The sequence below is a fragment of the Triticum urartu genome, chromosome 2A, assembly GCF_056163025.1.
Source record: "Triticum urartu cultivar PI428250 chromosome 2A, HENAU_Tu73, whole genome shotgun sequence".
Lineage (NCBI taxonomy): Eukaryota > Viridiplantae > Streptophyta > Magnoliopsida > Poales > Poaceae > Triticum > Triticum urartu.
This window is the reverse complement of record NC_141874.1, coordinates 188,171,234-188,243,322: the sequence shown is the minus strand read 5'-3', so window position 1 is coordinate 188,243,322 and position 72,089 is coordinate 188,171,234. Positions and strand designations below refer to the sequence as shown.

At 46.4% G+C, this 72,089-nt stretch overlaps 1 long non-coding RNA gene and 1 pseudogene across 1 annotated transcript; one reads left to right on the top strand and one right to left on the bottom strand.

Moving 5' to 3' along the window:
* Positions 1-30,789: 30,789 nt before the first annotated feature.
* Positions 30,790-34,791, bottom strand: LOC147984475 (uncharacterized). The gene is made up of 3 exons (XR_015616037.1): positions 34,280-34,791; positions 32,666-32,740; positions 30,790-31,089 (listed from the first exon to the last, which is right to left on the bottom strand). It is a non-coding gene; the product is annotated as an uncharacterized LOC147984475 (long non-coding RNA).
* Positions 34,792-38,295: 3,504 nt separating this feature from the next.
* LOC147984474 (uncharacterized) lies at positions 38,296-40,415 on the top strand (annotated as a pseudogene).
* The last annotated feature ends 31,674 nt before the right edge of the window (positions 40,416-72,089 follow it).

Below are 72,089 nucleotides of genomic sequence, written 5' to 3'. Positions count from 1 at the left end.
CCCACTCTCTCCTCTTGTCTCCCTGCTCGCGCCGCCAGGAAGGAGCGCCCGCGCTCGATGCCATCTGCTCGACCCCCTCCTCCCTCTCGATCTCCCTCCAGCGCCGCCTCAGCGTCCCTCCTCCTCGATCCAGAGAGAGCTGCCAAGTCCGTCGCGCCCGCCGCCGTCCTTGTCCGTGCCCAGAGGGCAGGCCCGCCGAGCTCCATCACGCCCCCTCGCCGGCCCTCCTCCGCATCGTCGCCTCGCTAGGACGCTGCGCCTGGCCTCCCGCGATGCCACCAGAGGCCAACTTCGCTGACCTCCTGCGAGGCCCTCGCCTGAACCGGCGTCACGAGCATCACCGGAGTCCCGCTCCTCTGCCATGGCCTTCCTACTTCTCCAGCGCCGAGCCTCCGTCGCCCACGACCATGGGCGTTGCTGCACACGCACGTCGCCCGCCTGACCTCCCGTTCCTCGCCATGGCCGTCTGGCGACCTCCCCTTCCCCTGCTCCTCCTCGTGCGTCCGAGGTCCATGGCACCTCCAGCCTCCAGGAGCTTCACCTCCCTTCCTCCACGCCAAGGGCGAGGGTAGCCACTCCGTCCTGCTGCTGGTCTTCCCGTTCCATGCTGCCCTTGACCTCCTGTTGCCGCGGGACCACCGCCTCGCTGCCCTCGTGCACTTCCTCCTCTGTTGCCTCCGTTTGGGGCTGTTTCGTTTTGGACTTCATGGAAAAGTCCTCTCCGACAAGTGTACGAGTACATAGTGTCGCGTCCAGTACCTCTACCGGCGTCTCAGTACATGTACGACTACAACGTGAACGAGTACCACGACCGACCCTCGAAGAGCTCGGATCCGTCAAGTTCCACTACCGCCGACTAGTATGACTACGGTCACAAAAACGAGACCGTCAAGACCCCGTGGATATCAAGTTCTGTGTCATGACCCCGAACATCTACGAAAATGTTGTACGACTACTTCCGTGGCCGAAGGCCTGTGTACACCACCGTCGCCGTGTACCACTACTTGTACTACCATCGCGGAATGACTACTTCCTCTACTTCCCTTGACGAACTCGAACCATCTCGTTTGCATGCTTCGAAGGTATAACCCCGAGATGACGCTGTGGAACGAATGCATGTGTGTTGTATGAGATGCCCGTGTTTGCACCGTGCCCGACTTGTTTGTCGCACATCGTCACTCGTTTTCCTTGCCACCGTCATGTGGGACACCCGGTATCCGGGATCACTCCCCGTCCTGCACGTTTCCATCACCCCACTTGTTTCTTGGACCGAGTTATTGGAACCGGGATGTTGTCGTGGCGCCATGTCCATTTTCGCCGCCGCGGCTCCATTTCCAATTTTCACCGCCGTGGCATCCTTTTCCTTCCGCCACGACAACAAATGCCTCATATCTTATTATACTAACATTTTCATAAAACTTGCATAAAACTTGAACATGTCATCCGCATCATGATAACAACATTTAAAATGTTTAAATTGTTGCTTGCTTCAATATTGCTATTTGACATATGGGGATTTACCAGAATTGTTGTTTGATGTTTCCAGCCTCATTTAAAATGCCTAACTGTGTTTTTTACTCATGCTTCACCCTCTTGCCATGTTTAAACAACATTTAATATTGTTGAGTACTTAACGGGAGAGAACTAAATAAATGTATGTGGTGTTTCGTCAATATGCAACTCGTTGCATATTGAGCTCCACTTAATTTGTAGTATTGTTTGTGCATATTGCCATGCCATGCCTCATTAAACCGGACATGCATCATCCTTGGTTGTGCATCATGCCATGCTTATGCTTGTGTGTTTACCATGTTGTTTGCTTCTTTCCGGTGTTGCTTCTTCGTGTTAGTTCTGGTAACGTTGCGTTTGTGAGGATCCATTCGACTACGTCCGTTTGTCTTCTTCATGGACTCGTTCTTCTTCTTTGCGGGATTTCAGGCAAGATGACCATACCCTCGAAATCACTTCTATCTTTGCCTGCTAGTTGTTCGCTCTATAGCTATGTCGTGCTACCTACCACTTGCTTTATCATGCCTCTCATTTTGCCCTATCAAGCCTCTAACCTACCTTTCCTAGCAAACCGTTGTTTGGCTATGTTACCGCTTTTGCTCAGCCCCTCTTATAGCGTTGCTAGTTGTAGATGAAGATGAAGCTTCTTCCATGTTGGAACATGGATTTTGTTGGGATATCATTATTATATCTTATTTACTTTAATGCATCTATATACTTGGTGAAGGGTGTAAGGCTCGTCCTTATGCCTGGTGTTTTGTTCCACTCTTGCCGCCCTAGTTTCCGTCATACCGGTGTTATGTTCCTTGATTTTGTGTTCCTTACACGGTTGGGTGTTATGGGGACCCCTTGACAGTTCGCTTTGAATAAAACTCCTCCAGCAAGGCCCAACCTTGGTTTTACCATTTTCCTCACCACCACCTACTTTTCCCTTGGGAATCGCTCTCTCGAGGGTCATCTTTATTTTAACCCCCCTGGGCCAGTGCTTCTCTAAGTGTTGGTCCAACCTGGGCGATGTCCGACGCCCCCTGGGCAACCAGGGTCTATGCCAACCCGACGTCTTGCCCATCCGGTGTGCCCTGAGAACGAGATATGTGCAGCTCCTATCGGGATTTGTCGGCACATTCAGGCGGCTTTGCTGGTCTTGTTTTACCATTGTCAAAATGTCTTGTAACCGGGATTCCGAGACTGATCGGGTCTTCTCGGGAGAAGGAATATCCTTCGATGAATGTGAGAGCTTGTGATGGGCTAAATTGGGACACCCCTGCAGGGTTTGAACTTTCAAAAGTCGTGCCCATGGTTATGTGGCAGATGGGAATTTGTTAATGTCCGGTTGTAGAGAACTTGACACTTAAATTAATTAAAATGAATCAACCGCGTGCATAGTTGAGGGAGTCCTGGATTAGGGGGTGTTCGGGTAGCCGGACTCCTGGACTATGAAGATACAAGATTGAAGACTTCGTCCCGTGTCCGGATGGGACTTTCCTTGGCGTGAAAGGCAAGCTTGGCGATGCGGATATTCAAGATCTCCTACCATTTGTAACCGACTCCATGTAACCCTAACCCTATCCGGTGTCTATATAAACCGGAGGGTTGAAGTCCGTAGGACAGAATCAACTCCATACACAACAATCATACCATAGGCTAGCTTCTAGGGTTTAGCCTCCTTGATCTCGTGGTAGATCAACTCTTGTACTACCCATATCATCAATATTAATCAAGCAGGAGTAGGGTATTACCTCCATCGAGAGGGCCCGAACCTGGGTAAAAACATCATGTCCCTTGTCTCCTGTTACCATCCGGCCTTGACGCACAGTTCGGGACCCCCTACCCGAGATCCGCCGGTTTTGACACCGACATTGGTTCTTTCATTGAGGGTTCCTCTGTGTCGTCGCCTTCAAGCCCGATGGCTCCTTTGATCATCAACAATGATGCGGTCCAGGGTGAGACTTTTCTTCCCGGACAGATCTTCATCTTCAGCGGCTTCGCTCTGCGGGCCAATTCGCTCGGCCACCTTGAGTAGACCGAAAGCTACGCCCCTGGCCATCAGGTCAGGTTTGGAAGCCTAAACTACACGGCCGACATCCGCGGGGACTTGATCTTCGACGGATTCGAGCCACAGCCAAGCGCGTCGCACTGTCTCGATGGGCATGATGTAGCTCTGCCGCCGAACAGCGCTTTGGAGGCCGCACGCGCACCGGTTCCGACCATTGATTCGGAGCCTACTGCGCCGATCGAGGATCAGCGGTTGGACGCTGCCTCAGGGGCTGCGATCTCAGAGGCGATCGAGCCGAACTCCAGCCCCGCACTCTGCACGACCCGTGACTCTGAGGATCCAGACTCCTCCCCGGACTCCGAACCCCCCGTGCCCCTGCCAATCGAATCCGATTGGGCGCCGATAATGGAGTTCACCGCCGTAGACATCTTTCAGCATTCGCCCTTGGGCAACATCTTGAACTCTCTTAAGTCTCTCTCCTTATCAGGAGAGCCCTGGCCGAACTACGGTCAGCGAGGATGGGATGCGGACGATGAAGAAATTCAAAGCCCACCCACCACCCACCACCCACTTTATAGCCATTGTCAACGATCTAACCGACATGCTTGACTTCGGCTCCGAAGACATCGACGGCATGGACGACGATGTAGGAGACGAACTGGAACCAGCACCTGTAGGGCACTGGAACGCCACCTCGTCATATGACATATATATGGTGGATACTCCAAAAGATGGAGATGGCGATGGAACAGTGGGGGATAACGCCCCCAAGAAACAGCCAAAGCGCCAGCGTCAGCGGCGCCGCTCTAAATCCCGCCAAAGCAAAAACGGTGATTCCGGCACGGGAGATAATACTACCCCGAATAGCGCCGAAGAACACCCACCTCAGCAAGATTCAGCACAGGAAGATGGAAAAGACAGCCCTCATGAGAGAGCGGCAGACCGAGAGGTCGAGGACGATAACTATACGCCTCCCTCCGAGGACGAGGCAAGCCTCGATGACGACGAATTCGTCATATCATCAGACCCCGCTGAACAAGAGCGTTTTAAACGCAGGCTTTTAGCCACGGCAAGGAGCCTCAAGAAAAAGCAGCAACAGCTTAGAGCTGCCCAAGATTTGCTAGCTGACAGATGGACTGAAGTCCTTGCGGCCGAAGAGTATGAACTCAAAGGCCCCTCCAAGAGTTACCCGAAGCGCAGGCCGCTACCCCAATCAGAGGAGGAAGCACCTACATCACCAGCGCATGACATGGCAGACCGGCCACCTCGCGGTCGCGACAGAGAGGCCTCTCGGCCCTCCACCCAAGCCATGCCCCGACGCCGCTCAACTAAGGTACGGGAAAATGCGCCAGACCTGCGAGACATACTGGAGGATAAGGCAAGACAAGCAAGATCGATCTACGGATCGCGCAAGCGCCCTACGGCATGTGACAATGATCTTCACTCCGGATACAACAAATCCGGCCGGGCCGAACACAACAGACATAGCTCTTCCGAGCTGCGTCGTGATATAGCCCAGTACAGAGGCGCCGCACACCCGCTATGCTTCACAGATGAAGTAATGGATCATAAAATCCCAGGGGGTTTCAAACCCGTAAACATCGAATCATATGATGGAACAACAGATCCTGCGGTATGGATTGAGGATTATCTCCTTCATATCCACATGGCCCGCGGTGATGATCTACATGCCACCAAATACCTCCCGCTCAAACTTAAAGGACCGGCTCGGCATTGGCTTAACAGCTTGCCAGCAGACTCAATCGGTTCTTGGGAGGACCTGGAAGCCGCATTCCTCGACAACTTCCAGGGCACTTACGTGCGACCACCGGATGCCGACGACTTAAGCCACATATTCAGCAGCCAGAAGAATCGGCCAGACAGTTCTGGACACGATTACTAACAAAGAAAAACCAGATAGTCGACTGTCCGGACGCAGAGGCCCTAGCAGCCTTCAAGCATAACATCCGCGACGAGTGGCTCGCCCGGCACCTGGGACAGGAAAAGCCGAAATCCATGGCAGCTCTCACGACACTCATGACCCGCTTTTGCGTGGGAGAAGACAGCTGGCTAGCTCGCAGTAACAACTTATCAAAGAACCCTGGTAATTCGGATACCAAGAACAAAAGTGGCAGGAAACGTCGGAATAAGCAAAAACGCCGCGTTAGCAGCGACAGCAATGAAGACACAACAGTCAATGCCGGATTCAAAGGCTATAAATCCGGTCAGCGGAAAAAGCCATTCAAAAAGAATACTCAGGGCCCGTCCAGTTTGGACCGAATACTCGATCGCTTGTGCCAAATACATGGCACCCCCGAAAGGCCAGCCAATCACACTAACAGGGATTGTTGGGTGTTCAAGCAGGCATGCAAGTTAAAGGCCGAAAACAGAGACAAGGGGCTGCACAGCGACGACGAGGAGGAGCCCAAGCCGCCGAACAACAATGGACAGAAGGGATTTCCCCCACAAGTGCGGACGGCAAACATGATATACGCAACCCACATTCCCAAGCGGGAGCGGAAGCGTGCGCTACGGGATGTATACGCGATGGAGCCAGTCGCCCCAAAGTTCAACCCATGGTCCTCCTGCCCGATCACTTTTGATCGAAGGGACCATCCCACTAGCATCCGTCATGGCGGCTTCGCCGCATTGGTTCTCGACCCAATCATCGACGGATTTCATCTCACAAGAGTCCTAATGGACGGCGGCAGTAGTCTGAACCTGCTTTATCAGGATACAGTGCGGGAAATGGGCATAGATCCCTCAAGGATTAAGCCCAGAAGAACGACCTTTAAAGGCGTTATACCAGGTGTAGAAGCCAACTGTATATGCTCAGTAACACTTGACGTGGTCTTTGGATCCCCGGACAATTTCCGAAGCAAAGAATTAATCTTCGATATAGTCCCGTTTCGCAGCGGCTATCACGCCCTGCTCGGACGAACCACATTCGCAAAATTCAATGTGGTGCCGCACTACGCATATCTCAAGCTCAAGATGCCAGGCCCTCGAGGAGTAATCACGGTCAACGGAAACACCGAACGCTCCCTCCGTACGGAGGAGCACACGGCGGCTCTCGCAGCGGAGGTACAAAGTAGCCTTCTCAGGCAATTCTCCAGTCCGGCCATCAAAAAGCCAGACACTGCCAAGCGCTCCCGGAGTAACCCATAGCAGGACCGCCTGGCACACTCTGAGCAAGCGTAGCAATGCGGCCCCAACCCCAGCTCTCACGACATAACGAAACCAGTACCTCGCGTACATAACTGCGCCCTTGAAATACCATAGGCACGGGGGAAGGGGCATAATAACGGCATGCCCAAAATACGGCTTAAAACGAACTAGGGGCTGTCGGATTCCTTTTTAATTTTTTCTTACTTTCAGGTCTCCATACTTCGGACGACCTGTTCGGCAATTCGACTGCCGCACAGATGATGCAAGCTCCAGGGAGGCAGACAAGCCATGCCGCATTATGGAACCCTCAGGTGGTCTCTGTTACGAGCGGTATACCTGTTTTAAATACAATTCTGCGGCCTGCCCCTGGTCAGGACACACTAAATAGTCCAATATCTTTTTGATAATAATACCACTTGTATCGTTCTGCTCTGACAGCAGCCTTTATATAAACAATGCATAGCCTTTGTCTATTTTCTGCATTACTCTCTTTTATATATGTTCACTAGTGACATGTTGCACCCGTACACAATGGTACGGCAAATACGCCAGGGGCTTCAGTACCCTTCAATATGGCGTGAGAAGTCCATACACTTTCACAAGTGCGGCACCCCGAACTTATAGCACTATATGCATCGGCTCCGAATCATGATTTGGGTCAATAGTTGGGTTTGCCCGGCTCCTATGTTTTGGTGCCTTATGTTCCGCTATATCGGCTAAGGTAGCACTAGGAGAACCACTGCGATTGTGCCCCGGTTGAGCTGGGTTAAGCACCTCAGTGGAGAAAGCTAAAACTGACTGTCATGATGAGGTGAGAGACCGGTCGCTGTTCGAGAGGTTTTTCGAGTCCCTAAAGACTTATGCCGCTTCGAGCGAGGAGCCGGATTTTGTCTGGCCAAGGCGTGGATAGCGCCCCGAACTCGGTCTTCCGAACTAGGGGCTTCACCGAAATTTAAAATTATAAAGTTCTATGGCTAAGTGAGAGTGTTCAAGCATTATAGTCCGATTGCCTGGTTCGTTGTGCTGAGCGCCTCCCTCCAAGGACCCAACTATGGGGAAAAGAGCGCTCAGGTTTATCCCGAACACCCCAGCACTAGTGGCATGGGGGCAGAAGCCGACGACTGGCCATCTCTCAATTTTTGATAAACGGCCGCACAGAAAATAATATTTTAAATTCAACAAGCATTGCTTAGCGCCTATGAACAAGTTTTCAGCGCACAGGATAAACACGAGCAAGTTCATTCAGAAATTACATCTTTAGTACATTCATCCACCACAAGGCGGGCACCCGCAAGAACATCCTTATAGTAGTTCTCGGGCTTGCGATGCTCCTTCCCCGGCGGCGGCCCGTCCCTCACAAGCTTCTCACCGTCCAGCTTACCCCAGTGCACCTTCGCACGGGCAAGGGCCCTACGGGCTCCTTCGATGCAGACGGACCACTTGATGACCTCGAGCCTTGGACAAGCCTCCACCAGCCACCGCACCAGCCCGAAGTAGCTCCCAGGCAGGGCCTCTCCGGGCCACAGACGAACTATGAAGCCCTTCATGGCCTGTTCGGCCGCCTTGTGGAGCTCGACCAGCTGTTTCAGCTGGTCGCTCAAGGGCACAGGGTGTCCGGCCTCAGCATACTGAGACCAAAACACCTTCTCCGTCGAGCTGCCCTCTTTGGCTCAGTAGAATGCGGCGGCGTCGGATACGCTGCGGGGAAGATCTGCGAATGCCCCTGGAGAGCTCCGAATTTGGGTAAGTAACAAGTAGTTCACTTTTATATTTCTGCTTTGCATGAAGAATGCCTTACCCGCTGCTATCTTCTTCATCTCCTCCAACTCTTGGAGGGCCTTTTGGGCTTCGGCCTTGTCAGACTTGGTAGTCTCAAGGGCCGCCGCGAGCTCGGACGCTTGGGTCTTTGACTCAAGCTCCAAACTCTCATGTTTTTTCATGAGAGCCTGAAGCTCTTGCTGCACCTCGCCGACCTGAGCCCCAAGTTTCTCTCGCTCGGTGCGCTCCGCGGCCATTTTCCTTTTGGCCTCGGTCAGCGCCTGCTTGAGGGTCGCCACCTCCGTCATGGCCCCTACAATAAGCAGTACAATCCTGTTATTTTTTGCAATCACGCCTCTCTATAGGCACTTTTTCTGTAAGGTATTTCTTACCTTCTTTTTCCTCGAGCTGCCGCTTGGCCAGGCCGAGCTCTTGCTCGGTCCGCTCGAGGTCCTGTTTCAGGACACCCACCTCCGCCGTCAGTGCGGCGGTGGATAGCAGCGAAGCCTGCATACGCATATTGACTCCTTATTGTTAGAGTCCTGCGAAATTTAATAGATCCTCTATTCGGCTTTTCTTTCCGAACGCCAAACAGAGCATCAGGGGCTACTGTCTATGCGGTAATATTTTTACATATTTTTACTTACCTCGAAGCCTGTTAGAAGGCTAGCGCAAGCTTCAGTCAATCCGCTCTTGGCGGACTGAACCTTCCGGATCACCGTACTCATAATAGTACGGTGCTCCTCGTCGATGGAGGCGCCTTCAAGCACCTCCAGCAGATTATCCGGCGCCTCCAATTGGACGGAGGCTGCCGACTCAGAAGGCTTGCTCCTCTTAGAAGGAGTTCGCCTGCCGCGGTCCGGAATTGTTGAAGATTCCGGCACAGTGTCCGGCTCAAAGCCGGACTTGGAGCCCCGGGGGGTCTTGTCCCCTTTACTCCTGGAGTCCGGGAGGTTGCCTTGCGGCTCCTCCAGGACCACCTCCTCCTGCCCCGGAGCTTGTCGCGACGCCACTTCGGCGTCGTCCGCAGTGCGGGGGGAGACAACGGGCGGAACGGAGTTCACGTCCGATGAATCCAGGGAGCCGCTCGATGACTCGTTGAGTTCGGCCCGGGGCGGACTGCATAATTACATTCGACATTAGGGAAAGCTGTGCAACAAAGGAACATCATGAGTTACTCTGATATCCGAACTTACGATTTCGCCGGACGCTTGGCCCTGTCTGGTCACTCCTCTTCGTCCTCTTCGGTGTCGGGGGAGTAGTCCAGCGGAGGGGTCTTCCTCTTCCTAGACCCCTCGGCCTCCCCCGTTGGGGCGGCCTTCCTCTTCTTTCCTCCCCCCGCTGGAGGGGGAGAGGTTTCTTCTTCCTCCTCCTCGTTTTTACGGGAGGAGGGCGTCTCGGACTCGTCGGATGACGAGTCCGACACCACCACATTACGGGTACTCTTTCGAGTCCCCGTGGCCTTCTTCTTCTTGGCCTTCTTCTCCGGCACCACATAAGGCGCCGGGACCAGCAGCTTCACTAGGAGAGCAGGGGCTGGGTCTTCGGGCAAGGGAGCCGGACAGTTAATCGATCCGGACTGCGCCTGCCAAGCCTGTCAAAGGTGAGGGAGTTTAGATCCCGCATAGAGTCAAACTAAGAAGAAACTTAACATCATGTAAAAGGTGAAAATAGCTTACCTCGCTGGCGTGACGCTGCGAGCTGTATCCGCGGTCCTCGGAAGCGGATGTGGGAGCCTCGGCGCCTTTAGTTAGCACCTTCCAGACGTCTTCGTACGTCGTGTCGAAGAGCCGGTTAAGGGTTTGGTGCTGCGTCGGGTCGAACTCCCACAGATTAAAGCCCCGTTGTTGACACGGGAGGATCCGGCGGACGAGCTTAACCTGGACTGCATTGACAAGCTTGATCGGCTTGCTCACAAGGGACTGGATGCATGTTTGTAGTCTGGTCACCTCTTTTTCGTCGCCCCATGACAGGCCCGTCTCTTTTCAGGACATAAGCCGCATGGGGGGTCCGGATCGGAACTCGGGGGCTGTGATCCATTTCGGATCGCGTGGCTCGGTGATGTAAAACCACCATGATTGCCACCCCTTCAGAGTCTCCACAAAGGAGCTCTCGAGCCATAGGACGTTGGCCATCTTGCCCGCCATGGCGCCTCCGCACTCCGCCTGGCTACCGCGCACCACCTAGGGCTTGACGTTGAAGGTCTTGAGCCAGAGGCCGAAATGGGGGCGGATGCGGAGAAAAGCCTCGCACACGACGATAAACGCCGAGATGTTGAGGACGAAGTTCGGGGCCAGATCGTGGAAATCCAGGCCATGGTAGAACATGAGCCCCCGGACAAATGGGTGGAGTGGGAAACCCAGTCCGCGGAGGAAGTGGGGAAGGAATACTACCCTCTCATGGGGCCTTGGGGTGGGGAGAAGCTGCCCTTCCTCGGGAAGCCGGTGCGCGATGTCCTTGGACAAGTATCCGGCCTTCCTTAGCTTTTTGACATGGCCCTCCATAACGGAGGAGACCTTCCACTTGCCTCCCGCTCCGGACATTGCTGGAGAAGGTTGAGGTGGGAAGTGCGGGCTTGGGCGCTGGAGCTCGGGTGCGCAGAAGATGGGTAGGCAAAGGAGGAAGAAGGCGTAGGTAAAAAGGTGGATCCTTGTCCCCTTATATGGGCGGATGCGGTTGTGCGTCCCCACCTGCCTAGTAAAACTCGCTTGCCTCCCAAGCGCCGTGATAAGTGGCGCGGTTGGGTTACCCACGTCCGTATTGATGAGAATCCCGTAACAGGGGGTACACGATCTCTGCTTTGACAAGACGTGCCAAGGAAACCGCCTCGCAAAACATGTTGAGGTGGAAAAGTGAAAACGATTCGAGCGAAGGACTTGGCTGTAGTGTAATGACGCACTGCGGAATACGTCAACGGATTTGATTTGTGTCAATATTATTCTCTCTATGGCAATATGTGAAGCTTATTTTGCAAAGCTGGACACTACTCTTGGTGTTTACAATCTTCTATGAAGGACTTGGAGGAGGAACCCGCCTTGCAATGCCGAAGACAATTTGCGCGCCGGACTCGTCGTCATTGAAGCCTGGTTCAGGGGCTACCGAGGGAGTCCTGGATTAGGGGGTGTTCGGGTAGCCGGACTATACCTTCAGCCGGACTCCTGGACTATGAAGATACAAGATTGAAGACTTCGTCCCGTGTCCGGATGGGACTTTCCTTGGCATGGAAGGCAAGCTTGGCGATGCGGATATTCAAGATCTCCTACCATTTGTAACCGACTCCATGTAACCCTAACCCTATCCGGTGTCTATATAAACCGAAGGGTTGAACTCCGTAGGACAGAATCAACTCCATACACAACAATCATACCATAGGCTAGCTTCTAGGGTTTAGCCTCCTTGATCTCGTGGTAGATCAACTCTTGTACTACCCATATCATCAATATTAATCAAGCAGGAGTAGGGTATTACCTCCATCGAGAGGGCCCGAACCTGGGTAAAAACATCGTGTCCCTTGTCTCCTGTTACCATCCGGCCTTGACCCACAGTTCGGGACCCCCTACCCGAGATCCGTCGGTTTTGACACCGACAATAGCCGTGATGGTCTCTTCTCGGCGTAGTCTGGGAAGTGAACATGGTTCTTGTGTTGTGGTTGTGCATAAGTAGTTTCAGGATCACTTCTTGATCACTTCTAGCTTCACGACCGTTGCGTTGCTTCTCTTCTCGCTCTTATTTGCGTAAGTTAGCCACGATAGATGCTTAGTGCTTGCTGCAGTTCCACCTCACTACCCTTTCCTACCCATAAGCTTAAATAGTCTTGATCTCGCGGGTGTGAGATTGCTGAGTCCTTGTGACTCACAGATACTTCCAAACAGTTGCAGGTGCCGATGAGACTGATAACCCACAAGTATAGGGGATCGCAACAGCTTTCGAGGGTAGAGTATTCAACCCAAATTTATTGATTCGACACAAGGGGAGCCAAAGAATATTCTCAAGTATTAGCAGTTTAGTTATCAATTCAACCACACCTGGAAACTTAGTATCTGCAGCAAAGTGTTTAGTATCAAAGTAATATGATAGTGATGGTAATGGTAACAAAAGAGTACCGAAAGCAAAGTAATGTTTTTGGTATTTTGTAGTGATTGTAACAATAGCAATGGGAAAGTAAATAAGCGTAAACCAGTATATGGAAAGCTCGCAGGAATTGGATCGATGATGGATAATTATGCCGGATGCGGTTCATCATGTAACAATCATAACATAGGGTGACACAGAACTAGCTCCAATTCGTCAATGTAATGTAGGCATGTATTCCGAATATAGTCATACATGCTTATGGAAAAGAACTTGCATGACATCTTTTGTCCTACCCTCCCGTGGCAGCGGGGTCCTTACGGAAACTAAGGGATATTAAGGCCTCCTTTTAATAGAGAACCGGAATACGGTCATCACCGATAAGTATCCCGATTATTGTCACTTCGGGGTTAACGGATCATAACACATAATAGGTGACTATAGATTTGCAAGATAGGATCTAGAACTCTCATATATTGATGAAAAAAAACCTAATAGGTTCAGATCTGAAATCATGGCACTCGGGCCCTAGTGACAAGCATTAAGCATAGCAAAGTCATAGCAACATCAATCTCAGAACATAGTGGACACTGGGGATCAAACCCTAACAAAACTAACTCGATTACATGGTGAATCTCATCCAACCCATCACCGTCCAGCAAGCCTACGATGGAATTACTCACGCACGGCGGTGAGCATCATGAAATTGGTGATGGAGGATGGTTGATGATGACGATGGCGACGAATCCCCCTCTCCGGAGCCCCGAACGGACTCCAGATCAGCCCTCCCGAGAGGTTTTAGGGCTTGGCGGCGGCTCCATATTGTAAAACGCGATGATTTCTTCTTTTCTATTTTTTTCTCCCCAAAAGCAGTTATATAGAGTTGGAGTTGGAGTCGGGGGGGGGGGGTTTCCAGGGGCCCACGGGGTAGGGGCGCGCCCTAGGGGGGGGCGCCCCCCACCCTCATGAGAAGGGTGTGGGCCCCCTGGTCATCATCTTTGTGAGGATTTTTTATTATTTATTGTATGATATTCCGTGGAGTTTCAGGTCATTCCGAGAACTTTTGTTTTCTGCACATAAAACAACATCATGGCAATTCTGCGGAAAACTGCATCAGTCTGGGTTTGTTCCATTCAAATCATACAAGTTAGAGTCCAAAACAAGGGCAAAAGTGTTTGGAAAAGTAGATACGTTGGAGACGTATCAACTCCCCCAAGCTTAAACCCTTGCTTGTCCTCAAGCAATTCAGTTGACAAACTGAAAGAAATAAAGAAAAACTTTTACAAACTCTGTTTGCTCTTGTTGTTGTAAATATGTCAAGCTAGCATTCAAGTTTTCAGCAAAGATTATAACTAACCACATTTGCAATAATTCTCAGGTCTCATGTTTACTCATATCAATAGCATAATCAACTAGCGAGCCATAATAATAAAACTCGGATGACAACACTTTCTCAAAACAATCATAATATGATATAACAAGATGGTATCTCGCTAGCCCTCTCTGAGACCACAAAACATAAATGCATAGCACCTTTAAAGATCAAGGACTAACTAGACATTGTAATTCATTGTAAAAGAGATCCAATCATAGTCACAACCAATATAAATTAATAGTAACGAATGCAAATGACAGCGATGCTCTCCAACTAGTGATTTTTAATAAGAGGGTGATGGCTCAACATAAAAGTAAACGGATAGGCCCTTCGCAGAGGGAAGCAGGGATTTATAGAGGTGCCAGAGCTCGGTTTTGAAATAGAGGTGAATAACATTTTGAGCGGTATACTTTCATTGTCAGCATAACAACCAAGAGATGGCGATATCTTCCATGCTACACACATTATAGGCGGTTCCCAAACAGAATGGTAAAGTTTATACTCCCCCTCTACCAACAAACATCAATCCATGGCTTGCTCGAAACAACGAGTGCCTCCAACATACATCAGGTCCCAGCGGGAGTTTTTTTTGCAATTATTTTTGATTTAGTTTGCATAAAGCATGGGACTGGGCATCCCGGTGACCACCCCTTTATCTCGTGAGTGAGGAGCGGAGTCCACTCCTCTTGAGAATAACCCGCCTAACATGGAAGATACAGACAGCCCTAGTTGATACATGAGCTATTCGAGCATACAAAACAAGATAATTATTTGAAGGTTTAGAGTTTGGCACATACAAATTTACTTGGAACGGCAGGTAGATACCGCATATAGGAAGGTATAGTGGACTCATCTGGAATAACTTTGGGGTTTTAAGGGATTGGATGCACAAGCAGTATTCCCGCTTAGTACAGGTGAAGGCTAGCAAAAGACTGGGAAGCGACCAGCTAGAGAGCGACAACAGTCATGTACATGCATTAAAATTAATAAACATTGGATGCAAGCATGAGTAGGATATAATCCACCATGAACATAAATATCGTGAAGGCTATGTTGATTTGTTTCAACTACATGCGTGAACATGTGCCAAGTCAAGTCACTTAAATCATTCAGAGGAGGATACCACCCTATCATACCACATCATAACCATTTTAATAGCATGTTGGCATGCAAGGTAAACCATATAACTCATAGCTAATCAAGCATGGCACAAGCAACTATGATCTCTCATTGTCATTGCAAACATGTTTATTCATAACAAGCTGAATCAAGAACGATGAACTCATCATATTTACAAAAACAAAAGAGGTCGAGTTCGTACCAGTTTTTCTCATCTCAGTCAGTCCATCATATATCATCATAATTGCCTTTCACTTGCACGACCGAATGATGTGAATAATAATAACAGTGCACGTGCATTGGACTAAGCTGGAATCTGCGAGCATTCAATAAACAGGAAAAGACAAAGCAATATGGGCTCTTTTGTCAGGTAAACAATAATACATATAAGAGCCACTTCAACAATTTAATTATGGTCTTCTCCTACTGACCCCCAAAGAAAGAAAAGAAATAAAACTATTTACACGGGAAAGCTCCCAACAAGCAAAAGAAGAACCGGAAATATTTTTGGGTTTTCTTTTTAATTACTACTACAAGCATGGAAAGTAAATTAACTAAAAGCTACAACTATTTTATTTGGTTTTTCTTAAGGTTTATTAAACACACAAGAAGAAAGCATAAAAGGAAATAAACTAGCATGGATAATACAATGAAAAAGTATGAGCACCGACATCTAGCAATGAGTGTGTGTGAACATAAATGTAATGTCGGTGAGAAATACGTACTCCCCCAAGCCTAGGCTTTTGCCCTAAGTTGGTCTATGGCCACGGCTGGCCTGGCTGATATCCATAATAACAGTTGTTGGGGTCGTACTGTGATGAACAAGAAGAAGGCTCTGATTGCCACTGGCTGGCAATCATCTCCGGATCCCACTGATAGTTAGACTGTCGTGAAGGATCAAATTGTGGTTCCGGTTCTGGCTCCTCGGCTGGTGCAGGGTTCCGGTAGGCGTGGATAGCCGTCAACGGAACAAGGTACTTGCCTACAGTCAAATCAAACAAAGCAGGGGTAGGCAAGGTAATAGTCTCAGGATGATGTTTATTAAAGAACAATTGATATTTAAGCTCTCTTGCCCTATTCTTAACAATAAAATCATGTGCCACCATACTTTTATAATCTAAATAAACACGAGGCAACACTTTTTCTTCCTTCTCAGCATAGGTATGTTAAAATGTGCAGCTAGGCGTGTAGCATAGATGCCTCCAAAGATGGGACCCTTAGTACGGTTCATACTTAACCGTCTAGCAATAATGCCGGCCATACTAAAAGTATTATCACTGTATAAACCTTGGAGCAAAATAATTATATCAGGGATACTAAGGTTTCCACAGTTTCCACGTCCAATTAAGCAACAACTAGCAAATAATGCAAAGTAATGTAAAACAGGAAAATGTATGCTAGTGATTCATGCATCGGAAACCTTCCTAGTTTCCCCTACAGTGGTAGTATTAATAAATCCCTCCACATCATCATGATGTGGTTCTTCTGTCTTGCCCCCAAAAGGGACCAAACAAATCCGACAGAAATCATAAAGTGACATCTCCTTATGCTCATCATATAAATGAAACTCCACCGTAGGTGGTGAGTTCCTAGAATGAAAATGAAAGTTTTGCACAAAGGTATTTGTGAGTAACAGATACTGATCGCATTGGTCGTGGAGGAAAGCGGTGAGGCCTGCATTATGAGCCAATTCATGAAAATCTTCATAAATCCCGGCTGCTCTCAAGAAATCCTCGGAAGGCCATTCACACGCCCGAACCTCCGTGGTGCGCGGCAAATTATACTTAGGCTTCGGTGCCTTTTCCTTCGAGCTTTGGCTCGATGAGCCCCTCAATAATCTCCTCATCATTTTCTGAAAAATTCTGAAATTTTTAGTAACTTCAAAATAAAAGTAAACCAAACTCAATAATATTGATAGCAACTACTCCTACAAGTGCCTAGGGCCTATATCATGCATCAAAACTACTTTTGACCATATAAATTTGACATGCAAGCTCAAGAACAGGGTCACCTAAGCAGCAAAAATTTGCAGTGAATAAAGCACTAGAACAAAAACTAATTGGACCAATGGAGGGGTCACATACCAAGGAACAATCTCCCCAAGCAGTTTTGTGAGAGGTGCTTTGAGCAAGGAGATCGAAAATGGCAGCAAAACGAGCTTGGACTCGGGTTTGAGCTAGTTTTTCGTATTTGGGGGACGAAGATGAAGTGTGTGGCTGAAAGAATAAGTGGAGGAGGGCCACCGTGGGCCCACGAGGCAAGGGGGCACGCCCTAGGAGGGTGGGCGCGCCCTCCACCCTCGTGGCAAGGTGGTTGGCCCCCCTGGTGTGTATTTTGTTCCATAAATCCTCAAATATTCTATAAAAAAATCATATTTAATTTTCGGGGCATTTGGAGAACTTTTATTTTTGAGGTATTTTTATATTGCACGGATAATCAGATAACAAACAGAAAAATATTTATTTTTATTTTATTTAATATAAATAACAGAAAGTATAGAGAGGGTATAGAAGGTTGTGCTTCTAGTTTCATCCATCTCATGATCATCAAAAGGAATTCACTAACAAGGTTGATCAAGTCTTGTTAACAAACTCATTCCGATTAACATGAAACCGGAGAAATTTCGAATAGCACTAGGTTACCTCAACAGGAATATGCACATCCCCAATAATAAGTATATCATATTTCTTCTTGACAGTAGGAAGAGGAAATTCAAAACCTCCAAATATAATTGATGGAATTTTTCCGATAGAATTGATACTAAGAACTTGAGGTTGTTTCCTCGGAAAGTGTACCGTATGCTCATTACCATTAACATGAAAAGTGACATTGCCTTTGTTGCAATCAATAACAGCCCCTACAGTATTAAGAAAAGGTCTTCCAAGAATAATAGACATACTATCGTCCTCGGGAATATCAAGAATAACAAAGTCCGTTAAAATAGTAGTGTTTGCAACCACAACAGGCACATCCTCACAAATACCGACAGGTATATCAGTTGATTTATCAGCCATTTTTAAAGATATTTCAGTAGGTGTCAACCTATTCAAATCAAGTCTATGATATAAAGAGAGAGGCATAACACTAACACCGGCTCCAAGATCACATAAAGCAGTTTTAACATAGTTTCTTTTAATGGAGCATGGTATAGTAGGTACTCCTGGATCTCCAAGTTTCTTTGGTATTCCACCCTTAAAAGTATAATTAGCAAGCATGGTGGAAATTTTAGCTTCCAGTATCTTTCTTTTATTTGTAATAATATCTTTCATGTACTTAGCATAAGGATTTGTTTTAAGCATATCAGTTAATCGCATACGTAAAAAGATAGGTCTAATCATTTCAGCGAAGCGCTCAAAATCCTCATCACCCTTTTTCTTGGATGGTTTGGGAGGAAAAGGCATGGGTTTCTGAACCCAAGGCTCTCTTTCTTTACCATGTTTCCTAGCAAAAAAGTCTTTCTTATCATAACATTGGTTCTTTGATTGTGGGTTATCAAGATCAACAGCAGGTTCAATTTCTACATCATTATCATTACTAGGTTGAGCATCATTATGAACATCATCATTAACATTTTCATTAGGTTTATGTTCATTACCAGATTGTGTTTCAACATCAGACATAGAGATATCATTTGGATTATCAGGTGGTTCAGCAATAGGTTCACTAGAAGTTTACAAAGTTCTATCATTTTTCTTTTTCTTCCTTTTATAAGAACTAGGTGCATCAATTTTATTTCTCTGAGAATCTTGCTCAATTCTCTTAGGGTGGCCTTCAGGATACAAAGGTTCCTGAGTCATTCTACCAGTTCTAGTAGCCACTCTAACAGCATAATTATTTTTCTTACTATTCATCTCATTGAGCAATTGAAAGTGCAACTATCCCTAGGTGGTTTTGGTAATTCATAACAACATATAGCTCATTGAGCTAATGCTATTCCAAGATGACTATTTCAGGAAAGCTCAATGATTGGCATGGCATGGATGTGAAAGTGGAACCCTCAAAATGCTAAGGACAAAGGATTGGCTCAAGCTCAAAAGCTCAAGACTCTTCATTTTATATTTTAGTGATCCAAGATCACATTGAGTCTTTAGGAAAAGCCAATACTATCAAGGAGGGATGAGGTGTTGCTTAATGAGCCTTTTGCTTCATGTGCTTAGTGATATGCTCCAAAACCCTCAACTACTTTCCCATATCCACATATGACCTAAACCCTAAGCCAAACTCGGTCCTACCGATTCTTTCTATCCGGTGCCACCGAGTTTCACTTGTCATAAGCCACTGCCAAACCCTAGCAATTCGGTTCTACCGATAGGGATCTCGGTCTCACCGAGATGGGATTGCAAACTCTCTGTTTCCCTTTAACTTTTCGGTCTCACCGAAAGAGCAAATCGGTCCCACCGGGATTGCAATGTAAACTCTTTGTTTCCCTTTTGTAACTTTTCGGTCTCACCGAAAGAGCAAATCGGTCCCACCGAGTTTGCCTGACCAACTCTCTGGTTAGCTTATTACCAAATTCGGTCTCACCGAGTTTGTGTAATCGGTCTCACCGAGATTACGTTATGCCCAAACCCTAACCATATCGGTCCTACCGAGTTGCATGTCAGTCCCACCGAAAATCTCTAACGGTCACTAGGTTTACCTTTTCGGTCCGACCGAGTTTGTTGATTCGGTCCCACCGAGATTGGAAAACTGTGTGTAACGGTTGGATTTTGTGTGGAGGCTATATATACCCCTCCACCTCCTCTTCATTCGTGGAGAGAGCCATCAGAACACATACACAATTCCAACTCATATGTTCTGAGAGAGAACCACCTACTCATGTGTTGAGACCAAGATATTCCATTCCTACCATATGAATCTTGATCTCTAGCGTTCCCCAAGTTGCTTTCCACTCAAATCTTCTTTCCACAAAATCCAAATCCTATGAGAGAGAGTTGAGTGTTGGGGAGACTATCATTTGAAGCACAAGAGCAAGGAGTTCATCATCAACACACCATTTGTTACTTCTTGGAGAGTGGTGTCTCCTAGATTGGCTAGGTGTCACTTGGGAGCCTCCGACAAGATTGTGGAGTTGAACCAAGGAGTTTGTAAGGGCAAGGAGATCGCCTACTTCGTGAAGATCTACCGCTAGTGAGGCAAGTCCTTCGTGGGCGATGGCCATGGTGGGATAGACAAGGTTGCTACTTCGTGGACCCTTCGTTGGTGGAGCCCTCCGTGGACTCGCGCGACCGTTACCCTTCATGGGTTGAAGTCTCCATCAACATGGATGTAGGATAGCACCACCTATCCGAACCACGGGAAAAACATCCGTGTCTCCAATTGCGTTTGAATTCTCCAAACCCTTCCCTTTACATTCTTGCAAGTTGCATGCTTTACTTTCCGCTGCCAATATACTATTTGCATGCTTGCTTGAATTGTGTGATGATTGCTTGACTTGTCCTACAATAGCTAAAATCTGCCAAGAACTAAAATTGGGAAAAGGTTAAGTTTTTATTTGGTCAAGTAGTCTAATCACCCCCCTCTAGACATACTTTTGATCCTACAGCAATTCTTTTTGAGCTTTAAGTACTTGTTCTACTTGAGTGGTAACCATAGAAGCATGTTTGCTAACAAGTTTAAGTTCACCTCTAATATTAGCCATATAATCACCCAAGTATTTAATCATATCAGCATCTTGTTTTAATTGTCTACCAAAATAAGCATTGAAGTCTTCCTGCTTAAACATAAAATTATCAAACTCATCCAAGCATTGACTAGCAATTTTAGTAGGAGGGATTTCAGCTTTATCATATCTATAGAGAGAATTTACCTTTACTACATGTGTCGGGTTATCGGGGTCTGGAGGTTCTTCAATAAATAAAGGATTAAGATCATATGTTTCTTCGACAGACGGTAAATTAAGACCATGTATTTCTTCAATAGGAGGTAAATTCTTAACATCTTCAGCTTTAATACCTTTTTCTTTCATAGATTTCTTTGCATCTTGCATATTTTCGGGACTGAGAAATAGAATACCTCTCTTCTTCGGAGTTGGTTTAGGAATAGGATCATTAATTGGAGCAGGAGCTGGCTCAGGAGGTGCCCAATTATTTTCATTTGTCAATGTATTATTCAATAAGATTTCAGCTTCATCCGGTGTTCTTTCCCTGAAAAGAGAACCAGCACAACTATCCAGGTAATCTCTGGAAGCATCGGTTAGTCCATTATAAAAGATATCAAGTATTTCATTTTTCTTAAGAGGTTGATCAGGTAAAGCATTAAGTAACTTGAGAAGCCTCCCCCAAGCTTGTGGGAGACTCTCTTCTTTAATTTGCACAAAGTTGTATATTTCCTTTAAAGCAGCTTGTTTCTTATGAGCAGGGAAATATTTAGTAGAGAAGTAATAGATCATATCCTGGGGGCTACGCACACAACCAGGATTGAGAGAATTAAACCATATCTTAGCATCACCCTTTAATGGGAACGGAAATATTTTAAGGATATAAAAGTAGCGAGATCTCTCATCATTAGTGAACAGGGTAGCTATATCATTTAATGTAGTAAGATGTGCTACAACAGTTTCAGATTCATAGCCATGAAAAGGATCAGATTCAACCAAAGTAATTATATCAGGATCAACAGAGAATTCATAATCCTTATCAGTAACACATATAGGTGAAGTAGAAAAAGCAGGGTCAGGTCTCATCCTAGCATTTAGAGATTGCTTATTCCATTTAGCTAATAACCTTTTGAGTTCATATCTATCTTTGCAAGCTAAAATAGCTAAAGAAGCATCTTGATCAAATAAATAACCCTCAGGAATAACAAGTGGTTCTTCATTATCACTTTCATCCTCATAATCAGATTCAATATTTTCAATCTCTCTAGTCCTAGCAAGTCGTTCCTCGAGAAAATCACTAAGTGGCATAGTAGTATCAGGCATAGAGGTAGTTTCATCATAAGTATCATGTATAGCAGAAGTAACACCATCAATAACATGCGACATATCAGAACGAATAGCAGAAGCGGGTGTAGGTGTCGCAAGCTTACTCATAACAGAAGGTGAATCAAGTGCAGAGCTAGATGGCAGTTCCATACCTCCCCTTGTAGTTGAGGGATAAATTGTTGTCTTAGCGTCTTTCAAATTCTTCATAGTGTCCAGAAGATATAAATCCCACGTGACTCAAAGAATAAAGCTATGCTCCCCGGCAACGACGCCAGAAATTAGTCTTGATAACCCACAAGTATAGGGGATCGCAACAGCTTTCGAGGGTAGAGTATTCAATCCAAATTTATTGATTCGACACAAGGGGAGCCAAAGAATATTCTCAAGTATTAGCAGCTGAGTTATCAGTTCAACCACACCTGGAAACTTAGTATCTGCAGCAAAGTGTTTAGTAGCAAAGTAATATGATAGTGATGGTAACAGTAACGGTAACAAAAGAGTAACGAAAGCAAAGTAATGTTTTTGGTATTTTGTAGTGATTGTAACAATAGCAACGGGAAAGTAAATAAGCGTAAACCAGTATATGGAAAGCTCGCAGGCATTGGATCAATGATGGATAATTATGCCGGATGTGGTTCATCATGTAACAATCATAACATAGGGTGACACAGAACTAGCTCCAATTCGTCAATGTAATGTAGGCATGTATTCCGAATATAGTCATACGTGCTTATGGAAAAGAACTTGCATGACATCTTTTGTCCTACCCTCCCGTGGCAGCGGGGTCCTTACGGAAACTAAGGGATATTAAGGCCTCCTTTTAATAGAGAACCAGAACAAAGCATTAACACATAGTGAATACATGAACTCCTCAAACTACGGTCATCACCGGTAAGTATCCCAATTATTGTCACTTCGGGGTTAACGGATCATAACACATAATAGGTGACTATAGACTTGCAAGATAGGATCTAGAACTCTCATATATTGATGAAAACATAATAGGTTCAGATCTGAAATCATGGCACTCGGGCCCTAGTGACAAGCATTAAGCATAGCAAAGTCATAGCAACATCAATCTCAGAACATAGTGGACACTAGGTGTCGATGTCAAAACCGGCGGATCTCGGGTAGGGGGTCCCGAACTGTGCGTCTAAGGCAGATGGTAACAAGAGGCAGGGAACACGATGTTTTACCCAGGTTCGGGCCCTCTTGATGGAGGTAAAACCCTACGTCCTGCTTGAATAATATTGATGATATGGGTAGTACAAGAGTAGATCTACCACGAGATCAGAGAGGCTAAACCCTAGAAGCTAGCCTATGGTATGATTTTATGTTTATATTTTTTTTCGACTAGCCTGGCCTCGGTTTATATAATGCACCAAAGGCCTAGGATAACAAGAGTCCTAGCCGAATACGCCGGTGGGGAGGAGTCCTTGTCTTGATCACCAAGTCTTGTGGAATCTTCCATGTATGCGGAAGCTGTCTGAACTGGCCCATGAGTATACGGCCATGGGGGTCCTCGGCCCAATCTAACAGATCAGGAGATGATGTGTTGAGTACCCCCTAGTCCCGGACACCGTCAGTAGCCCCTGAACCGGTCTTCAAGTTAGGGACGCTCCTCGATTCTTCCGAACTGTTCTTCGTCTTCGGTTGTCGGTCTTGAAAACTGGTTCAACAAATCTTCTCATGTTCGATCTTGAGGATCGCCGAAATGCATTCGACGAGTTTATACGTCGGGTATCCGAGGAGCCCCTTTAAGTTTCCGGCCTTTATCAATGCCTTGTTATTTTTATGCCACACCTCGGGTTTCAAGTTGTTCCCGGGAGGCAGTGTCCTCTTGCGTCCGAGCTCCAACGCCGGACTGCATTCGAGTTATCTTTTGCAGACGAGCACCATCGTCGGACCGCTTCCGAGCTCCAACACCGGAATGTATCCGAGCTCCAACGCCAGACTATATCCGAGCTCCAACGCCGGACTACGTCCAAGCTCCAACGCCGGACTATGTCCAAGCTCCAACGTCGGACTGTCATAAATCACCTTGGTTCAAAAAAGTTAAAGGAGTTTGGCCGAGCTTAATGCCGGAAATGCCCTCTATGGAGCCAGCCACTAGCGCCCGAGCTTTATGCCGGACTACTTCCGAGGCGGTGCACCACCCCGGCTGTGGGCCGATTTTTGTCAATATTTTTGATTGGTGCAATTTATTCTCTGCCGAGATATATAGCCAGTAGCCCTCAAGGTGTGCATCGGTCTAAAACCCAAGATGCACATGAAGGATGACGTAAGACCGTTGATCCCATTAGCCGCTGAGACTCAGGTTGATTTGCAAAATCGGCCTGAGGATCAAGTCCTAGCTCGGCAGAATACTTCAGGACACTAAAAGCGGCGTGCTCGGTCCTCGAGACTCAGGTTGGGTGCGTCCGACCAACCTGAGGATCAAAATCTCCTCGGAAACTATATTGCACATAAAATTTTCTGCATTGGACAGGCAATGCAGTAGCCCCCGAGACACTAGTCGGGTGGCAACACTAGATCAGGGGATCGATGTGCCCCTTTAATATTTGTAAATAATAAGCCCCAAGCCCAGTAGCCCCCGAGTCTTAATGCGGGCACGGGTGGCCGAATTAAGGATCGATATTCATAGTAAAATCACAAATTATGTGTAATGACTCTATGTATTCAAGTACTTTACGTCATTAATGCTCGGATTCGCATTGTACAAAACTTTGTTGACCGACCATCGGCTTCCACCTCGTCAGCCAGTAGCCGAGGAGTGTTTGTCCTACTTTATAAAGCCTTTATGAGGGCAAAGATTTACGACAAACAAGGCAATCTGGCCATATGGTTTTATAAACAAAGGTACGTAGAGAGATATGTTATATTACTGTTTAACATAAGAAATGTCTTCCAAAGAAAATAGTCCCGCTATCGGTTCCTTTCTTTGTGTTATCCTGCTAAGCATGATCATGAAACCTCAGCTCTAATGTAAGAGCAAAATATCGAGGATTTAGTTTGGGAGGCCAGTTAATAGCCCCCAGTAGTGTTCGGGACAGTCAGGGTCAGGCCGTAAACACTTCGGCCATTGTTATGAATGACCCGTCATTTAACACAGTCATCGGATCGCTGACCAGTTTACGCTTATTGTGACAGTCAGTTTTCGGCTTTCTCCACTGAGGTGCTTAACCATGTGAGCTGGAAGCACAATCGCAGTGGTTCTCCCTTTGCACACCTAGCCGAACAAAGCGGAACGTAGGAGGCAAGCGCAGGAGCCGGGCAACCCAACTATTGACCGAAGACACAATTCGAAACCGATGCATATATAGCAATATCATAGAATGTTTTTGCCGAATCTCTAAAGGTGTCCGGCGTTGCACTGCGAGACTTGTGCTGAAAACACACAAATAGTTTAAAAGTGCCAAAAAGCTTGGAAAACCAAAAAACATCAGTAAAAACATGACGTCCGAACAAGATCAAGTGTTCGGTGCCAATCCGAAAATTGGAAGAGAAAGAAAAAATTGTGCTTCTGTCGTGTTTTGACAACGACCAAGAAGAAAACACATTTACAGCTCATATATAAATTTTAAGGGCCCCCAAGTGACTTGGGTAAGAATTTTATATATAATGATTGTATGTACCGAAGTACTTATATCATATCTTTGTTCACCTGAACTTTAAACGCGTCTTAACCGACCGTCGGCTTCTCCCTCTTCGGTCAAGGACCAAAAAGTGTTATGTACTCCACCTGTCGAGAATATCGACAGTGTTTCCGATAACCAGGCAACCGGGCCATAAGGCTATAACAGACAAAGCGCGCTCAGGGAACTTATGCTATATTACAGACGAAGCGTAAGAAGCATCTTCGAAGAAAATAGTACCCCCACCGATACCTTTCTTCGGTGCTCATTATTACTATGAGACTTGTGCAATAGATTTTTTGTACTCACGAGTTCCGTTGTGTGCCGACCATGATTGAAAACAATAAGAGCGCTAGCTTTCGGCTTCACCCAGTCTGAGGGCAGAGCTCGAAGGACCCGGTCATGACAATCGCAGAGGTGCTCCTTTTACTCCCTAGCCGAACAATCGGGAACGTAGGGGTAAGCACATGAGCCAGGCAACCCAGCTTGCAAATCGCTTAAGTCAATATGGTGCATATAGTGGCGTAATACACGAACAAGGAACGAAGCCGTACAAGTATAACCATATGCAAGAGGAAAAGCTTCATAAAGGAAGCCCCCAAATAAACGGGTATTTGAATATGTGTGTCACAAACAAAGTTTGGACAAGGAAATTTTTTACAAGAAACTTTTTTCCAAAAAAGTATAATGCTTGGTCGAACCGAACACAAGTTAAAAATTAAAACTTTGAGCATGAAGGCGACTTAGCTGGTTAATGTGTTCGGCATTGATGACGCGGTCCGAGCTTGATGCACGACAAGGTTCCATCCCCCAAGCCGGTCCCGAGGTGGCGGAGCGGAGAGCTCGACACGCCGAAGTGGTGACATAGCACGGTTAATGCAGACCGGCAGAGTGATGCCGAAGTCCCCGGATCATTTTCCTGTGCACAAAAAATAGTGCAAACCGGAGATAATAGTAATAATAATAATAATTAAAAAAATCATTGCATAATAAATAATTTATGCAAAGTGAGTAATAAAAGAAATATGGCCCGGTGCCGAAGTCAATGTCGATGCAGGGCGTCGGCGTGATGCGGTAAGGCGTGGCAAAGCCTGAATTCACAGGTCGGTCCGAGTTCCGGATGCGGTGTTCGCCGGACTATGTACGGAAACTGACCGAACCACCACACGACCGTTGTTAATGCGGCCATCATTTGATAGACCTGTGCACAAATGATGGACAAACCAGAGTAATAATTCCTTGGGAAAAATAAACCCAAACAAGCAAAAAATACTATGATTAATAGCACCTAGTTTATTTGTTGTAGCAATCCGAAGAAAAGCGACTCCCAAAATCGGGAATCGATCCGCACACCCATTGCCTGATAGGTGATAAAGCGATGGCCTGGTGATGCTAGCAAAGGTTGGCTCACCGAGGAAAAGCCTGTGGTCCAGCTAATGTGATGAAGCTGGTCGGCTGGTGACGCCGAAGTCTCCGAAGTAAGTTGATGAAGAGATGGTCTAGCCGAGGAGACGAAGCAGGTCGGTAAGGAGACGTTGCAGCTACCGTGTCAGCCGAGGTGTTGAAGCAGTTCGGCGTGATGAACATCGGCTTGAAGAAGCAACAGTGCGGCCATGCCGACGCATGTCACAACTTGTGACGCGGACAATGCCGGTTTGATAAAGTGACCATGTGGCGATGCCTGTGTTCCCGCTCCGTGTAATCCGTGGAGCGGCGATGTTGGTGATGATTTATCCTTCGCGATGCCGAACTCTTGTTCGGCTTGCCGAGATGATGATCGAACGATTTGACCTCGGCTCAATAAAGCGGCGACATGTGTAGCGCAGGTCGGCAGCCGTGGAACAATATCGCCGGACTGGTTTGACACCAGCGTGATGTTGAAGATCATGTTCAAAAGATTTTAAAGTTGGTGGGATGTGTTCGGGAACAAAACACAATACCCCATACAAAACTTCCTTCAAAAGGAATGTCCGAAATCCCGTTCGTAAAAAAAGACGAACTCGGGTCGGATCCGTTTTCACGCAGAAAATAGGTCCGAAAAGTGATGCACTAATTAGAAGGTTCCCGGAGTTTGGACGGTCGGATCGAGCTGAAATTTTGAGAGGTGTTAGATATAGGAATTCCGCAGCCGATCAACGGTTGGATTTTCCAAAGGACGTCCGAGCTAGAGGCTGGACACCACGCCCTAAACTCGTCCAGATTCCCGTCCAGATTTGACAGGGCTCCGGTATATCGTGGATTGCCAGAGATTCCCCCATCGGAACTCGACAAAATTTTCCAGGGTTGTTGTAGACTCAATTCCGCACAATTCCACTGAGGCGATCGTTAAAAAGACACTTGAGGAGGCGGTGGCGGCAAACACAAGTTTGCTGTCCAGAAAAACAGCACAGTCGCCCGAGGGCAGTGTTGACGTTGAGCCCCCGGGCTCCTTGGATGATTCCTCCATGATCTTGATAGAGATCGGAGTTGATGTTTATAAAGGCCCTCATCCGAACATGACGATCGGAGGTAGGGCGCAGTCCTTGGTCGAACCAAGGTGACTAGTCGAGCTGGTGACGAAGATACCGAAGTCGCAGTTGATCTGCAGGTGAGCCATCAACCTTTTGCCGAACACACAGCGGAACTCTCAATGAAAGCACCAATGTCGGTGTCAAAACCGGCGGATCTCGGGTAGGGGGTCCCGAACTGTGCGTCTAAGACGGATGGTAACAGGAGGCAGGGAACACGATGTTTTACCCAGGTTCGGGCCCTCTTGATGGAGGTAAAACCCTACGTCCTGCTTGATTAATATTGATGATATGGGTAGTACAAGAGTAGATCTACCACGAGATCAGAGAGGCAAAACCCTAGAAGCTAGCCTATGGTATGATTGTATGTTTATATATTCTGTCGACTAGCCTGGCCTCGGTTTATATAATGCACCAAAGGCCTAGGATAACAAGAGTCCTAGCCGAATACGCTGGTGGGGAGGAGTCCTTGTCTTGATCACCAAGTCTTGTGGAATCTTCCATGTATGCGGCAGCTGTCCGAACTGGCCCATGAGTATACGGCCATGGGGGTCCTCGGCCCAATCTAACAGATCGGGAGATGACGTGTTGAGTACCCCCTAGTCCAGGACACCGTCACTAGGGATCAAACTCTAACAAAACTAACTCGATTACATGGTGAATCTCATCCAACCCATCAACGTCTAGCAAGCCTACAATGGAATTACTCATGCACGGCGGTGAGCATCATGAAATTGGTGATGGAGGATGGTTGATGATGACGACGGCGACGAATCCCCCTCTTCGGAGCCCCGAACGGACTGCAGATCAGCCCTCCCGAGAGGTTTTAGGGCTTGGCGGCGGCTCCGTATCGTAAAACACGATGATTTCTTATTTTCTATTTTTTTTCTCCCCGGAAGCAGTTATATAAAGTTGGAGTTGGAGTTGGAGGGTTTCCAGGGGGCCCACGAGGTAGGGGCGCGCCCCCACCCTCGTGAGAAGGGTGTGGGCCCCCTGGTCTTCATCTTTGGCGAGGATTTTTTATTATTTATTGTAAGATATTCCGAGGAGTTTCAGGTCATTCCGAGAATTTTTATTTTCTACACATAAAACAACATCATGGCAATTCTGCTGAAAACAGCGTCAGCCCGGGTTAGTCCCATTCAAATCATACAACTTAGAGTCCAAAACAAGGGCAAAAGTGTTTGGAAAAGTAGATACATTGGAGACGTGTCAGATACCAGTGCAGATGACGCAACTGAGCTCAAGTGGGAGCTCGATGAAGATCTTGTTCGTTGTTTTGTGTCTTTTCCGGTTGATCAGTAATGGAGCCCAGTTGGGACGATCAGGGATCTAGCATTTGCGGTTGTCTTTCTTTATTTTGGTTCCGTAGTCGGACCTTTGTTTATACCTCGGATGATGTATGATATATTTATGTATTGTGTGAAGTGGCTATTGTAAGCCAACTCTTTATCCTTTTCTTATTCAGTACATGGGATTATGTGAAGATTACCCCTCTTGCGACAAACCTACCATGCGACTATGCCTCTAAGTCGTGCCCCGACACGTGGGAGATATAGGTGCATCGTGGGTGTTACATTATGTATCCGAGGAAAGACTTACAAAGTTATTGAATATGAAGGACACTGTTGGATAATAATCCAGCAATAGTTCTGGTGGTCCACAAGAGACTGATGTGAGCATCGATACTCAACCAGAAGAAGAAAGAATGCAAGGAGATCGGATTATAGAAATAACTGACTAATTCAAATCTCAACTACAATGGAATCGTGATTTCTAATTCAAGGAATCAGATGCAATGCTCTGACCAAAAGACAAGTAAGTTGAATAGACATAGATCGACAATCAATCAAGGTTTGATTTGCCGAACACCAGCTCATGTCCGAGGTGACGTCTGAGCCGAAGGGAAGAATTCTAATTGTGGTTGATGATTGTGAGCATTCACAAACATCTTGAACCAAATATTTCAAATGAAAATGACAAAGGATACCAATGAATATTGCCAGACCTATGGAAAGTATCCATAATGCAAGCAGACAAGTAGTTGGAGAGGATTATCTGAAGATCAGAGAGTATCTCAAAGTATCTTGTGAATCACATGATCAACTAGGGATGAACAAATCCTCGATAAGTGTGAAGAATTACCCATAGATGTATTTAAGCGGAAATGGAGTTGCAAGGCAGCAGGCAAAAGGATTTTTAAAAGTCGGAGAATATTTCGATGTATATTGTAATAACAAGAACAACTAGGATGAATGTAAGAATGCCAAGTGTATGTAGTTATTCATAGGACTTATCGGAGATAGGGAATTGTAAAGGTGATGAGCACAACGATCTCGAGAAAACATTGAAGAGTATCTTTGAAATCTTCTAATGAAGCGGGAGATCATCTGGAATGAAGGGGCTCTCCGATAGGAAGTGGTTACGAGAACCTAAATTAGAGTTAATAAATATGTTTAACCCGAATGGAAGAGAGATCAAAGTCCCGGAGTATAGACGAGGAGTAAAATATCCTAATACCACCCAATGGCGACGTGGGCCCGTAAGCGCCACATCCATGTTAGTAAAAGTTTTATAATTACTAGACTCAAATTCGGCCAAGAAGTTGGAAAGGGGGCTACCTACAGGCAGTCGGCTCTGATACCAACATGTGACGCCCCCGATTCAATCGTACACTAATCATACACGCAAATGTGTACGATCAAGATCAGGGACTCACGGGAAGATATCACAACACAACTCTAGACACAAATTAAAATAATACAAGCTTTATATTACAAGCTAGGGGCCTCGAGGGCTCGAATACACAAGAGTCAGCAGAAGCAACAATATCTGAGTACAGACATAAGTTAAACAAGTTTGCCTTAAGAAGGGTAGCACAAAAGCAACAACGATCAAAAAGGAAAAGCCTCCTGCCTGGGAGCCTCCTAACTACTCCAGGTCGTCAGCGGCCGTCATGTAGTAGTAGGCACCCTCGGGGTAGTAGTAGTCCTCAGTGGTGTCGTCTGGCTCCTGGGATCCGTCATCTGGTCGCAACAATCGGGTATGGGGGGAAAAGAGGTAGCAAAGCAACCGTGAGTACTCATCCAAAGTACTTGCAAGACTTACATTAGATCTAAACTACATGTGCATCTGTATCAAAGGAATGGGTTGTATCTGTGGACTAAACTACAGAATGACAGAAGAGAAGGGGAAAGCCTAGCCTATCGAAGACTAGCATCTTCAAGCAGCTCCAAGCATCTTGCAGCATTACAAGAGATAAGAGTGGCATATTATAATATTAGCAAGTATGTTGTAACATTTCCCACAGATCACTTCCTCGAATCACTGCGAGGAAACAATCCCCGAGCCATCATATCCATTACATGCCTCAACATCTAGTATCCAATTCTAGTTGTATCGATCGGGATACAATTCCGAGTGTCCGTTAGCATGGACCCGACTATTCGAATAGATAGAATTCTTCCCTGCAGGGGTGCACCAACTTACCCGACACGCTCAATCAACTCTGGCTGGACACACCATCAGGTCATGACCGACCTCGGCCGATCAACACACCACAGCCCTACCTAGGCTCGATAGAGAGGTCAGCACGCCGGTCTAAATCCTAAGCGCGCAGGGGTCTTGGGCTCATCGCCCTTTGCACTCTTGCACGTTGCGTACGCGGCCAGTGAGCAGACCTAGCTACCTCCTTTAACAAGGTAGGTGCTTACGCAGTCCACCCTGGCGCGTGTCGCTCAGTCACTGATGTCTGGAAAGCTTCGGCTGATGCATATGACACGGAGTGCCCATACTTATTCCTGCGTGGTGGTTAGTGCGAAAAAGGCCAGAGGCCTACTCGGATCAAATATCCAAGCCGTTAATGTCCTGATAGTGCGGTTACGATCAATGATCCACGATATGTGGTCCCTTCGCCCCGTCTCACGGACTTGCAACAAGGGCTAAGAATGCCCGGCCACGACGCGTGGAAAACTTGCGGGTATCCTCCAGATCAACCCGATTTCACATCACTCGCGGGTACCCCTCGGGGCTGACCCGATGTCATCATGGCTCTGTGGTAAGTCAAAGTAACCGTGTGTCTGAATTAGCAAGGGGAAAACCTAAGGAATCACCCTCGATGGATTCACACTCGATGTAACCATCAAGGTAGACTTGGAGGAATCTCCCTCGTTGGTCCACACTTGAGGGGTTGCACAATAGAGTCATTATCGAAAGTGGTCAAGGAGGAATCACCATCGATGGCCATGCCCGAATAGCTACACTACAGGGTTAACATCAGAAGTGCTGATGAGGTATCACCCTCGTCACTCGATTGTAACTCTGCAGAGTCGTACAATTAAGGGGGGTGATGTGCGGTGTCGGGGCCTAGACGTCGATCACGCTATCGAGTCATCGAACATAAAGCAGGGGCAACTGGGACAAGGTAAGAGTCACTAATGGAACTCTAACCAACCTATACTAAGCAGGTATGGTATGAAAGCAGGTAACATAAATAGGCTATGCATCAGAATAGGATCATACAAAAAGCAGTAGGAGTTCTAATGCAAGCATGAGAGGGAAAGAAATGGGCGATATCAGAATGCTCAAGGGGGGTTTGCTTGCCTGGAAGCTCTGCGGCAAAGAAAGAAGGGTCGTCGGAGACGTACTCGATCACCGGGACAACATCGGTCTCGGGGTCTACCGGAGAGAAGAGGGGAAAGAAACAATAAATATAAAGCAAAGAAAGCATCATAAAGCATAACAAGGTAATACGCGGTGTTAGGGGTGAAGTAACGTAGTGCTAGACGTTGCAGGCGGAGAGGGAAAACATCTGGAGGGGGTTTTCCGGCGTCTGACGTTTTCCGGACAGATGAAAAGAGAGGGGACGGTTCCATGTTAAGCATGCTATGGGCATGTGACAGATGAACGGACCACGTATTCGGATTCGTTGGATTTTCAACTTTCATGTATAAAACATTTTCATCGGAGCTACAGTTGAATTTATATGAATTTCTAAACAATATTATGAAATTATCTATTAATTCAAAAATAGATCATAAATGCTAAGTGTACCCAAAAGTACACCCGGCCCGTGGCTGTGTGGGGCTGACAGAGGGGCCAGTCAACTGCCCAGTCATTAGTTGAATAGTCAATTTTGACTGGTCAAAGGCCCATGTGGGACCCATGTGTCATTGACTCAACAGTTAGATGATTTTAATTGATCTAATTAAATCATGGGGCCGAGCTGTCAGTGTCTATTAAATTATTTAAATTTAGTTATTAATTCTAAGTAATTATAATAAATAAAACAACATGGGCTAATCCCCATTGAACAGAGACGGCCCGTTCGAGCAATGGCTCAAGGCCATGGCTGGGACGCGCGGCCGCTACAGAGGAGCGCCGACGGCTGGTGCCTAGTGCGCGGGGCGGGAGCAGGCACGGCGCCGGGCCGGAGCGGCCGGAGGCGGCGGGGCAGAGGCGGCGAGCATCACTCGGCGCGGCGTCGCGCGGGAAGCAGCGGGGCGGCAGAGGCAAGCGGCAGAGGCTAGCGGCAGAGAGCATGCGGGGGAGGCGCGGCCTGGGGCGCGGGGCGCGTAACCAAGGCAGGGCCTGGGCATTGCCGGAGCGAGGCGGGCGCGACGGGCGTCGTCAGGGGAGTAGCAGAAACAAGCGGCAGCAGTGGCGCGGGGCAGCGGCAGGCCGGGGCGCGCATGCGGGGGGAAACCTGCAGGCGGCGGCAGAAGCAGAAGTACGCAGCAGCGGCAGCGCGGTAACAGCAGCAGATAGCAGTGGAGCAGCAGGCAGAGGTGGGCGCACGCGTGGATGGGCGTGGCTGAAGGTGAGGCCATAGGTGCAACATGGACACGTCCAGGAGCGAGAGGCGCGCGCGGAGCGGAGCTCCGGTGCGGCCATGGTCGTGCATGGCCAGGGGAAGCACAGGCCGCGGCGGGTAGCGGCAGGGCGCGTGGTGGCCGGAGATGACCGCAACAACGACGACTGGTGGCAACAGAAGGCGGGGCTGGTTGGGCTCGACGGCACGGGTGATGTTCGAGAGACCCAAGGCCATGGGCAACATCAGGGTGATGCCCCGAGCTCGATAGCGTGCTTGGTGAAACCAAAACAGCGCTAGGTTGACGGTAAGATGCGCAGCGGCGACAACGGTGCTACGGCAATGGTGGCAGTAGTTGCAAGCACCATATCGAGGCGATAGCAGAGGGGAAATAGGTGGAGGCTCACCGTGGAGCTCAAGGAAGGCTCGACGAAAGCTTTGGCGCAGCAGGGGCGACGAATTTGATGACGATGGTTGGCGACAGCTGAGGAGGAAACGGTCGATCCCGGCGTGGTGGCGATCTCCTGCTCGATCTGCTCCTCAGAGTTGATAAAGACGACACGGGCACAGCTCCTGGCGAGGTCTCAGCCGGCGAGGTGAACGATGGCCACACGGACAGAGGAGGCCATGGCGATGGTGCTTCGGGCTTGTGCGGGGGAGGAAGAAAGCGGCACGGGGGAAGAGGGGGATTGAATCTAGGGTTCACTAGTGGGTCGTGGGGGGTCACCTTATCCAACAGGGAGGCCGTGGGATGGCCGGCACGCGGCCATGGCGGCCGGATGCACGCCACGCCTCCCGTGCCTCATGTAGCGAGTAGGGAGAAGGCCGGTGGTGGGCTGGCCCAGGTTACTGTACCACTAGGCTTCTAGTGCACAGTAAGCACTTAGCCTTTTTCCTTTTTATTTTGCCTGTTTTATATTTTAGCTACGGCCTTGCATTTTATTTTTGCTTCCAATAAATTTAGTTGCATACAAAACTTTTAACTTTATAGTAGGCTATATATTAAAGAAGCCCATAAAGTTTGAGGTCATTTGGAAATGTATAAATATTTGTTTAAATTGAAAAGCCTCAATCTAACTGCCGGTTCACTTTATAATTTCCTAGGGATTAATTGGAGAGTCAAATAATGTTGGGATCAACATGACAACGATCAGGGGAATTTATAGAATATTGTGAACATATTAGTTTTACTGTTTGAAGAAAAATGCATTCGACTTCATTTTAAAATTGAAATTGGCTTTGATTTTTATCAAGGGGCAATTTGGCTTAGCTAATCTTGATGACAAGACACCATTAGTGTGAGGTAACTGTAGCTTAACTTCCGGGGTGTTACAGCTCGCTACTGAAACTTAGTGGGTGTGCATCCAACTTGCATACTCATGAGACCTCGGGCATTTGAGGAAGCCCGTTATCAGACTATTCAAGCCAAGTTCTATAATGTAAAAATTTCCACTAGTATATGAAAGTGACATATCATGGAGACTCCATATATGAAGAACATGCTCCTACTTTGAAGCACAAGTGTGGTAAAAGGATAGTAGCATTGCCCCTTCTCTTTTTTTCTCTCATCTTTTTATTTTCTTTTCTCATTTTTTTAGAACAATATCATGAACCTCATTCCCACTTTTTTGAGGACTCGTGAAGCTCCATCATTCTTTACCTCATTGGGACAATGCTCTAATAATGATAATAATTACACCTCTTTTAAACTTACAACTCTAATGATATGACTATATGAATGCCTCTCGCAATGTATCAGGATGTGCAATGGTCTAGTGTAACATGTATTACAATGATGAACGATGGCATTGCCACAAATATCATGTAAGCTCTATATGATTACATAAAGTAATATGATGATGAACACACAAGTCATGTGAATAGTAACCATGGAAGTTGCATGACAATATATCTTTGAATGGCTATGAAAATGCCATGATAGGTATGTATGGTGGTTGTTTTAAGGAATGATATTATAAGGGTTATGTGTGATAGAGCATATCATATCACGGGGTTTGGATGCAGCGACGAAGTTTGCACCAATTCTTGAGGTAAAATGGGAAATGCATGGTACCAGAGAGGCTAGAAAAATATGGGTAGGTGGCAGTGTTGTATTAGTAATAAAGAACTCATATACTTATTGTGAAAGTTTTATTAGCCCTCAAAGCAAAGTACTACTTGCATGCCCCTAGGGAGGAGGTTGGGAGGAGATAACCATCACGCGCCCCCGATTCGAACAACACAAAGCATTTCAAATAGGAATAAATATACTCCAACATCCCCGTCATGCCATGACCGACACTTAGATGAGTAATACATAACAAACTTTAATATCAATATTCTTACTAACCAATTATTATGAACTAATACTCTTTCATAAATCACATGCTTCATATTCAGTGATTTACATGAAAGTTTTTATTATACCACTCTTGTATACCTATCATTCTTGGACTAGTCTTATAACCCGTGCAAATTACCACTTCCTACTTAAAAACTCTCAAAAAGATATAAGTGAAGCATGAGAAATCATTTTTATAAAATATAACAACCACCGTGCTCGAAAGATATAAGTGAAGCACATGAGCAACTGCCTAACTCAAAAGATATAAGTGAAGCATGATACGTCTCCAACATATCTATAATTTTTGATTGTTTCATGCTATTATATTAGCAATCTTAGATACTTTTTATACTATTTTCTATCATTTTGCTAGCCTCTTCGGTACCGTGCATTGCTCTTTCTCACCTCGAGAGTTGGTGCAAACTTCGCCAGTGCATCCAAACCCCATGATATGATACGCTCCATCACACATAAGCCTCCTTATACCTTCTTCAAAACAGCCAACATACCTACCTATCATGACATTTCCATTGCTATTCCGAGATATATTGCCATGCAACTTCCACCATTCCGTCTTATGACATGTGCGTTCATCATCATACTGCTTTGCACGATCATATAGAGCTGACATGATATTTGTGGCAAAGCCACCATTCATCATTGTTATACATGTTATGCTAGATCATTGGACATCCCGGTACACTGCCAGAGGCATTCATATAGAGTCATCTTGTATAGTTTTACCGAGTTGTAATATTGAGTTGTAAGTAAATAAAAGTGTGATGATCATCATTATTAGAGCATTGTCCCAGTGAGGAAAAGGATGATGGAGACAATGAATCCGCCACAAGTCGGGATGAGTCTTCGGACTTAAATAAAAATAAGAGGCCAAAATATCCCAACAAAAAAAGAGATAAGGGGAAATGTTATTATCCTTTTACCACACTTGTGCTTCAGAGTAGCATCATGTTCTTCATATAGAGAGTCTCCTGAGTTGTCACTTTCATATACTAGTGGTAATTGTTCGTTATAGAACTTGGCTTGTATATTCCGATGATAGGCTTTCTCAAATGCCCGAGGTCTTCATGAGCAAGCAATTGGATGCACACCCACTTAGTTTTGGAGGAATGGGTTTTCAAGGAAGTTGTTGATTTGTTTTTTCATGTGGTTTTTCCTGTTTGTTTCGTGGGGGGGGGGGGGGGGGTCACGTGGTTTTTTTTTGTTTTTTTGTGGTGAATGTTGACCCACTTTCGCTAGTTTTTCCGTTGTTTTGTTTTCGTGGTGGTTTCTGTGTTTCTCACTAGGTTTTCTTTGGTTATTTGTGTTGGTCCCTCGGGTTTTCCTGGTTTTTCTAATTTTCTTTTTCGCTTTATTTTTCCAAAACTTGTCTAATTTTTTAGTACACACTGTAGATTTTTTGTATACATGTAAAACATATTTTTGATATACGTTGAACTTTTGTTAAATACATGTTGTAAATTATTTCAAGTATATGTTTTGAATATTTTTAAATACCTGTAAAATATTTTCTGAATACACATTGAATCAGTTTTTCGAATGACTCAAACATTTTTGAAACTAGCTGAACATTTTTTACAATTATTGAGCATTTCTTTATAATAGAACCAACATTTTTTAAATGTCATATTCATTTTTTTGAATGGTGTGAAACAGTTTTTTGAATGTGAATATTTCTTACAGTGTCCAAACAGTTCCTAAAATTTTCACAAACACTTTTTTGAAATGTGAGAACATTTTGAGGTATATTTTTGAATGCTATTTACATTTTCTAAAAGTTGGGTGAACATTTTTTAACACTGCATAGACATTTTATATACAATATTTATACTTATGATATTGTGGAAAATAAAATAAAAATAGATTCTTTTTAGTTTTTTTGTTTTGGGAAAATAACAATTTTCTCAATAAATGTTTTTCGAAGCAAACGAGAGAACCAAGCAATGTCGCATGCGACTATGTTTCTTGGGCTGGCCTATTTATAGAGTGTTGCAGGCGACACTGCGCTCGGGATGCTCACACTATGGAACCCGGTAGAGGGGATAAGTCTTCACACATCTGATGGGCCAGGTAGTTAGTAACTTTATGTTTTTGATGTTGAAAGAATATGTCAAGGCCCTATAATTTTTTGCAGACATTTCCACACCTTGTTTTGGTCCTTGCAACCCGAGTTCCTATGCAATGCTTATGAGATCTCCTATTCGGCGCGGTCAACGCCACGAAAGTTTCTTGGTGCCCACGCGCCATCCCTCATGGGCTGGCCTATGTACATGGCGAGCGCTCGATCGCATTTACTGGTCATGGTTGATAGTTGACGAGTCAACCATTGATTTTAAAAAAAGAGAAAAATTTGCAAAACATGAAAATGATCGTGAATAAAAAAATGTTTGATTTTGAAAAAAGTTCATGAGTTTGAAAAAACGTTCAACATTTTTTTAAATCAGTGTATTTGAAAAAAATCATTGATTTCCAAAAAGTACATCAAATTTGAAAACAATTCATCGAATTTGAAAAAAGTTCACCATAGGAAAATTTTCATATATTTGAAGGAACATTTACGAATTTGAAAAAAAGATTCTTCAAACCAGGAAGAAAAATGGGGAAAAGTTAAAGTAAAAAATAAAAAGAAAAGAAGAAAGGGAAAAAGATGCAAAAGGCAGTTGGCAGTTTGGGCTACACTCACGGGCAAACAACAGGCTTTTAGGCCAACTCCACCGCGCGACCCTATCCTGTCCGTCCCCGTCCATTTGGGGTAAAAGGAACAAATAAGACGACTCAGCGCGCGACGGTCCGGACCCATCTGATTCGTTTTGTGTTCGGGCTGACCCATTTCAAGCACAAACATGCACCGGGTTTGGGTCGTGGCGGACAACGAACGGACGCTTCGAACGTCCGCGGCAGGGCCTCGTGGCAGGCGGCCACCTACCTCTCACCCGCCAACATAAATGCGCACGGGCGGGTGGCCCCACATGTCATCCACACAGCGAAGAGTCGTCATCCTTCTTAAATGGGAAGCCGTGGACTGATCGTCGTCCACACTTCCCACTTCGGCCCCTCTCTACCCCCTCGAAACCCGACACCCTAGAAACCCTAGCCGCTCCCCGTCGTCGACCTCGCCGGCCGGCCGTAGCCATGGGTCTTTGAAACTACGGCCGCAAGGGGAAGCACGACCGTGAGGCCGGCTCCTCCTTGGGCCGTCGCCGCCGATCCGTGAAGGAGGAGGAGCCCGCGTCACCGCTGCGCTCCTCCCATCGAGCCCCCGCGTCACCCCCGCGCTCCTCCCGTCGAGCCCCCGCGCCGGCCCCCTTCACCATTGCCCCTAGGCCCGCCGGCAATCGTGACCGACAGTACATCTGCGTGGACGTGTGCCGGAGGTACTGGGAGACGAGGACGCCGGTCCCGTGGAGCGACGCCCACCTCCCCAACGGATGGCACCTCTCCGCGGACCGGGTCCCCATCCCGCCAGTGCCGGCGACCGGCCGTGCCCGGCGCGATGAGATCGCGCGCCGCCGCCGCCTCCTTCCCGACGACCTGTACTACTACCACAGGTATGCCCCCGACCCCCCACTGTGGGACACATGGCTCCAGGACGAGCACGACGTGCGGCGCGCGTCCTACTTCGTCGGCACCGTGTCGGGGCCGCGGAGGCCATGTGCAGAGGCGCACGGGCGTACGCGGGGGCGAGGCCTGACGCCCACGCTGTCGCCTTCTTCGTCTCCGTCGCCACCTCCCCCTCCTCGCATGACAGCGGAGGAGGAGGCCCGTCTCCTGCAGCGTGTCATGGACGACTCCATGAAGACGCACGACGAGCGGCAGTGGGACGGCCTAGAGGAGACCATGGCCCTCTCTGCCGTCGGGGACGTCGCCTTCCAGGAGCTGCAGATGGCGGCCGTCACGGAGGTTGCGATGGAGGAGGACCCGCAGGCCGCGTTCCAGCAGCTGCTGGGCCAGGGGTGGGGCTGGTCCTACACTGCTCTGGAGATGGCCGCCGGCGTGGGCGTGAACTGGTGCCCCACTCCGCCGCGGTCACCGGAGCGGGAGGCGTCGCCACGGGAGGAGGTGGTCCCGGCACCTCCAGCCGTCCAGCCCGCCCCATCTACCACGCACCGCCGGCCCACCTGTGGACGCCGCCGGCCTACGTCGACCTCGTCAGCGACGACGACGACACCGGCAGCCAGTGAAGACGGCGACGGCCACGGCACCGACGGGCGCGGCAAGAGCGCCGGGGGCGTTTTTTTATTTTGTTTTTATATGTTAATTATGAAACTGGGCCTTTTAAGTGGCCGTGGAAACTGGATCGTTTTGTGGCCGACCCCTATATATGTTTTATGTTTTTTTAAATGCGTTTATTTACTTTTTTAGTTATTTCATTCAAGTTTTTATATTTTTTTATTCAGTCCACCCCGGATACGATTTGGGGTGCGGCCATGCGGTGGGCACACGCACGACCCATCTGACAAAGCCGGACACGGGCGAACCCATCGGCACCCCAAAGAGACAAAATCGGGCCAATCCGGACGTCCGTTTGGGATCGCGCGGTGGAGTTGGTGTAAGTGCATCTAGTGCCACCCCTAGTTGGTTTTGGAGTATTGACGACAAACCTAGTTAAGGGACTAATGTGTTTGTGAGAATTGCAGGAAAACACAGGTAGAAGTCCCTCATTGATTCAGTTTTACTACCAGAGATGACCCCTAAAAATGTATGAAGACATTGAAGACAAAGGTGGTATATGAAGATATTCACATTGAAGACTATGACAAAAGAAGACACGTCATGAAGCCTATGGAGCTCGAAGACTTAGATCTCTCGTAGTTCTTTTTATTTTGTGTTGAGTCATAGGAACCACCGTACTGTTAAGTGGGGTCCAGGAGAACCAGTCAGAATGACTGAAGTGATGCCTAAACCAAAAACCTATGTCTTCGAGTGAAGACAATGAAAGCGAATCTTGTCCAAAGCCGGACAAGTCAGCTTTGCTTGTAGCCCAAGTAAAGTTGCCATGAGAGTTTGAAATCTGACCGTTGAGACACGTGTCAGTTCCTTAGTGACCCAGGGTCATTTCGGACATATCAGGTCGGGTTGCCAAGTGGCTATAAATAGCCCACCCCCACAACCATAAACGGTTGGCTGCTCAGATTTCAGTGCACGGCTTTTGTCGTTTGAGAGCAACCCACCTCGAAGCCTTTGAGAGAAAATTCCTAGTGAGGAGAAAACCCCTAACCACCCAGAGCCAGAGCAAATTGGGCATCACTTGAGTCTTCTTGTCTGTGTGATCTGAAGACTTATTACACTTAAGGACTGTGAATCCTCCAGACGGTTAGGCGTCGCGTTCAGAGTATCCAAGAGACATTGTGGATTGCCAGTGAACGAAGTTTGTGAAGGTTTGGGAGTCTACCTTGAAGACTTAGCAGAGTGATTGGGCGAGGACTAAGTGACCTTAGCTCAAGGAGAATACGGTAAGGACTTGGTGTCCTGGACTGTGTGTTCAGGACTGGGTGTCCGGAACTGTGTGTCCTAAGGTTTAAATACCTAGCCGCTCCAACCAGACGTACAGTTGTCACAGCAACTGGAACTGGTCCAGCATATCATTGTCTTCAACGAGTCACTGGTTTCATCTTCACTTCCTTTTCTTACTGTTACACATTGTGAAGCCATTGCATGCTTGCTTTATCTTTTGTCTTCACAACGTGAATGTATGATCTGTTTGGCTTCATAACTTCTTCCTACCTGATCCTTATTACACTGCAGTTGTTTGTCATTGTGCTTTCACTCTATTGAATACATGATCATGGCTGGCCTAGTGTAATCTAACTTCCGCTGCATAGTAATAGGCATAATCTTCGTTGTTTGTCTTCATAACTCTCATGTTTTGAAGACTTTCATAAAAATCGCCTATTCACCCCCCTCTAGTCGATATAACGCACTTTCAATTGGTATCAGAGCAAGGTGCTCCCTTGTTCTGTGTGATTCAGTTTAACCACCTGGAGTTTTAGCTATGTCGACTGCAGGGATAATCAAAGTCTCCGCTGCGTGCCCCGTCTTCGATGGAACTGAATATCCCTACTGGAAGAATAAGATGCGCATGCATCTTGAAGCCATTGACGTCGATCTATGGTATGTCGTCGAGAACGGCGTTCCCAAGGCTGGAGAAGGTGTCACTGCTGCTGATGTCAAGAAGTTCACTCAACTGGACTCTACTGCCAAAAATATCATCTGTGGGCATCTGACAAAAGGACAGTATGGTCGTGTGAGTGCCTTGAAGACATCCAAGCTGGTCTGGGACTGGCTCTCCAAGGTCAATGAAGGCGTCTCAAGCCAGAGAAATCAAAGAATCAGTGTTCTTCGCAACCTCTTCAACCGCTTCAAGCGAAATGACAATGAAAATGTCCAGCACACATTTGACCGGCTCACTGACATCACAAATGAGTTTCAAGCCCTCGGCGCCACTGAGATCACCAAACATGAAATCGTCAAGACGCTGCTGAGATCACTTGATAGTTCATTTGACATCCTAGCCCTGATGATTCAAGAACGTCCTGATTTCAAGACACTCGATCCGTCTGACATACTTGAGAGGCTCAACACACATGAGTTTCAGCTTTCTGAGAAAAGAGATATCTACGGTCCAAACTATGGGCGAACTCGTGCCTTGAAGGCAAAAATTGTTTCCTCATCTGAAGAAGAATTTGACAGCAGTTCTGATGATCCTGAAGACATTGGAAGAGAACTTGCAATGCTAGTGAAAAAGTTCCAAAAATTCACCAAGAAGAAAGGCTTCAGAAAATCTTCACGATCAAGCTCAAGGAATGATGAAGCTTCTGCTCATGACTACAAGAAGAAAACATGTCACAAGCGCAAGAAAACTGGACACTTCATCTCTAAGTGTCCACAGTGGGACAATGAGAACAGAAGGAAGAAGAAGAGCAAGGAATATGATTCTGACGACAAGAAGAAGGAGAAATACTCAAAGTCTTCTTCCAAGTCTTCCTCAAAGTCTTCATCACACAAGAAGAGCTCATCTGGCAAGGCACGTGTGTTCGCTGGCAAGGAAATGGATTCAGAGGAGGAGTCCGCTTCTGAGGAGGCAGAGGTGGAGTCTGAGGAGGAGTCTGATTCTGGCATTGCGAGTCTCGCTACAGCATACGTCGCCAAGTCCATCTTCAACACTGAAGACAATGACAGCATCACCGACACCGACGCAAATGACAAGAACGACTCCACTCCTACCTACTGCTTCATGGCATGCGGTGCCAAGGTAAACACACGCACTACTCGCTATCAAACATCTAGTGACAACGACTCTGACTGTGATTCAAAACCCAGCTACAAAACACTTGCTAAAATTGCAACTGAACAACAGAAAGCTATGGAACATATTCAAAAACTGTTAGACAGAAGCGATGATCTGTTGGGTGCTGAAATGACTCGATCTGAATCCTTAATTGAAGACTAAAAAATCTTCACGTTAAGTATCATGAACTTGAGGATCGTCTTGATACTCTCTCAACAACTCATGAAAAGCTTTCCTATGATTATCTTCAAAGGAAGCAAGAACTTGAGAAATTGAGAGCGGCTCATGAAGATCTTCAAAAGGAAAACGAGTCACTTCGCGCCGAACAGATCAGCTCCGCTCAGGAAGGATTTGAACCACCATGTCTTAAATGCATTGAGCGTGATAATGCTACTTCTGTTGCTGAATGTTCCACTGCTACTGCTGTTGCAATATCTTCAACTGTTGATGTGGTAACTAACCCCTCTGCTGAGGATACCACTGCTATTGTTGATGAGAATGCTAGGTTGAAGACATTGCTTGAAACAGGGATGTGCAAAAGTCTTAAAGGACATCAGACATTATGTGATGTCCTCAAGAAGCAGATTCTGAATCGAAACCCTAGGAAAGAGGGTGTTGGGTTCGCAAGGAGAATAAATGCAGATGGCTCTTACTGGAAACTGAGCAGTACCCCAAAACCACATGGGTTGCTGCAAAGGAACTTTCAGCAGATCCATCCAATTTATCTGGCTTCACTTGTGCTAACCCCATTATCATTGATGAATCCTTTGATGCAAACTATAAACTATTTAAGAATCAGAATGGTGAAGTGTTTGCCAGGTACATTGGTACTAACTGCAGGAATGGACCGCCTATGAAGAAGATCTGGGTTCCGAAAAAGTGTCTGGAAAATCTTCCTGTGAATGTCTTCATGACACCTCACTTGAAGAAGACAAACATCAAACCAAAGGCTTCATACGGTCCACAGGCTTCATACGGTCCACAGGCTTCATACAAACAGAGGACTCACCTGAGTCACACTAACGCAAATGCTTTGCAGGGAAACCATACTCAGGCATATGAATATGAGAGCGATTCATCGAACCGTCATGTTCATATGACCAAAAATTATTTTGCTTATTCTTATGAGTATTATTGTCCACCTGGAAGACTGTTTGCTAAGGCTTCAAAGCCAAAATTCTCAGATGCTGCACTTAGACTTATTGCTTCTAAGCCACCCTTGAAGATGTGGGTGGTTAAGAAAGCTTAACTCTCTTTTGCAGGGAAAGGTCTCCAGCAGAAAAACAAAATCTTCTGACGCTATTGCTGGGGACCTTAAAAATCTTGTAGGGCGCAAGATAAAATGCCCGAATGGCATCATTATGTACTTTGTTCCTAAACCGCATGCTACTCTCCCTATTAGTCCTAATCTGGATCTAAGTTTTCATAACCCACTGGTTCGTCAAATGTTTTTGCTTCACAATTCTCTTCATGAAGCCTATCCCCCTAACTGCACTGTAGGGTACGACACCAGCGACTTCAAAGTCTTCAGAATGGATTATTGACAGTGGGTGTACAAATCACATGACTGGCAAAAGAAGCCTTCTTATGGACTCAACCTTACGTCCATCCGACAAAAGCCACATCACATTTGCTGACACTGGTAAAAGTAAGGTATTGGGTCTAGGTAGAGTTGCAATATCAAAGGATCAGCACATGGATAAAGTCATGCTTGTTGAATCCCTTGGCTTTAACTTAATGTCTGTCTCAATGCTTTGCGATTTGAACATGATAGTAATGTTTGGAAAATATCGTTGCCTAGTACTAATGGAATCTGACAAGTCTCTAGTGTTTGAAGGGTATCGAAAAGATGATCTGTACGTGGTAGATTTCTCAGCAGGGCCACAACTTGCAGTATGTCTTCTTGCAAAAGCTTCAGAATGCTGGCTTTGGCATCGAAGGCTTGGGCATGCTGGCATGAGGAACCTCCACACCCCTGCGAAGAAGAAGCATGTCATAGGCATCGAGGGCGTCAAGTTCAAGAAAGATCACTTATGCGATGCCTGTGAAGCAGGGAAGATGACAAGGGCAAAACATCCTTCGAAGACAATCATGACTACTACACAACCCTTCGAACTGCTTCACATGGACCTTTTCGGTCCCACTCACTACTCAACTTTTACTACTACTACTTGCCTCTATGGCTTCGTCATTGTTGATGATTACTCTAGATATACTTGGGTGCACATAATCCTTTACAAGACTGAAGTGCAGGATGTCTTCAGACGCTTCGCCAATCGAGCTATGAACAATTTTGGCGCCAAGATAAAGCACATCAGAAGTGACAATGGCAGTGAATTCAAGAACACTGGCCTTGATACTTATCTTGATACCTTGGGCATCACACATGAATTCTCAGCTCCGTACACGCCACAGCAGAATGGCGTCGTCGAACGCAAGAACAGAACACTCATTGAGATGGCCAGAACGATGCTAGATGAATACAAGACTCCAAGAAAATTCTGAACTGAAGCCATTGACACTGCTTGCCACACAATCAATCGTGTTTATCTTCACAAGTTTCTGAACAAGACATCTTATGAACTCCTAACTGACAAGAAGCCAAATGTCAGTTACTTCAGAGTATTTGGCGCAAGATGCTGGATCAAGGACCCACACCACACCTCAAAGTTTGCACCAAAAGCACATGAGGGTTTTATGCTTGGATATGGAAAGGATTCGCACTCCTACAGAGTCTTCAATCTCTTTCATTATAAAGTGGTAGAAACAGTGGATGTGCGGTTCGATGAGACAAATGGTTCACAAAGAGAGCAACTGCCAAATGTGCTAGATGAAGTTCCAGCTAGTGAATCAATCAAACTTATAGGAACTGGAGAGATTATACCTTCTGAAGCTCGTCCTGAAGAAGAACTTATCATCTCAGCACCTGATCAACATGAAGACAATGCTCAGCCTGAAGACATTCCTCCCAACAACAACACAGATCAGCAAGAGCAAAGTCTTCGCCCTGTACATCCTCGTGTTGCCAATGAAGTGTAGATTGACAGAATAATTGACAGCATCAATGCACCTGGTCCACTCACTCGTTCAAGGGCAACTCAGCTAGCAAATTTCTGTGGGCACTTCGCATTCGTATCAATATCAGAACCCAAGAAAGTTGAAGAAGCCTTCATGGAACCTGAATGGATTCAAGCTATGTAAGAAGAGCTTCAACAGTTTGAGCTGAATAATGTATGGGAGCTGGTCAAGCGTCCTGATCCACAGAAGCACAACATAATAGGCACCAAATGGATATATCGCAACAAATAAGATGAGCATGGTCAAGTTGTCAGAAACAAAGCTCGTCTCGTTGCTCAAGGATATACTCAAGTGGAGGGCATTGACTTCGATGAAACATTTGCTCCTGTGGCTAGGCTTGAAGCCATACGCATACTGCTTGCCTATGCAAATCAGCATAACATACTTCTATATCAAATGGATGTGAAAAGTGCCTTTCTCAATGGCAAGATTGAAGAAGAAGTGTATGTTGCACAACCGCCTGGCTTTGAAAATCCAAAACATCCTGACATGGTATACAAACTCAACAAGGCACTGTATGGCCTCAAACAAGCCCCTAGGGCATGGTATGACACACTCAAATACTTCCTGAAGAGCAAAGGCTTCATACCTGGTTCCCTGGATCCCACTCTTTTCACGAAGACATATGATGGTGAACTGTTTGTGTGCCAAATATATGTGGATGACATTATCTTCGGCTGCACCAATCAGAAGTACAATGAAGAGTTTGGATATATGATGCAAGAGCAATATCAGATGTCCATGATGGGGGAGCTGAAGTTCTTCCTTGGTCTTCAGATACGACAACAACGCAATGGCATCTTCATATCTCAAGAGAAGTATCTCAAAGATTGCCTGAAGAAGTTCGGTATGCAAGACTGCAAAGGCTTCACAACACCAATGCCAGCCAAACATCATCTAGGTCCCGACGACAATGGTAAAGAGTTTGATCAAAAGGTATACCGCTCCATGATTGGTTCTTTGCTTTATTTATGTGCATCTAGGTCAGATATTATGCTTAGTGTTTGCATGTGTGCTCGCATCACTTAGCTGTGAAGCGAATTCTTCGATATTTGGCTCACACCCCAACTCTAGGATTATGGTATCCAAAGGGCTCAGAGTTTGATTTGGTTGGATTTTCGGATGCTGATTATGCTGGTGACAAAGTTGATCGCAAGTCTACATCAGGCACATGTCACTTTCTGGGACGATCACTTGTATGTTGGTCTTCAAAGAAGCAGAACTGTGTATCTCTCTCCACTTCTGAATCTGAATACATTGCTGTTGGATCTTGCTGCGCTCAGCTTCTGTGGATGAAGCAAACACTCAAGGACTATGGCATTCATCTGAAGCAAGTGCCACTTTACTGCGACAACGAAAGCGCCATCAAGATTGCCAACAACCCAGTTCAGCACTCGAAGACAAAGCACATTGAAATTCGTCATCACTTTCTCAGAGATCATGTTGTGAAGGAAGACATTGATATCATACACGTCAACACTGAAGAGCAATTGGCAGATATCTTCACCAAGCCCTTGGATGAGAAGAGATTTTGCAAGTTACGGTGTGAGCTAAATATCTTGGAATCCTCAAATGTCCTGTGATCAGGCACACATCCTAACACTTTGCATATTGATGACTTAGATGTGCAACACACAAAGTAAAGTATATCTTCAATCAATGAAGACATACATTCTAAGTGTGAATACATTAATGTGGAATTTGACTTCGAAGCGCCACGATACTTGTGCGCCGTGTCTGGGTCTAATACTTCCTATACGGTGGGTAACGCCACCACCAAATGTTCTATTTTGAAGTGTTTCACTCATGGCGTTACCTTGCAATATCTTCACATTTGGTTTGGCTTCGAACTTAACATGTATTCATGATCATCTTCACTACGTTGATTATATAGATATATACATACTAGTGTTCTGTCCTCTACAGCATTCACTTATAGCTATGTCTTCTTGGTTGAATCTTTTGAACTAAGTGAATGTGATCGGACCCTAATCTCTCTATGCTTTCTATCTCAAACTCTGTCTCTCCAAGTCATATGCATTCTATTGAAACTGTTGAATGTCTTCACTGCGTCCTAGTCAGCAGAAGATATAGAGACAACCATAAAGTCCGTTTTCAATGCTCATTCCTCCACATAAAATCCGGAGAAGTAGGAACGACCGCCCGACAATCCAGGCATGCGTGGGACGTAGAACAAACCCACACGCGTTTCTCAGATGCGAATCGCCAGGGGCACCTGTGTAATAGCACAGTGCCGCCCCTGAGCCTATAAATTCACACTTACCGCGGTCATTATCTCCTTCTTCCACCCTCGCACGAACCCTAGCGCCACCGCTAGCACTCGACGATGCCGGCGACGAAGCGCTTCGCTGCCGCAACTTCTCCGACGCCGTCCTCACGCCGACTGCGGACATCGTCCTCTCCGCCGTCGCCGTAGGTGTCTTCTGTTGCCAAGTTAGGGCACGGAGGACTGAACTGCTCGGCATCATCTCCCACTTCCGTCTAGCAGTTCCAAGTGTGGTAAATAAAACTTCTTTTTACAGCCTCTTTTGATCTCATGGTTGTCACTTTCTACCATAAGAAGTTTCTCTTCACATAAGATAGATCTCTCCATCTGCATCTCATAACATGCTTAGTATATTCACTTGTGCTTCATGAAGTAGTTAGATTCCTCACTTGTAGTGATCTGTGGGTTCGTACAAATCTGGAACCAACTTCTTATCTATGAGTGAATGTCTTCGCACGATGAGGTCAATGTCTTCTAAACTGATTAATCTTCAAAACCTTCTGAGAATGCATATGACCTCTTCCCCTTTCCTCGCACCTTAATGCTGTCACAGGTAAATGTCCGTGGGAGAATCCTTCGGTTCTCATAGTCTGCATTCATTTGCAGAATTCCTACAGCATCACATAAACTCTCTTGAAGCCAGTTCCTGTTGGTCCAGCAAAAGAAAGTCTTTGAAGCCTTTGAAAGCTTTGAAGCCTTTCAAGTTAAAGTTTATGGCTTCAGAAGCAGCAGCAAGGAAGGGGGGCAGACAGAGACGTGAAGGAACTTCCAAAGTTCTTCCTGAAGACCTGGCAGAAATGTATAAAACAGATCCTGAAGAGAACTATGGGCAGCGCAAGACTCGAATCCAATGGATTCGACGCTATTGGGCAGAACAATGGTTCAAATACCGCTTCGTCACCTAGGAGTATGCTGAGAAAAGTGCCATCAGGAGACCATGGGGGGACATCCGTTTCAAGAATCTCATACCCAGGACCAGAGATGAAGCCATTGCTCAAGGCTTCTACCCATGCATGGTCCGAGGACCACAGCCTGATGATGCACATCCGTTGTCACTACTCTGGTGTCGTGACGACAATCTGTTCAAGTGCAACTTCCAGTTTGCTCAACAATCAGTGAAGCTGAACAAGAAGAAATTTGGGTTAGACTTCAACCCTGGTCCCTCCGCACCAAGGGCTGAAAGTGCGTTATATCGACTAGAGGGGGGGGGGGTGAATAGGCGATTTTTATGAAAGTCTTCAAAAGTGAGAGTTATGAAGACAAACAGTGAAGATTATGCCTATTACTATACAGCGGAAGTTAGATTACACTAGGCAAGCCATGGTCAAGTATTCAATAAAGTGAAAGCGCAGTGACAAAAGCTTCAGTGTAATAAGGATCAGGTAGGAAGAAGTTATGAAGCCAAACAGATCATACATTCATGTTGTGAAGACAAAAGATAAAGCAAGCATGCAATGGCTTCACAATGAATAACTGTAAGTGAGAGGAAGTGAAGATGAAACCAGCGATGCGTTGAAGACAATGATTTGTTCGACCAGTTCCAGTTGCTGTGACAACTGTACGTCTGGTTGGAGCGGCTAGGTATTTAAACCAAAGGACACACAGTCCCGGACACCCAGTCAAGGACACTTAGTCCAAGACACCCAGTCCTCACCGTTTTCTCCTTGAGCTAAGGTCACACAGACCTCGCCCAATCACTCAGGTAAGTCTTCAAGGTAGACTCCCAAACCTTCACAGACTTCGTTCACTGGCAATCCACAATTTCTCTTGGATGCTCTGAACGCGACGCCTAACCGTCTGGAGGATGCACAGTCCTCAAGTGTAATAAGTCTTCAGATCACACAGACACGAAGACTTAAGTGATGCCCAATTTTCTCTGGCTCTGGGTGGTTAGGGCTTTTCTCCTCACTGGGAATTTTTTTTCAAAGGCTTCGAGGTGGGTTGCTCTTAAACGACAAAAGCCGTGCACTGAAATCTGAGCAGCCAACCGTTTATGGTTGTGGGGGGTGAACTATTTATAGCCACTTGGCAACCCGACCTGATCTGTCCGAAATGACCCTGGGTCACTAAGGAACTGACACGTGTACCAACGGTCGAATTTTGAACTCACACGACAACTTTACTTGGGCTACAAGTAAAGCTGACTTGTCTGACTCTGGACAAGATTTTCTCTCAAAGTCTTCGCTCGAAGACATAGGATTTGAATTAGGCATCACTTCAGTCATTCTGACTGGTTCTCTTTGACCCCACTTAACAGTACGGTGGTTCCTATGACACAACATGAATGAAATAAAACTACGAAGGATCTAGGTCTTTGAGTTCCAAAAGCTTCATAGGAAGTCTTCTCCTGTCATTGTCTTCAGTATGAATATCTTCATAAACCACCATTGTCTTCAATGTCTTCGTACATTTTTAGGGGTCATCTCTGGTAGTAAAACCGAATCAATGAGGGACTTCTACCTGTGTTTTCCTGCAATTCTCACAAACACATTAGTCCCTCAACTAGGTTTGTCGTCAATACTCCAAAACCAACTAGGGGTGGCACTAGATGCACTTACAATCTCCCCCTTTTTGGTGATTGATGACAAACTAGTTGAAGTTTTCAACGGGGAACATAATTTGTGAAATAGTAAAGGAATTTGTCTTCATAAGTTGCAAGGGCTCCCCCTGAAGATGTGCATATAAGTAATTTGCCTTTTGAATGCAAATGCACATGGCAGGTTGTACTTTGTGGAGATCCACTTCAACTTATGATGACAATCCACTATGCATGTGAAAGTATATGAAGATAATGTCATGCATAATGGAGAATGGACGTCTGCAGTAAGAGATGAGTGCGGAATTTATCATCGCACATGCGGAATTTATCTTCGCAAAACGGAGTGACAAACAGGTAGCAGACGACCATCAGGGCTAAGTGTTACAACTCAATGAAGCAAATGTAGCCAAAGAACGGGAGTTGTAAGCACGAAGCAAAATATAGCAAAAATATGAAGGCACCCTCCCATAGTGACCCGCTTGAAGACTATAACCATCATATGCTTCTCCCCCTTTTGTCAGTGATGACCAAAAAGGTTTGAAGACATAGAGGTTTCTACGCGTTCCCAGGCGCAGCAGGGTCGGTGGAGTTGTTTGTCGGTGGTGCAGACGAGCTTGGTGCAGATTCAACGCGCTTTGAAGCAGGTGGAGATGATGTCGCGTCGTCTTCTTCTTCAATGATCCGGGCAGACACGGTGGCAGCAGAAGAAGAGAACTCTGACTCTTCAAGTGATGGTGTGCTGCGCATCACCGCTCTTCTTGGAGGCGTGGAGTCAAATTTGAAGTGCTCTGTGAAGCCATCCTCATGCAGTTCAGCTTCAGGGCACATCATAGTGAGGCCCTTCCAAGTGCGGCGACAGGTCTCGTGTGTGACAAATGCATTCTTGGTTGCCAGATTTCTGATGCGATTGACTTCTTGCATGATGCTTTTCATCTGCCTCTTGAGCCAGTCGTGATGCCTATCTTGCTTTTGGTGAAGAGCCACAAGAAGCTCTCTGTCATTGAGTGCACGAGCGCGCTTCTTGGGTCTCTTTGCAGCTATGCTGTTGGTGGCTTCAGTTGATGCAGGGGCACGTGTGGTGCCAGCCATTGGATACACTCGGGAGAGAGCTTCAACACCTTCAATATTTTGAGTGAAGCTCTGGTGTTCTGCATTCTGAAGACTTAGTGGTTGCTTGGCCGGCTCTGGATATATTGCTTCAGCAGATGTGTCCATGTCGGGCAAAAATATCTTATGATTGCGGGCGGAGGGTTGATAGGAGATTGCAGAGTGAAGCTTGATCAGCCTCATAACCCAAGGAGCATAAAACTTTAAGCCAAACAGTTCTGAAGCAGACGCTGCAAATTGACGGATGAAGAGATCCTGTGTATTGAAGCATTTGCCGTGAAGAATGCAGAAGATGAGAGTCTTCATTGCACCATCAATCGTTGCATATCGAGAGTGTCCCTTGACTGGCCAGAGAGTCCGCCTTATGATGTGATATATTGTTTTGGGCAGGTACTCTAAGTCTTCAACGAAGAACCTAGTTGGATAGGGTGCATTTGGAGGAAATGGCTTCATCATTGAGAGCATCTGACTCATATCTGGCTCAGGACACTGAAATATGCTTTCAATGGCTTCAGCATGGAGTTGGCACCCTTCTTCAAAGAATTCGCCAGGAGTGGGAAGGCCGGTAAGCTCAATTAGGTCGAAAGCATTGGCTTCATGATGGATATTGCCTGTCATCCACTCCAGGATCCATGTCTTCGGGTCTCTGTTATAGCCTTTGATATGCAAAGTGGCATAGAACTGGAGCAGAAGCTCTTCGTTCCAGTGCTCTTCGTCAGTGATAAATGGCAGCAACCCCACTTGCTTGAAGCAATCCAGTGCTTCTTCCAGACCAGGCAGACCTGCAACAGCTTCAACCTCAAGGCGCTTGTGAGGAAAGATGCGGCCTTGGTTGTAAAGGATGCATGAATAATAGCTGCGCTGTTGATGGCTCCAGAACCTATCTGATACAATCCGTTCCCTTGAATAAGGGTTCTTGGAGCGGTCAAAAACGTGTTATCTGCCCTGAAGCCGTTGATGTTGAAGGAACCAGGAGCTGATGCAGGACCTGGGAACCTTGGTAGTCGTGGGATCGGCTTCTGGACCTGGGGCCTGTGCGCAATATGATAGTGGAATTGTGGTCCGGCAGCAGACTCAGGCACAGAATATTCAGGAGCAGTAGCTTCGGTGTCTTCTGAAGCTGTTGTTGGGGAGGGCTCCACATTTGCTTCGGCGTTGTTTGTGGCAGCCTCAACATTTTCAGCTTCAGGCACGTTCTCCTTGAGAACTGCTTCTTGTTGGTGCGGGGGAGTTGGAGCTTGTGGTATTTCTGCTTGCTCTTCGGCTGATGCAGCCGGAATGTCTTCAACACCCTGAGCCCTTGGCCCTCTGCGAAGCCTATGGAGGGTAGGCGCCGGTGGAGTTGAAGTGGGTTGGAGCTCATCTTCCTCCTGTGGGCGATCTGCCCACGACGCATCTTGTGTGATTGGCGTCAATGGATGATCAATACTGATCTGTTCGCTTGTCTCAAGCTGAGGAAGGGCTGCATCACCTTGCACATTGTCTTGGGGACCAATGTCTTCAGCAGCATTAGGGTTGGCTGCTGGAATGTCTTCAGCGTGCGGAGCCTCTATGTAACCAGGCTCATGCACAGCCATCTGACGATCTGCGTCAGGATAGCGGACGCAGAGTGGTTCAACTATCAGGGGCTCTGTGGGAGCAGCCCGAGATTTCTTGGTCTTGCGCTTCTTGATAATGGGTTCAGAAGGAGAGGCTTCAGAATGTTTTCTCTTCATAGCTTTAGCCTCTGCAGTCCGTGTCTTCTTGTGCTGTGAGGCGATTGATCGACTCTTGGGCTTTGAACCAGTCGTTGCAGCGGGGAAGACAATCGGAGCATCAGGTTCTGACCTTGGCGCTTCAGGTTCGGGCACAGATGCCTTCTTTTTCTTCTTCGCGGCCATCCTGGGGTCAATGCCGGGACGCCCAAGTGCCTTGCGCTTTTCTGCCTCATTGTAGGCCTGCACGCAGTGATCAGCCAAAGTCTTCATGCGTTCTCGCGAGCCTTGAGCTTCAGCACGCGTCTTCACGAAACTCTCTTTCAGCTCATGCAACATAGTTTTGAAGCTTTTCACTTCTTGCACACTGAGCTTGGCCACGTGCTTCTTGAATTGAGCCTTTTCATAATCAATTTTCTGCTTCAGTTCTACAATTCGCTGGGCTATTGCAAGTTCTGAAGCGATTGCACCTTGAAAGGCAACACTGAGGCCTATGGGTAGCTGCAGATCATTGAAGCTTATGTCTGGTGTGTCAAACCATTCATCGATGAAGTTGTGGATGATGGCGACATCAAACAGAGGCAGATTGTTGAAGATTTCAGCCTCCTCCTTGCTTTTGATGAGCTGCTCAAGAGCATCATCTCCAAGATCTTCATCGCTTGAGAGATCAATGGCTTCGCAGCGCAGAATGTCAGCAGCTGTGAGCTCTTTGCCTGTGAGTGGCTGAGGCTTCTTGGCTTCTTGGGGCTTGGATACTCGTGATAAGCCTTCTGACTGCACACTGGATTCAGGAGGTGCAGTTGCTAAAGGCTTCACTCTTGCTATCTTGGGAGAAGCGGCTGGCTTTGAAGCTTTTGGAGCTTTTGGCTTCTTCTGCTTTGGCTTCGGAGTAGCAGGGGCGTCATCTGACTCAGTATCTGCTGGAGGGTCATTCACAGCAGTCCCTTGGACTAGGATGCGAGTGATGAGGCCAGCAAGATTGGCATACGGCCCGATGATATTGGGATCGGCGTTGCGTGTGCCATCTGCCCTTGGTGAGGAGGGACCAGGGTTGAAGTCAAGCCCAAATTTCTTCTTGTTTATCTTCGCTGACTGTTGTGCAAACTGAAAGTTGCGCTTGAAGAGATCATCATCGCGGCACCAGAGAAGTGATGACGGATGTGCCTCAGCTGGCTGTGGTCCTCTCACCATGCATGGATAGAAGCCTTGAGCAATGGCTTCGTCTCTGGACTTGGGTACGAGATTTTTGTATAATACATCTCCCCACGGTCTCTTGATGGCGCACTTCTCCGCATATTCCTGAGTGACGAAGCGGTAGTGGAACCATTGCTCTGCCCAATATCTTCGAATCCATTGGATTCGTGTCTTGCGCTGACCATAGCTTTCTTCAGGATCAGTTTTGTACATCTCTGCCAATTCATCAGGCAGATCTTTGGATGTTTCACCACGTCGCTGTCTTCCTCCCTTCCTTGCTACTGTTTCTGAAGCCATGAATAACTTGCAAGGCTTCAAGATGTTCAAAGGCTTCAAAGGATTCCTTTTGCAAGAACTGGCTTCAGGCGAGTTGATGTGATGCTGCAAGTACTCTGCAAATGAATGCAGACTATGAGAATCAAAGGATTCTCCCACGGACATGTACCTGTGACAGCATTAAGGTGCGAGGGAAGGGGAAGAGGTCATATGCATTCTCAGAAGATTTTGAAGATAAATCGGTTTAGAAGACATTGACCTCATTATGCGAAGACATTCACTTATAGATAAGAAGTTGGTTCCAGATTTGTACGAACCCATAGATCAGTACAAGTGAGGAATCTAACTACTTTATGAAGCACAAGTGAATATACTAGGCATGTTATGAGATGCAGCGAGAGATTTAACTGGTGTGAAGAGAAACTTCTTATGGCAGAAAGTGACTGAACTGTAGGATCAAAAGAAGCTGTAAAAAGAGGTTTTATTTACCACACTTGGAACTGCTAGACGAAGTGAGAGTTGAGACGAGCAGTTCAATCCTCCGTGCCCTAACTTGGCGACGGAAGACACCTACGGCGACGGCGGAGAGAGCGATGTCCGCGGTCGGCGTGAAAACGGCGTCGGAGAGGTTGCGGCAGTGAAGCGCGTCGTCGCCGGCGTCGTCGAGTGCTAGCGGTGGCGCTAGGGTTCGTGCGAGGGTGGAAGAAGGAGATAATGACCGCAGTGAATCATGTATTTATAGGGATAGAGGCGGCACAGCGCTATTACGCAGGTGCCCCTGGCGGTTCGCATTTGAGGCACGCGTGGCCAGTTAGAGGAAGATTGGGATTTGTTCCATGTCCCACGCACGCCTAAATTGTCGGACGGTCGTTCCTGCTTCTCCGGATCTTATGTGGAGGAATGAGCATTAAAAACGGACTTTTATGGTTGTCTTAATGTCTTCGGCTGACAAGGACACAGGGAAGACATTCGACAGTTTCAACAGAATGCATATGACTTGGAGAGATAGAGTTTGAGATAAAAAGCATAGAGAGGTTAGGGTCCGATCACATTCACTTAGTTCAAAAGATTCAATCAAGAAGACATAGCTATAAGTGAATGCTGTAGAGGACAGAACATCAATACATATATATCCATATAATCAACGAAGTGAAGATAATCATGAAGACATATTGAGAATTAAACCAAACCAATTGTGAAGACATTGAGAGGTAATGCCATGTGAGAAACGCTTCAAAATGGAACGTTTGGTGGTGGCGTTACCCACCGTATAGGAAGTATTAGACCCAGACACGGCGCACAATTATCGTGGCGCTCCGAAGTCAAATTCCACATTAATGTATTCACACTTAGAATGTATGTCTTCATTGTTTGAAGATATACGCTACTTTGTGTGTTGCACATCTAAGTCATCAATATGCTTAAGTGTTAGGATGTGTGCCTGATCACAGGACATTTGAGGATTCCAAGATATTTAGCTCACACCGTAACTTGCAAAATCTCTTCTCATCCAAGGGCTTTGTGAAGATATCTGCCAATTGCTCTTTAGTGTTGACGTGTATGATATCAATGTCTTCCTTCACAACATGATCTCTGAGAAAGTGATGACGAATTTCAATGTGCTTTGTCTTCGAGTGCTGAACTGGGTTGTTGGCAATCTTGATGGCGCTTTCGTTGTCGCAGTAAAGTGGCACTTGCTTCAGATGAATGCCATAATCCTTGAGTGTTTGTTTCATCCACAGAAGCTAAGCGCAGCAAGATCCAGCAGCAATGTATTCAGATTCAGCAGTGGAGAGTGATACACAGTTCTGCTTCTTTGAAGACCAACATACAAGTGATCGTCCCAGAAAGTGACATGTGCCTGATGTAGACTTGCGATCAACTTTGTCACCAGCATAATCAGCATCCGAAAATCCAACTAAATCAAACTCTGAGCCCTTTGGATACCATAATCCTAGAGTTGGGGTGTGAGCCAAATATCAAAGAATTCGCTTCACAGCTAAGTGATGCGACTCCTTTGGTGTCGCTTGAAATCGAGCACACATGCAAACACTGAGCATGATATCTGGCCTAGATGCACATAAATAAAGCAAAGACCCAATCATGGAGCGGTATACCTTTTGATCGAACTCTTTACCGTTGTCGTCGGGACCCAGATGATGCTTGGCTGGCATTGGTGTTGTGAAGCCTTTGCAGTCTTGCATACCGAACTTCTTTAGGCATTCTTTAAGATATTTCTCTTGTGATATGAAGATGCCGTTGCGTTGTTGCCGTATTTGAAGACCGAGAAAGAATTTCAGCTCCCCCATCATGGACATCTGATATTGCTCTTGCATCATGTATCCAAATTCTTCACTATACTTCTGATTGGTGCAGCCGAAGATAATGTCATCCACATATATTTGGCACACAAACAGTTCACCATCATATGTCTTCGTGAAAAGAGTGGGATCCAGGGAACCAGGTATGAAGCCTTTGCTTTTCAGAAAGTACTTGAGTGTATCATACCAGGCCCTAGGGGCTTGTTTGAGGCCATACAATGCCTTGTTGAGCTTGTATACCATATCAGGATGTTTTGGATTTTCAAAGCCAGGTGGTTGTGCAACATACACTTCTTCTTCAATCTTGCCATTGAGAAAGGCACTTTTCACATCCATCTGATAGAGAAGTATGTTATGATGATTTGCATAGGCCAGCAGTATGCGTATGGCTTCAAGCCTAGCCACAGGAGCAAATGTTTCATCGAAGTCAATGCCCTCCACTTGAGTATATCCTTGAGCAACTAGACGAGCTTTGTTTCTGACAACTTGACCATGCTCATCTTGCTTGTTGCGGTATATCCATTTGGTGCCTATTATGTTGTGCTTCCGTGGATCAGGACGCTTAACCAGTTCCCATACATTATTCAGCTCAAACTGTTGAAGCTCTTCTTGCATAGCTTGAATCCATTCAGGTTCCATGAAGGCTTCTTCAACTTTCTTGGGTTCTGATATTGAGACGAATGCGAAATGCCCACAGAAATTTGTTAGCTGAGTTGCCCTTGAACGAGTGAGTGGACCAGGTGCATTGATGCTGTCCAGTATTTTGTCAATTTGTACTTCATTTGCAACACGAGGGTGTGTGGGGCGAAGACTTTGCTCTTGCTGATCTATGTGGTCATTTAAAGGTATATCTTCAGGCTGAGCATTGTCTTCATGTGGATCAGGTGCTGAGATGATAAGTTCTTCTTCAGGTTGAGCTTCAGAAGGTACAATTTCTCCAGTTCCCATAAGCTTGATTGATTCATTTGCTGGAACTTCATCTAGCACATTTGGCAATTGCTCTCTTTGTGATCCATTGGTTTCATCAAATCGCACATCCACTGTTTCAACCACTTTGTAGTGGAAGAGATTGAAGAATCTGTAGGAGTGCGAATCCTTTCCATATCCAAGCATGAAGCCTTCATGTGCTTTTGGTGCAAACTTTGAGGTGTGGTGTGGGTCCTTGATCCAGCATTTTGCGCCAAATACTCTGAAATAACTGACATTTGGCTTCTTGCCAGTTATGAGTTCATAGGACGTCTTGTTCAGAAGCTTGTGAAGATAAACACGATTGATTATATGGCATGCAGTATCAATGGCTTCAGTCCAGAATTTTCTTGGAGTCTTGTATTCATCTAGCATTGTTCTGGCCATCTCAATGAGTGTTCTGTTCTTGCGTTCGACGACGCCATTCTGCTGAGGCGTGTATGGAGCTGAGAATTCATGTGTGATGCCCAAGGTATCCAGATATGTATCAAGGCCAGTGTTCTTGAATTCAGTGCCATTGTCACTTCTGATGTGCTTTATCTTGGCGCCAAAATTGTTCATAGCTCGATTTGAGAAGCGTCTGAAGACATCCTGCACTTCAGTCTTGTAAAGGATTATGTGCACCCAAGTATATCTAGAATAATCATCAACAATTACGAAGCCATAGAGACATGCAGAAGTAGTAAAAGTTGAGTAGTGAGTGGGACCGAAAAGATCCATGTGAAGCAATTCGAAGGGTTGAGTAGTGGTCATGATTGTCTTCGAAGGATGTTTTGCCCTTGTCATCTTCCCTGCTTCACAGGCACCGCATAAGTGATCTTTCTTGAACTTGACGCCTTCGATGCCTATGACGTGCTTTTTCTTCGCAAGGGTGTGGAGGTTCCTCATGCCAGCATGCCCAAGCCTTCGATGCCAAAGCCAGCATTCTGAAGCTTTTGCAAGAAGACATACTGCAAGTTGTGGTCCTGCTGAGAAATCTACCACATACAAATCACCTTTCCTATACCCTTGAAACACTAGAGATTTGTCAGATTCCATTAGCACCAGGCAGCGATATTTGCCAAACATTACAATCATATTCAAATCGCAAAGCATTGAGACAGACATTAAGTTGAAGCCAAGGGATTCAACAAGCATGACTTTATCCATGTGTTGATCCTTTGAGATTGCAACTCTACCTAGACCCAATACCTTACTTTTACCAGTGTCAGCGAAAGTAATGTGGCTCTTGTCGGATGGACGTAAAGTTGAGTCCATGAGAAGGCTTATTTTGCCAGTCATGTGATTTGTACACCCACTGTCAATAATCCATTCTGAAGACTTTGAAGTCACTGGTGTCGTACCCTACAGTGCAGTTAGGGGGATAGGCTTCACGAAGGGTATTGTGAAGCATAAACATTTGACGAACCAGTGGATTATGAAAACTTAAATCCAGATTAGGACTAATAGGGAGAGTAGCATGCGATTCAGGAACGAAGTACATAATGATGCCATTTGGACATTTTATCTTGCTCCCTACAAGATTTTTAAGGTCCCCAGCAATAGCATCAGAAGATTTTGTTTTTCTGCTGGAGATCTTTCCCTGCAAAAGAGAGTCAAGCTTTCTTAACCACCCACATCTTCAAGGGTGGCTTAGAAGCAATAAGTCTAAGTGCAGCATCTGAGAATTTTGGCTTTGAAGCCTTAGCAAACAGTCTAGCAGGTGGACAATAATACTCATAAGAATAAGCAGAATAATTTTTGGTCATATGAACATGACGGTTCGAAGAACCGCTCTCATATTCGTATGCCTGAGTATGGTTTGCCTGCAAAACATTAGCGTTAGTGCGACTCAGGTGAGTCCTCTGTTCATATGAAGCCTTTGGACCGTATGAAGCCTTTGGTCTGAGGTTCGTCTTCTTCAAGTGAGGTGTCATGAAGACATTCACAGAAAGATTTTCCAGACATTTTTTCGGAACCCAGATCTTTTTCATAGGCGGTCCATTCCTGCAGTTAGTACCAATGTACCTGGCAAACACTTCACCATTCTGATTCTTAAACAGTTTATAGTTTGCATCAAAGGATTCATCAATGATAATAGGGTTAGCACAAGTGAAGCCAGATAAATTGGATGGATCTGCTGAAAGTTCCTTTGCAGCAACCCATGTAGTTTTGGGGTACTGCTCAGGTTTCCAGTAAGAGCCATCTGTATTGATTTTCCTCATAAATCCAACACCCTCTTTCCTAGGGTTACGATTCAGGATCTGCTTTTTGAGGACATCACATAATGTCTGATGCCCTTGAAGACTTTTGTACATCCCTGTTTCAAGCAATGTCTTCAACCTAGCATTCTCATCAGCAATAGCATTGGTATCCTCAGCAGAGGGGTTAGTTACCACATCAACAGTTGAAGATATTGAAACAGTAGTAGCAGTGGAACATTCAGCAACAGAAGCAGCATTATCACGCTCAATGCATTTAAGACATGGTGGTTCAAATCCTTCCTGAGCGGGACTGATGTGTTCAGCGCGAAGTGACTCGTTTTCCTTTTGAAGATCTTCATGAGCCGCCCTCAATTTCTCAAGTTCTTGCTTCCTTTGAAGATAATCATAGGAAAGCTTTTCATGAGTTGTTGAGAGAGTATCATGACGATCTTCAAGTTCCTGATACTTAACATGAAGGTTTTTTATGTCTTCAATTAAGGATTCAGATCGAGTCATTTCAGCACCCAACAGATCATCGCTTCTGTCTAACAATTTTTGAATATGTTCCATAGCTTTCTGTTGTTCAGTTGCAATTTTAGCAAGTGTTTTGTAGCTAGGTTTTGAATCACATTCAGAGTCATCGTCACTAGATGTTTCATAGCGAGTTGTGCGTGTGTTTACCTTGGCACCGCGTGCCATGAAGCAGTAGGTAGGAGTGGAGTCGTTCTTATCATTTGCGTCGGTGTCGGTGATGCAGTCATTGTCTTCAGTATTGAAGATGGACTTGGCGACGTATGCTGTAGCCAGACTCGCAATGCCAGAATCAGACTCCTCCTCAGACTCCACCTCTGCCTCCTCAGATGCGGACTCCTCCTCTGAATCCATCTCCTTTCCAACAAATGCACGTGCCTTGCCAGATGAGCTCTTCTTGTGTGATGAAGACCTTGATGAAGTTTTGAAAGAAGACTTTGAGTATTTCTTCTTCTTCTTGTCGTCAGAATCATATTCCTTGCTCTTCTTCTTCCTTCTGTTCTCATTGTCCCACTGTGGACACTCGGAGATGAAGTGTCCAGTTTTCTTGCATTTGTGACATGTTTTCTTCTTGTAGTCATGAGCAGAAACTTCATCATTCCTTGAGTTTGATCGTGAAGATTTCCTGAAGCCTTTCTTCTTAGTGAATTTTTAGAACTTCTTCACTAGCATTGCAAGTTCTCTTCCAATGTCTTCAGGATCATCAGAACTGCAGTCAGATTCTTCTTCAGATGAGGATACAGCTTTTGCCTTCAAGGCACGAGTTCGCCCATAGTTTGGGCCGTAGATATCTCTTTTCTCAGAAAGCTGAAACTCATGTGTGTTGAGCCTCTCAAGTATGTCAGACGGATCGAGTGTCTTGAAATCAGGACGTTCTTGAATCATCAGGGCCAGGATGTCAAACGAACTATCAAGTGATCTCAGCAGCGTCTTGACGATTTCATGTTTGGTGATCTCAGTGGCGCCGAGGGCTTGAAGCTCATTTGTGATGTCAGTGAGCCGGTCAAATGTGTGCTGGACATTCTCATTGTCATTTCGCTTGAAGCGGTTGAAGAGGTTGCGAAGAACACTGATTCTTTGATCTCTCTGGGTTGAGATGCCTTCATTGACCTTTGAGAGCCAGTCCCAGACTAGTTTGGATGTCTTCAAAGCACTCACACGGCCATACTGTCCTTTGGTCAGATGACCACATATTATATTCTTGGCGGTGGAGTCCAGTTGAGCGAACTTCTTTACATCAGCAGCAGTGACACCTTCTCCAGCCTTGGGAACGCCATTCTCGACGACATACCATAGGTCGATGTCAATGGCTTCAAGATGCATGCGCATCTTATTCTTTCAGTAGGGATATTCAGTTCCATCGAAGACGGGGCAAGCAGCGGAGACTTTGATTATCCCTGCAGTCGACATAGCTAAAACTCCAGGTGGTTAAACCGAATCACACAGAACAAGGGAGCACCTCGCTCTGATACCAATTGAAAGTGCGTTATATCGACTAGAGGGGGGGTGAATAGGCGATTTTTATGAAAGTCTTCAAAAGTGAGAGTTATGAAGACAAACAGTGAAGATTATGCCTATTACTATACAGCGGAAGTTAGATTACACTAGGCAAGCCATGGTCAAGTATTTAATAAAGTGAAAGCGCAGTGACAAAAGCTTCAGTGTAATAAGGATCAGGTAGGAAGAAGTTATGAAGCCAAACAGATCATACATTCATGTTGTGAAGACAAAAGATAAAGCAAGCATGCAATGGCTTCACAATGAATAACTGTAAGTGAGAGGAAGTGAAGATGAAACCAGCGATGCGTTGAAGACAATGATTTGTTCGACCAGTTCCAGTTGCTGTGACAACTGTACGTCTGGTTGGAGCGGCTAGGTATTTAAACCAAAGGACACACAGTCCCGGACACCCAGTCAAGGACACTTAGTCCAAGACACCCAGTCCTCACCGTTTTCTCCTTGAGCTAAGGTCACACATACCTCGCCCAATCATTCAGGTAAGTCTTCAAGGTAGACTCCCAAACCTTCACAGACTTCGTTCACTGGCAATCCACAATTTCTCTTGGATGCTCTGAACGCGACGCCTAACCGTCTGGAGGATGCACAGTCCTCAAGTGTAATAAGTCTTCAGATCACACAGACACGAAGACTTAAGTGATGCCCAATTTGCTCTGGCTCTGGGTGGTTAGGGCTTTTCTCCTCACTGGGAATTTTTTTTCAAAGGCTTCGAGGTGGGTTGCTCTTAAACGACAAAAGCCGTGCACTGAAATCTGAGCAGCCAACCGTTTATGGTTGTGGGGGGTGAACTATTTATAGCCACTTGGCAACCCGACCTGATCTATCCGAAATGACCCTGGGTCACTAAGGAACTAACACGTGTACCAACGGTCAAATTTTGAACTCACACGACAACTTTACTTGGGCTACAAGTAAAGCTGACTTGTCTGACTCTGGACAAGATTTTCTCTCAAAGTCTTCGCTCGAAGACATAGGATTTGAATTAGGCATCACTTCAGTCATTCTGACTGGTTCTCTTTGACCCCACTTAACAGTACGGTGGTTCCTATGACACAACATGAATGAAATAAAACTACGAAGGATCTAGGTCTTCGAGTTCCAAAAGCTTCATAGGAAGTCTTCTCCTGTCATTGTCTTCAGTATGAATATCTTCATAAACCACCATTGTCTTCAATGTCTTCGTACATTTTTAGGGGTCATCTCTGGTAGTAAAACCGAATCAATGAGGGACTTCTACCTGTGTTTTCCTGCAATTCTCACAAACACATTAGTCCCTCAACTAGGTTTGTCGTCAATACTCCAAAACCAACTAGGGGTGGCACTAGATGCACTTACAAGGGCAGATGGCACACGCGACGCCGAACCCAATATCATCGGTCCATTTGCCAACCTTGAGGGCCTGATCACCCACATCTTAGTCCAAGGGACTGCCGTGAATGACCCTCCAGCTGACTCTGAGTCTGATGAAGCTCCTGCTGTGCCGAAGCCAAAGCAGTCAAAGAAGCCAAAAGCTTCAAAGCCAGCCCCTGCCTCAAAAATCTCAAGGGCGAAGCCATTGAAAACTGCACCTCCTGAAGTCAGTGTGCAGTCTGAAGACGTATCCCGCGTCTCCAAGCCCCAGAAAGAAAAGGAGCCCCGACAACAAACCAGCAAAGAGCTCACTGCTGCTGCCATTCTGCGCAGCGAAGCCATTGATCTATCAAGCGATGAAGATCTTGGAGATGACGCTCTAGAGCAGCTTATCAAAAGCAAAGAAGAAGCTGAAATCTTTAACAATTTGCCTCTCTTTGATGTCGCCATCATCCACAACTTCATCAACGAATGGTTTGCCTCCCCAGACATAAGCTTCGAAGATCTGCAGCTGCCTGTCGGCCTCAGCGTCGCCTTCCAAGGCGCAATTGCTTCAGAACTTGCCATTGCTCAACGCATAGTTGAGCTGAAGCAGAAAATTGATCATGAAAAGGCTCAGTTCAAGAAGCACATGGCCAGGCTCAGCGTGCAGGAAGTGAAGAGCTTCAAAACCATGTTGCATGAGCTCAAGGAAAATTTCCTGAAGAAGCGTGCTGAAGCTCAGGGCTCGCGTGAGCGGACGAAGTCTCTGGCAGAACGATGTGTGCAGGCCTACAATGAGGCCGAGAAGCGCAAGACACTTGGGCGTCCTGGCATCGACCCCAAGATGGTCGCGAAGAAGAAGAAGCAGCCTGCTGTGAATGAACCAGAGGCACCAAGATAAGAAGCTATTCCGATTGTCTTCCCAACCGCCACGACTGGCTCGAAGCCAAAGAGCCGGTCAACCGCTTCAGAGCTTAAGAAGACACGGAATGCAGAGGCTGAAGGCTGAAACTAGGAAGAGGAAACACTCTAAAGCCTCTCCTTCTGACCCCACCAAGAAGAAGCGCAAGATCAAGAAAGCTCGGGCTGCTCCCACAGAGCCCTTGATGGTTGAACCCCTCTCTGTCATTCACCCCAACGCAGAACGTCAGCTGACAGTTCATGAGCCTGCTCCCACAGAGGCTCCTGAAGCTGAAGACATTCCAGCAGCCGACCCCATCGCTGCTGAAGACATTGGTCACCAGGACAATGTACAAGATGGTGCAGCCCTTCCTCAGCTTGAAACAAGCGAACTCATCAGCATTGGTCGTCCTCAGACGCCAATGGCACAAGATGAGTCATGGGCGGATCGCCCTCAGGAGGAAGAAGACTTTGAGGCCCAGCCCACTGCAACCCTACAAGTGTCGTCTGCGTTCCGTAGGCTTCGCAAAGGTCCAAGGCCTCAAGTCCATACTGAAGAAATTCCGGCTGCATCAGCCGAAGACAATGAAGAAGCACCACCAGAACCCACTCTCCCGCTACATCAAGATGCAGTTCTCCAGGAGAACGTGCCTGAGGTTGTCCCTCCAACTACACAAGCGGAGGAAGAAAATGTTGAGGCTGCCACCACAAACACCGAAGCCAATGTGGAGCCCGCCCCACCAAATGCTTCAGCAGACAACGAAGCTACTGAGCCAGACACTTCTGTTCCTAAGTCTGCTGCAGGTCCTCAATTTGATTACCATGTTGAGCACAGGCCTCATGTTCAGAAGCCAGTCCCAAGGCTGCCAAGGTTCCCAGGTCCTGCATCAGCACCTGGCCCCTTTGATATTAATAGCTTCAAGGCAGACAATACATTTTTCAACAGCTCCAAGAACCCCTATTCAAGGGAAAGGATTGTATCAGATAGGTTCTGGAGCTATCCTTAGCGCAGCTACTACTCAAGCATCCTATACAACCAAGGTCGCATCTTCCCGCACAAGCGCCTTGAGGTTGAAGCCATTGCTGGTCTGCCATGTCTTGAGGAAGCCTTGGATTGCTTCAAGCAAGTGGGTCTGCTGCCATTTGTCATTGATGAAGAGCACTGGAATGAAGAGCTTCTGCTTTAGTTCTATGCCACCCTCCATATAAAAGGATACAACAGAGATCCGAAGACTTGGGTCCTGGAGTGGATGACCGGCAATGTCCATCATGAAGCCAATGCATTTGATATCATTGAGCTCACCGGCCTGCCCACTCCTGGCGAATTCTTCGAGGAAGGCTGTCAACTACATTCTGAAGCTATTGACAGCATATTCCAGAGGCCTGAACCAAATATGAGTCAGATGCTCTCAATGATGAAGCCATTGCCTCAGGATGCACCCTATCCAACTGTGTTCTTCGTTGAAGACCTTGAGTACCTGCCCAGGACCATATATCACATCATCCGGCGGACTCTCTGGCCCATTAAGGGACACTCTCCACATGCCAAGATTGAGGGTGCAATGAAGACTCTCATATTCTATATCCTGCATGGCAAATGCTTCAACGCACAGGATCTCTTCATACGCCAACTTGCAGCGTCAGGCTCAGAATTATTTGGTTTGAAGTTCTATGCTCCTTGGGTGATGAGGCTGATCAAACTGCACTCTGCGATCTTGTATCAGCCCTCAGCCCGAAACCATCGGATCTTCTTGCCAGATGTGGATACCTCTGCTGAAGCCATATATCCTGAACCTGCCAAGCAACCTTTAAATCTTCAGAATGCAGAACACCAGAGCTTCACGCAGAACGTTGAAGGTGTTGAAGCCATATCCAGGGTGTATCCGTTGGCTGGCACTACACGTGCGCCACACCCAGCATCTACTGAAGCCACAGACAGCACAAATGCTCAAAGACCCAAGAAGCGCGCTCGTGCCATCACTGACCGAGAGCTTCTTGTGTCCCTTCACCAAAAATAAGATAGGCATCACGACTGGCTAAAGCGTCAGATGAAAAGCCTCTTGGTGGATGTCAATCGTCTTCGAAACCTTGCCACCAAGAATGCCTTCGTTACACATGAAATCTGCCGTCGTACATGGAAAGGGCTCTCAATGATATGTACTGAAGCTGAACTTGAAGAGGATGGCTTCACTGAGCACTTCAATTTTGACACCACACCCCCCAGAAGGGCTGTGATGCGCAACACACCATCACTTGAAGACTCTGAGTTTTCTTCATCTGCTGCCACAGTTACTGCAAGGATCATTGATGAAGACGACGATGCTACATCACCGCCACCTGTTTCAGCACCTCCAAGCTCGTCTGCACCGCCAAACACCTCCAACGACCCTGCTGCTCCTGGAAACGAGTAGATACCCTATGTCTTCAAACCTTTTTAGTCCTTGCTGACAAAAGGGGGAGAAGCATATGGGTTGATAGTCTTCAAGCGGGTCCATATGGGCGGGTGCTATATTTTTGCTACATTTTGCTTCGTGCTTACAACTCTCGTTTTTGCTTCATTTGGTTCTTTGAGTTGTAACACTAAGACTCGATGGTCGTCTGCTACTGTTTTTGCCACCCTGTTTGCGAAGATAAATTCCGCATGTGCGATGATAAATTCCGCACTTATCTCATACTGCAGACGTTCATTTTGCATTATGCATGTCATTATCTTCACAAGTACAACCTGCCATGCACATCTTCAGGGGGAGCCCTTGCAACTTATGAAGACATTCCCTATCCTTTACAAATTTCACATAATATATTCCCCGTTGAAAACTTCAACTAGTTTTTCATCAATCACCAAAAAGGGGGAGATTGTAAGTGCATCTAGTGCCACCCCTAGTTGGTTTTGGAGTATTGACGACAAACCTAGTTGAGGGACTAATGTGTTTGTGAGAATTGCAGGAAAACACAGGTAGAAGTCCCTCATTGATTCGGTTTTACTACCAGAGATGACCCCTAAAAATGTATGAAGACATTGAAGACAAAGGTGGTATATGAAGATATTCACATTGAAGACTATGACAAAAGAAGACACGTCATGAAGCCTATGGAGCTCGAAGACTTAGATCTCTCGTAGTTTTTTTTATTTTGTGTTGAGTCATAGGAACCACCGTACTGTTAAGTGGGGTCCAGGAGAACCAGTCAGAATGACTGAAGTGATGCCTAAACCAAAAACCTATGTCTTCGAGTGAAGACAATGAAAGCGAATCTTGTCCAGAGCCGGACAAGTCAGCTTTGCTTGTAGCCCAAGTAAAGTTGCCATGAGAGTTTGAAATCTGACCGTTGAGACACGTGTCAGTTCCTTAGTGACCCAGGGTCATTTCGGACATATCAGGTCGGGTTGCCAAGTGGCTATAAATAGCCCACCCCCACAACCATAAACGGTTGGCTGCTCAGATTTCAGTGCACGGCTTTTGTCGTTTGAGAGCAACCCACCTCGAAGCCTTTGAGAGAAAATTCCTAGTGAGGAGAAAACCCCTAACCACCCAGAGCCAGAGCAAATTGGGCATCACTTGAGTCTTCTTGTCTGTGTGATCTGAAGACTTATTACACTTAAGGACTGTGAATCCTCCAGACGGTTAGGCGTCGCGTTCAGAGTATCCAAAAGACATTGTGGATTGCCAGTGAACGAAGTTTGTGAAGGTTTGGGAGTCTACCTTGAAGACTTAGCAGAGTGATTGGGCGAGGACTAAGTGACCTTAGCTCAAGGAGAATACGGTAAGGACTTGGTGTCCTGGACTGTGTGTTCAGGACTGGGTGTCCGGGACTGTGTGTCCTAAGGTTTAAATACCTAGCCGCTCCAACCAGACGTACAGTTGTCACAGCAACTGGAACTGGTCTGTGTTCAGGACTGGGTGTCCGGGACTGTGTGTCCTAAGGTTTAAATACCTAGCCGCTCCAACCAGACGTACAGTTGTCACAGCAACTGGAACTGGTCCAGCATATCATTGTCTTCAACGAGTCACTGGTTTCATCTTCACTTCCTTTTCTTACTGTTACACATTGTGAAGCCATTGCATGCTTGCTTTATCTTTTGTCTTCACAACGTGAATGTATGATCTGTTTGGCTTCATAACTTCTTCCTACCTGATCCTTATTACACTGCAGTTGTTTGTCATTGTGCTTTCACTCTATTGAATACATGATCATGGCTGGCCTAGTGTAATCTAACTTCCGCTGCATAGTAATAGGCATAATCTTCGCTGTTTGTCTTCATAACTCTCATGTTTTGAAGACTTTCATAAAAATCGCCTATTCACCCCCCCTCTAGTCGATATAACGCACTTTCAGTTGGCCTTATGGAGGCCTTAGTGCTAATTAACTTCTTCACCACCTGATTTTCAGGGACGGTGGGGCCCTTCCTTCCCTTAATCTCAATTAAATTATGCCACATGTGACCGTCCGTGAAAGCCTGTAAAAACCGTCCGTGTGTCTAGCAAAGCCCGCAATTTGGTCACTGCAGCGCGTGTTGATGCATGAGGCCGTTTGTTCGAGTCACTCTAGGAGCTTTTTTCTGGACTAAAAAATAGATAAAATTAGATGAGCTGGCCCAACGCGGGATGGGTCGTGTGTACGTCCGTTTGTAAAGTACACAGTAACGGCGCCTACACCCAATCTCCTCATTAACTTAACGGATCAACCCAAAAGGTGTCTCTTCGCAGCATCAGTCTTGGAAACCTTCTTGCTTTTGATTCTTTTGGCCTAGTTTATCTGGCTCTTGTGTTTCACCGGTTTTGCCTAGTTTCTGTCAGTTTTTTCTCTCTCTTTTTTTATTTCGTTTTCCCATTCTATTTTTTATTTCCTTTCTCATTCTATTTTTTATTTATGATTTAAATTTTTTATGAACATTTTATAAGCTTGTGAACTTTTTTGAAAACTGTGAAAATATTCATTTCATGGTTTCGTTCAAATTTTTGATTTTTCCAATTTATAAACATATGGCCGTGATCTGTCATTACGTGCGACTATCTCCACTATAGAAAGAAAAAAAAAGAGAGGATCAAATTTTCTAGTAAATACTAGAAAAAAAGGGCTTTCTACATAGGGATCGTTCTTTAAAATTCATATATTTCTTAAATAATGAATTATCAATGTCTGAACTTTTTCTAAATTCAGGATTTTTTTCGAGTGCTTTAAAATATATTTGAATTTGTGAACTTTTCAAAATCCATTATTTTTTCTAAAATCATGAACCTTTTTTAAAAGTTGACAGTCAACATGTCAACTGTTGACTGTGACGCCGAGCGAGCAAGCAACTGCATATGAGTGCCGCTTCGGTAGCGGGCACATAAGGCGTCAAATCGGAGGTCTTCTTGCAGCCACCATCTTCCTTATCCTCTCACTCCAAAAACATTTCTCGCCTAGCAAGGCTATAATAGTTCTATCCACTATTCTGCTTAGAGGAGTAATGGGTACAATGTTGGCCATAGCGGGCATTCTGCGTAGGAAAAGATTCGGTAATGCCAACAGCATGGTGGCACAAACATGACTCGCCATAGGAGGTGGAGTAAGCTGGAATAAGGCGGCCGCAAGGCGAGTGTGGCCAACTATGGAAGGTATCGATGCACACAAAAAGCGCCAGTGAGAATATGATGCTATAGGTCACTGAATGATCCTTGAACGTCCCTTGAGCGGGCCTGGGTGTTGTTGCTCTCACCATGCTGTGTCCTACAATGTGAAGCTTGTTATCTTGTCCGATTTTTTCCTTATTAGAAAGCGGTGGCATCTCAATCGAGTGGTTGGAAAGGCTGACGCTACTGCATGACAGAGTCTTTTGGAAGAAAAAAAAATACCAGCAGCATGGAGTGAGGAACCACCAAGTGCAGGATGCGGGACGCAAACGGACTACTAACCTCATCCCTAAACGTATGTTGATGCAGCAAGACAAGACATGATCAGTTGATCACTTTTTATCTTTAGAAGAGAAGCGTACACAAGTCAACATTTTTAAGCAGACAAAACAGCTCCTTGGGGAAGCGTCCCGTCGGCATAGAAGCAAGCAATTCTTCTTCGTCCATCCCTCCCGCTGCACTCCGGGCTCCAGCCTCCAGGATAAGCGAAACGCACGATTATGCGCTGCCACGGAACGGATGAGCCATCACTCGATCCCGTAAGCGTATCATGTGTCCTCGTCATGGCAGAGACCAGCATTTCCAGAGCTCCTCCCGCTTCCGTGACAACGAAGACGACGACGGGCAACCAACGCTAGCTCTGGCGAGCATGCACGACGCCTGCGTGGCTTGGCCATCAATCATGCGATGACGACGAACTCGGCGGACATGACGCTGCACGCGATACGGCGAACTATACATCCCGATGACGTGACCCGCGGCTTGCCGGCCGGAGACGAGTTGGCCGGCGACTGGTCTGCTCGAAAACCGCAACCAAAAGCAACGCGGCAGAGCGGATCGGGCGGACCACGGCGATAATCTCACGTACGGCGCGGGACCCCTCGGTAGTTGGAGGACCCCATCCGTCGCAGATCGGGAGGATGCCATTGGATAACGATTCAGTTTTAATTGCCACGTCGGACAGGAAGCATTATCACCGTTCAATTAGCTCGATCGTCCGGGGCCGCCCGCATGCAGCCGCTCTGG